We start from the raw sequence: 72,089 nt of genomic DNA on the forward strand, positions 1-72,089 counted from the left end.
AGTTTTTATTCACAATTTGTTTAGTGTCCCAACTTTTTGGGAATCCGTTTGTACATCAAATCAAGGTGAGATCCTGCATGGAGCCCCAGTCCAAGGGAGACTGACAGTCGTCTTTAGCCCTTTTCCGTTTTCTAACAATTGCTCCAACAGTTGATCTATTTTTAGCCAAGCTGCTTGGCAATTGCCCCGTTGCCCTTTCCAGGCTTGTGGAGGTGTCACGAGGGTGTCAAGAGCCACGCCTGACTCCGTTGTACCCGGGGTCAGGAGGTCGCAGCGGTTGGCTGCACGCTCTATGTAAGATAGGGATGTTTCCTTATTGTAGCTTTCCGGGTTTGCTTTGCAAACCCTTTTGGCTCACTCAGGGATCCGTAGCTCCTTCTCTCAGCTGTTCCTTGTCCAGCACTCCCAATCCTCCTTATATTCCCCTCTCACACTTCTCTGGTTGCCAGTTATAGAGCTTCCTGCCTGGACATTTATTCTGACCCACTGGGGCTGTGTTGCTGCGTTCTCTGATTGTTGCTTTAGAACGCTACCCTCCGGATCCCTGTTGGACCTTTGTGGACAGTTGTTGTCATCCACCTGGGTGTTTGTGTTTGTCTGTCCTCTCCCTGGTGCTTCCCTCTTAGTGCAGTGGTGAGGACTAGCGATCCCACCGGCCCGTTCATTATCTAGGGTTCATTTCAGGGAAAGCCCGGGTTTAGGCACGTAATCGCCGCACGGGTGAGGAACCCGTCTAGGGACGTCAGGGCAGTCAGGTGCCAGCCGCAAGGAGAGTTAGGGGTCACCACCTTTCCCTCTCCCTTGGGCAGGACTTTCCCTTTTTTCCTCCCTGTGCGTGTTGCCGGTCATTACAGGAGGTCCACAAATTTGTCTCTGGTGTCTTTTGACAGCTCTTTGGTCTTGTCCATGGTAAGAGTTGGCGTCTGACTGACTGTGGGTGGACAGCTGTCTTTAAAGAGCTCAGACAGGTGCTACTAAGTTAGAGGTGGACTTTAGGCACAATAATAGGTATTTGAGAGCCAGAATTCTTGCTGTTTCTCAGGTTTTCAAATACATATGTTCAGCAGTGCAAGACAAATAAATTCTTTATAAATCATACAATGTGAATTTATGTTCAAATACTTCTATTCCTCAGTGTGTTTATAAATATATATATATATATATATATATATATATATACATATATATATATAGTGGCGCTTTTCCTAACAGGAAGGGATCCCCAGTTGAGGCCCCTGCTCTAATGAGGCTGGGATAAAGCACCTCCCAGTGTGTCGGTCTGTTAAAAGAGAGAGGGATTTGGAACAGAGACCTGTAGAGGCTCTGTGAGAGTGGTCTCAGCCGGGTTAGGCTGAGGGGCCATGAGGCTGGGAGATAGCCTAGAATTTGGGGACTCATATTGTCTACAACCTGGAGGCTGATGGACTATTGGGCTGAGAAAGCCACACCTGAAACAGTGAGTGAACTGTGATATATAGGTGAGTCAGGGAGACACGTAATATTTGTTTAGTTAGTGCCTAGACGGGCAGGTGTTTCTTTTGCTTTGTTTGTGCTGTTGTGCGAAGACTGCCAAATAAATGCACCATTTGGACCTTAAACCTGGTGTCCGTGAAGAAGTCTGTGAGTACGATCCCCTGAGAGAGCGATCCCTGACAATATATACAGTATATATATATATATATATATACAAAAATAAAAAATACAATTTTTACTATTTGCTATTAGTAACATAGTACATAAGGCCGAAAAAAGACATTTGTCCATCAAGTTCGGCCTGTCATCCTGAGGAATGCAAAAAAAATAAAACTTATTAGGCTTCCTATGTAGATCAGGGGGCTATCCTTTTCTCTTGGTCATCTTTGAGCTATTTCAACACCTTAATTGGAGTACACCTGTGGCAAGTTCAGTTAATTCCACATTGTTTGGAAAGATACAGTCCTGTCTATACAATGTCTCACAGCTACCGGAAGTATCGGAGCCAAGGACTGTACTGCTGCTCCATTCATGTTGAGGAGCCTAAGCAGTATGGAGTCTCTGTTCTTGTGATTGGTGGAGGTCCATTAATAGGACCCCCAGCAATCTAACAGTTATCTTCCATCCAGGGGATAAAACTGCTTTATCAACAGTCCCTCAATGCTATGCTTTATCTAAGATGCAATTCTTAAAAAATTGTTCCCACAAAAAGAGATTGTGTTAAACTAAACATGAAAAGTGAAAATAATACAATTGTTTCCAATACATAGTTACAAATCAGCACTTGCTGATCTCCTACCAGCTGGAAGAGTGCAAAATGCTTTAGATCTACTAATGCATCAATTACATCTCACTTGATGAGAATTCAGTAGGTAAATGAGTAAATCAGCTTGCTTGAGTTCATCCTATTTTGATAATTGTCATGGAAATGTAAAGTTGCCATGGAACAACTTGTATGTTTTTTGAATGACTTAACTAATGGTATGGTATCTATGTTGGTCATAATTTCCGTTGCTTGAATACTCATTGGTAAAATCAATGTATTTTTTTACTTGGTTTGGCTCAGTGTTAGTCAGGGGGAGCTGCAGTAGGAGGGACAGATAGCGTAGGGACAGGGATAGTTGTTTTTTTTTCAGGCAGGGTTTACTGTTGAAAGGTGTTAGAGACCTTTTAAGGACTATTGTTTTATCTGGCTGCAATATATATTATTAGCGCAACCTGCCCTAAATTGCGTGCAATTGTTTGGCAGCTGCTGACAGTGACACAGCCGTCTCTTACATCTCTTGTCTTACTTTCCCGATACATCCCCACACGCACTCTCCGATCCTCACAAGACCTCCTTCTCTCCTCTCCTCTTATCGCCTCTTCCCACAATAGACTCCAAGATTTCTCCCGTGCATCCCCCATACTCTGGAACTCGCTACCCCAACATATCAGACTCTCACCTACAGTGGAATCCTTCAAAAGAAACCTGAAAACCCACCTCTTCAGACAAGCCTACAACCAATGACCCTGCTGCCTCTATACCGCCATGACCAACTTAACCCGCACCTACTGTGTCCTTCTCCCATACCATGTAGATTGTAAGCCCTCACGGGCAGGGCCCTCTCTCCTTCTGTACCAGTTTGTAACTCATCTTGTTTATGATTAGTACAATTGTCTGTTATGTATGTGCACCGCTTATCATATGTACAGCGCTATGGAATGAATGGCGCTTAAATAATAAATAATAATAATTTGCGCATCCTAAATATCTGTGACATTCAGCGCAATTGCTTTGCCGCGGCTGACAGCGACATTACCTGCGCTACATCTCCTGTATAACGTCCGCGCATCCTAAATATCTGTGACATTCAGTGTAATTTTTTGTTAGCCGCTGGTGACAGCGACATTACCTGCGCTACATCTCCTGTACAACGGTTGCGCACCCTGAATATCTGTGACATTAAGTGTAATTTTTTTCTTAGCCGCTGGTGACAGCGACATTACCTGCGCTACATCTCCTGTATAACGTTTGCGCATCCTAAATATCTGTGACATTCAGTGTAATTTATTTGCACATACTTACAAAACCTGCGCTACTATACGTGTGAAATACTTTCAAGCGTATATACTATTTAATATGCTCAAGGCGAGCAGTAAGGGACGGGGAAGTGGCCGTGCTGCTGATGATGCACGCAGAGGCCGTGGCCCTGGACCCGGTGAAACTGTGCCTGGTGCCAGAGCACAAGAAACACACTTATCCACGATAACTAGCTTCATGTCCCAGTTTGAAGGGCGGCGCAGGACACCACTCTCGAAGTCGCACCAGTGCGACCGGGTGGTCAGTTGGATTGCAGCAGATAATGCTTCCAGTCGGTTAAGCACCACCCTGTCTTCCACAAAGTCTAGTCTCAGTAGCCAAGAGTCTGGTCAACAGAATCCTCACCCTGATACTCCTTCCACCCACCATGGAGAGTCTTAGCAAACAAGTTACCGCACACTCGGATATTCCGAGGAGCTCTTTTCAGCACCATTCCTTGATTTAGGCCTCTCGCCAAGCCCGCTTGAAGAGGGACATGAGGAGATCTTGTGCACTGATTCACAAACTTTGAGCATCCACTGTCAGAAGAAGATGACGGTGGGGAACGGCAATTAGTGTTTCACAAGGTGGATGATGATGATGAGACACAGTTGTCAATAAGTGAGGTTGTTGTCAGGTCAACAAATCAGGAGGATGACCAAAGTGAGGAAGTGGAACAGGAGGTGGTGGACGATGAAATCACAGACCCAACCTGGGAAGGTGGCAAGCTGAGCAAGGACAACAGTACAGAGGGGGAGGGATCAGCAGCACCGCAACAGGCTGGAAGAGGCAGTGGGGTGGCAAAAGGGAGAATGCGGGCCACACCATAAAGCCCCGCAACTGTTCCCCGGATCACCCCCTTGCGGCAATCTCCCTTGCCAAGGGGTAGGTGTTCCACAGTCTGGCGTTTTTTTGAGTAAAGTGCAGACGGCAAAAGAATTGTCATTTGCAACCTGTGCCGTACTAAAATAAGCAGGGGCGTGAACACTAGCAACCTCACCACCACCAGCATGATCCGCCACATCAAAGCACCCTAATAGGTGGGTCGAATGCCTGAGTCCACAATCAGTGTCTGTGGGTCACTCCACTGCCTCCTCTTCCCCTGTGTTACGTGCTGGCCAATCCCCTGTCCAAGACGCAGGCCTGGATGCCTCCCGCCCTGCACCTAGACCTTCGCAAGCGCCATCAGCTAGCACATCCACTTCTGTGTCCCAGCGCAGCGTACAGATGTCCATGCCCCAGGCCTTTGAACGAAAGCTCCAGCTACCCACCCACTGGCCACAGCACTAAATGCACACCTTTCCAAATTGCTGGCCCTGAAAATGTTGCCATTTAGGCTTGTGGACATTGAGGCTTTCCGCAGCCTTATGGCATCGGCCATCCCTCGTTATCCGGAAGGTCCACTTAATGACTGACCCATGGACAAGTGCTTTTGGCCAGGGATGCTACATTTCTCTGACGGCACACTGGGTGAACGTTGTGGAGGCCAGGAGCGAGTCGTAAACCTGGGATGGCACAGGTGCTACTGACACCAAGGATTGCGGGTCCTACTTCCATCAGGATTTCTGCCACCATCTACATTAGTGGCTGCAACCCCCCCTTCTCCTCCTCCACCTCCTCCTCCATTTCCCCCTCTGAATTCTCATCTTGCACCAGTCAGCCATGCAGTGGGGAAGCGGCAACAGGCCGAGCTGAAGCTAGTTTGCAAACAGCACACCGCGGCAGAGCTGTGGCAAGGTATAAGGGATCAGACCGATCTGTGGCTCTCACCACTCAACCTAGAACCAGGCATTGTTGTGTCTGATAATGTCCACAAATTGGTGGCGGCTTTGGAGCTTGGCAAGCTCACACTCATCCCATGCCTAGCCCACATCTTCAACTTAGTGGTTCAGCGGTTTCTCAAAACCGCATGTGTGCCCATTTCTGAAAATCATCTACAGCTGCCGCTTGTCTGGCAACGCTGCAGCAGTGCTTGCAATTTCCAGCTCACTGACTGCTATGCAATGTAAACACGTGCTGGAACTCCACGTTCCACATGTTGGCCAGGCTTCGTGAGCAGCAGAGGGCAGTAGTGGAATGCCAGCTGCAACATGGTCATCGCCTTTCCAATCAGCTTCTGCTCTTCACAAGCGACGAGTGGGTATGGATGTCTGGGCATGGTGAGCGTCAATGCAGTTATTATCAGCATAACCATCCCACTTCTGTGTCTACTGAAACAATCACTGCTCACAATGAAGGTGGACGCTTTGCATGTGGAAGAGGTGGAAATGGGGGAAGACAGTACACAGGGTGATAGCCAGACCACCCTCAGTTTGTCTTCTCAGCGCAAATTGGATGATGATGAGGAGGAGGAGCAGGAGACGGTTGCCTCTGCTACAGAGGATAGTACCCATAGCAGGTTTATTCCATCTGTTCAGCGTTGATGGGGAGAAGAGGAGGAAGAGAATGAGGATATTGAGAGTCATCCTCCTTATGAGGACAGCAAAGTCTTGTCTGTTGGGACTCTGGCACACATGGCTGACTTTTGGAAGATGGTGAAGGATTACATAGCAGACCTTGTCAGCGTCCTCAGTGATCCCTCTGTGCCTTACAACTATAGGAGTCCCACTACCTGAACAATTGTACCACAATGTGAATGAGGCCCTTCTTTATGTGATATACAGGTTGTATCGGAGTGCCTCTTCCTTGTAATTTTTGGCACTTGCACTTTATATACAAGTAAAATCGATTTTTATCTTCGGTTATTATTGTCAGTCTGTAAAAGTGGCGTACTACTCGGACAACATCGTTCCCAGCAGCGACCTGGAAGTCCAAGGTGCATCAAGACATCCTCCCCATGCTGTTCCCGAACCATTTCAGTGGTGTTTTCATCAATTTCTAACCTTTCCCTGTGAACCAGACACCCTCCCCTCTTCAGAGCAGGTGGTGCCTGGTTTAATGCTTAGGTTCTCCCATTGAATTCCATTGTGCTCTGTAGAGCACCCGAGCATCCGAAGTGTTCTACTCGAGCATCAGAGCACCCGAGCACTTTGATGCTTGATCAACACTAAACATTACCCTGGCCCAGTCAACTCGAGCATGCAGTCCCATGTAAATAACATCACCCCTTCAACATTCAATCCCATGTAAATAAAATCACCCCCTTCAGCCCTAAAATACAGTCCCAGTTAAATAACCACAACTCCCAGCATTACTCTGCCTCTCACACTGAGAATCTCTCCCTTCACTTACCTCTCCTCATAGCAGATCTCAAAACAGCTTCTTCCCCAGGACTTCTCTTCACTGCTGAGCGCCATCCTCTCCGGCACTGATCACATGGACTTCCAGTGCATTAGATTCAATTGTATTGCTGTCCTGAAAACAGCAATACAGTTGTATCTATCTGGCAGGCAGTGCATTCGGGGCCTGAGACAAAACATCTGGGGCCCAGGCCCCGAATGTTTTAACCTAGCAACGCCCCTGCACACGTGTATTAGTTTATTCAGCTGGATTGGTCATCTGGTTGGCTTTTAAGAAGTATGGGTTTTCTTGGTGTTTGTATTCTAGAACTAAGATTGCTGCAGTTGGTCAAAAGATGCCAGCAATGTACAAGATGGGATGTGTTTTTTAATAAATTTACTCCAATAAATCTTTGGATTTTATTTACACTCTGGATCCTATTTCTTCCATTTATGCATTACCTGGGCTTGAGCACGCCATGGAACCCTGCTGTGGTTCGAAATACTGACTCAAGTGAGTGCGCTGGACTTTTATTTATGGATTTTCACTCCATCTGTAAACTGTTAATTTTGCTTCTTTCAAAATGATTTTTATCAAGGTTTTTTAGGATATTTCACAAACATAAACATTTGTATGTTTTTATGCAAACAGTAGGGAATCTGTCAGAGAACAGCTCTGAAGACTTCATCTGTCATCCTTATCTCTAGTTTCCTAACAGCTCATTAACACACATTTAAGCTAAATTGTATTCAAACTGATTATAATATCGTTTTAAAAAAGTGTTTATGCGCTGCATTAAATAAGAGGTGTTACAGCAGTGGCCTTGAAACTACTGTCCCGCTTACCCTGCCTGGCAGCCTGGATCCACCTACTGTGGTCTTCTTCCCAGTAGGTCTGGTCATCAGGTCTGCTCAGTTCCACTATGCAGGGCTCTCCTCTTCTGCCTGTAGGGCATGTGAGTGTTCTTCTTCTGACTCTTAGGGGGCCAGTGTGTGCACCCTCATCTTCATCAGTAAAAGGGTACCTTAGCTTGCTAGTTTCTGCAAAGGTGTGGCGCATTCTTTTGCCTGCCTGTGTACCGACCTCTACCTATTTACTGGACTCAAACCCTTTGCTGATCTGACCTGTGTCTGACTTCCGTATTGATCCTTCATTGCCTGCCTTGACCTCAGCCTGTCCCTGATTAAGGTTTTGCCTGTTCCCTTGGTGCCCCTCATTGGTGTCTTTGACCCCCATTGTTTAGCTGTTAACCACACAGAGACTACTCCAGGAGGTAGCGGCCTGGCGGTTCTGTCACGGGTAATGGGGAAGCGGAAAACACCAGATACACACAAAAGAACTAGGCCTCAAAAGCTAAAACTGCTCAAACTGACGTGCCCTAGGATAGGTAGCAGGAGACGAGACAGCTGGTTTCTTCCCAGATGAAGAAACCCGCGTCTCCCTGAGGCCTAGAACCAAAACACACCTGAGAGCAACAGATCTGGCAACTTGTACTTAGCTTTGAGATGAATTGAGAAGCAGGAGATCCAAGACAAACAAGCTCTAGCAACTCCAGGAGGAAATATCAACCCCATGGCCAGCAGTGTGAGGCAGACCTAAATAGAGTCTCATCACTGATAACAAGCAGAACCTGAGGAGAGGTGAAATCCTGCCAAACTACAACATACAAAGAGGAAAACAGAGAGACCTGTCAGATAGCCTCATGTGCAGCAAGTCTATCCGATCTTCTCACCTCTGTCACAGGAGGGACCGTGACAGGTTCCCCTGCAGAGAAGTCCAGATTCCTGTACAAGTGTTAAAGGGTGAATACCAGGCGATTGCCAGGATAATGCCCTTAGAATTAGCCCAAAGTAAAATCTGTTGGCTAACATAGTGATTACACACCCACTGCTGTAACACAAGTTATTGGCAGCAGCATCCATGTAGAGAGGAATGAGGAAATAGAGACCGGCAAGCTACCCAGGAAGCATCAGAACAAGAATGGAGGGGAAATGGTAAAATGAGAATTACTCTTTTAAATATCTTGATAACTCAGAGATGTCAGTATTGAACAACTTTTAGTTTACTGCTTTTCCAATAAACATTTAATAAAAAATTAAAAAAACAAGGAAAGTGGATTAAAATGTACACAGTGGGTCAAGTGATTATCAAGATGGATCCAGTTTCACAGTAACAGTTGCACCACCACTGGTTTGTCCACTTTCCTAGTAGTTTATCTGAGCCCTGGAGAAAAAAAAAAGGTGTGACACCCCACATTCGTCCTTTTATAACCTACAGCTATATTTTAGAAATGTGATGTGTCAAATGTTCATTTATTAATACAAAACAAGTTTTCCGGAATCAGGTCTCTTAAATATCAATTCACAAAACACTGTGAAGGCTTGAAATTCTTGTTCATTTCATGAGGCTGCACACAGACCTTGTAAATGAATGTGAGACATGTATTAAAGAATTTAAATGTGAAATTTTAACAATAAAGAAATAAAATAATTTCTGGAATGTGTAATTCCAGATTTAAATGTTACTGGAGGTTTTCTTAGCACTAGGCCACACAGATTGCAGCATTGAAAGGCATTTGAAACATATTGTGTATATTTTACATGTTGGTAAAATTATAATTCAATGAGTTTTCTGGAATTTAAACATTGATGGTCTGTCTTTAGCACCCCTGCCAATCAGATATTTAAAGAGGCCACAATGTTCCTGTGAGTGCTGCATCCTCCTCCTTGGCCTGTCATGTAATTTCCATCGATCATCTGTCCTTTGTGCAGCTCCGTCTTAAGTGAATGAAATTGAGCTGAAATAGCACATCAATGATTCAATGTTTGATGCTGTGCTTGGTATAGTATGAAGAGGTTGCAGAGGTTGGCTCTGGCCTCTTCATACAGCTGATGGTGTGCTAGGAGTCAGACCTCCTCCGGTCAGATGACCTGTAGGCTATCATTATTTAAAACCCAGTCAGCCCCTTTAATAGCTATCATTTAAAGGTAATTGGAAAAATCTGCAGCACTCCTCCGTTTTGATAGAAAATTCCAGTGACTTTATTTAATAAAGCTGTTTCGACTATACTAACTTACGTTTCGACTATACTACTTACTATAGTCGAAACGTCGCAATTGTATGCTGATTTATTAAATAAAGTCACTGGAATTGTCTATCAAAACGGAGGAGTGCTGCAGATTTTTCCAATTATTATTATTCCAAGGGACCCTTAGCCTGGATCTCGACCTGCGAGCACTATGTCTGGACCATAATTGTTGGAACCAGATGAATTGGACTTTTCCCTAATGTGGGGTATGTAGTGCTGCTTACTTTGATGTTTAAGTATCATTTAAAGGTGTCATCCATATCAGATTGGCTGGGGCCCAACTGTGATGTCCATCTGTTAGAAGAGGCCAGGCGCACCGTGAGTGCTGCAGCTTAGAAATCTGCCGGGAGCCTGCCTCCCTCGCCAGAGCTCCGGTGACCGCTATGGCTCCCTGAAACAGCTGACCCTGAGGATAGGTCACCCAGATAACTCGTAAATAAGTAAATGTTCTAACAGTTGAACAGAAGAAAAAAATCTTTGTGTCAGGTACGGCGTCTAACTTTTAAAATTGCCGTAAGCACCATTTTCATAAGGCATCTATTTGATGCCATAGTTTAAACAGAAAATTTCCTTTTTAATAAGTTGTCTAAATTTGTAAAAAAAATTGTTATCTAAATAGAGAAGTGGTTATTTACTAACATCTCTCCATAATAGCAGGATTTTAATATAAAGAATAAAGTCACGAAATGGAAAGTCCATGAAGCACTTGCTATTGAAGCTGTTGTGTGGAGGCATGTGGCCCCAGTATAATAGCTGGGATGTGATGTGGTAGCTGTTTCACTGTATGGATAATTTAAAGCTAACTTTCTAAAAGGCTATTTTGAAACATTTGCATTGCTTTTACGGGTATGTGCTTATGTTTCTCTGCGTGATTATTTCCTAACCTCTTAGGTTTCAGTACAGCAGCTCTCTTTTTCCCTATTTTCTATATTACGGTAATCTAGTCGAACAATTTACAGAAGTACCTTGTTCCGCAGCATTCCTGTGTGACTTTACATGGTATCAGCAGTTAGAACTGACATTGTGAGTTGCAGAAAGTCAGCTAAGGGATTGTTTGATTTACTACTCAGTGTCCAAACAATACCACCATAGAATGTCTAAATTTACATCCACAGTGTATCTAAATAATATTACCATTCAGTTTTCATATAAAACTGCCATCTACGGCTCACAAAATACTGCTGATCTGTGCACAAATTACAGTAAAACGCCTAAATAATACTCCCACAAACCCTTTATATATAGCTTGCACAATACCACCAGTCTCAATATATATTGCCGCACTTAGATTACAAAGTATTATACAAAATTACATACATCACATACTGCTACCATACGGTTTCATAACAATTCAAGACCTAAATTACCCCACCCTATATTTTCTGAGCATCCTCCAGGTTTAGGGGGTTTAAGAGAGAGAGGCCTGTAGAGATACTCTACAGCAGAAATGCTCAACCTGCGGCCTTCCAGCTGTTGCAAAACTACAACTCCCAGCATGCCTGGGCAGGCTAAAGCTTTTAAGGCACGCTGGGAGTTGTAGTTTTGCAGCAGCTGGGGTGCCGCAGGTTGAGCATTCCTGCTCCACAGCCATGACTTTTGTAACTCAGTATAAATGTTACCATTTATATTGTCTTTTTATTACGTTAAAACAATTACAAGACACGCTGCATCTTTCCATTTTGTTATCGTCTTATGCAACCAAGAAGAAACTACTTTTTTTGGTAATATAAATAGTTTGGGAATTTTGATGAACTTTTGTGGCTTTCAGAAGACTACAGGAATGTACATTAATGGCAATGTTTACCCGATTGTGATTATCACAATACTAAAAGTTTTCAGTGGATTTCCATGATCACAACTAAGTAAACATTGCCTTTAATGTACATTTCTACAATCTTCTGAAACCACAAGTTCATCACAACTCCCAAACTGTTTATATTACAAAGTTCAATAGCACATTTATTTCTTAGTTTAAATTATCTGTTTGCTGCATAATAAAAGAAACAAAAATAAAAGAAATACTGCCTTACAAGTGTTTTTTTTTTTACAGAATGCATTTTGTAAATGATTGCATGATTATCAATGAATTAATCCATTAAAATTAGCATTTTAAAGGGGTTGTCCCAAGAAAAAATTCTACGTTTTTCAAACCAGCATCTGGATCTGAATACTTTTATAATCGCCTATAATGAAAACTTTAGTATAGACATTGAGGTGTTCTATAAAATGTATCCTAATAGCACCACCGTACTTCTCTGTGAGAGAGCTGCATCAGAAAGCACATGTCCCCTGAGAAAGGATACACCCCCCTGAGGAAGGACATGCCACTGAGAAAGGACATGCCCTCGAGAAAGGTCACACTTCTGAGCTGCCAGCCTGAAATAAATCTAGTGAGCAACTGAATCAATGAATGTAGAGAACTCTGGATCCACGCGAGGTACACAGCTGGTTCTAGCATTGTTAGAAAGAGATTGTCATGTACTGTATGATGTCTGATTCTCATTTTGTACATTAATCATGTGATGATAACCTCTTTAATGTCACAGTAATCAAGTGGTTTACCCATAAAACCCCTGCAAAAAAAAATTCTTTGGGTGCAGAAAGTACATATGGTATAAGTTGCGGTTTCAACAGCCCAAAGACCCATATATTCTTAGACAGCAGAAACCTTGCTGATATTGGAAAGTACAGATAATCCAGTTGAAGCAGCCATCACATTGAGCCATGTGTTCACTTCAAGGGCTTGTAGCGCTTAGGATCATTATGGATATGGCTGTGATGTACAAGGTATGTATTTACCCATAGAGAAGCACTCATGCCATGTTGTACTTAGTATGTCACTGGCTGTGAAAAGTTTGAGTTTATTTAGTTTATTCTTGGATTTTTATGTTTTCATGGTGCTGATTTCCTGCAAATAGTATCATTGTATGTTCTAGCTGTCACAGTTTATGCAGACGTTCTTTTCATTTAAAAGCAACCAAATCACAGTGTTTATACAGGTTTTACTGACGCAGCCACTTAGTGTTCCTGTTACATACAAACCGGAGTATCATACATTCGTAGAGTTTATATTCTTTTGCCTTTGTATTAACCCTTTTCCGGCACATCCAATTTCTGTATTGTTATTTATTTATTTATTATTGTCTTCGTTGTTTACTTCCTGCATTCCTAGAGCCAAAACTTTTCTCCTTTTTCCGTTTACATTGCCGTATGAGGGAGTTTTTATTGCAGGACAAGTTGCCAAAAATACCATAACAATGAATTGGCTCCTGTGGTCTCAACACAGAGGAGCCATTCAATCATTAGGAGCATCCCACCTCCGGTAAATGACTACTCACTTGCAGTGGTCGCAATTGACCATGGCATCTGAGAAGTAAAAGTCAGTGATTGGAGTTGCCTCCAATAATGGATTCTTTTGAAACGCGTTACTTATTTTACAATTTCTCTTAGTAGTGTCTTGTAATCCCTTTACACATTACACTCAAAGGGGTTATCCGGGAATTAAGAAAAGACAGTTACTGAAAATACTTAAATATTACTTTATTATAAACATTTTCTAAATAGCTTTCATTATTTATAATGTCTTGTTTTCTCTAGGAGACAAGCATCAGGAGAAATTAAATGGCGGTTCTGCTGCTAGTACAGACAAAGTCTGTTCTCATAACTCAGCTGGGACGGGATACATCAGGGGTTCAGTGCAGTTAGCTAAAGAGCAGTCTCAGCCCTCCTATCCAGTCTGGCTATAATAAATTACCATCTTACATACAGCTGATAAGATGTCAGCTATGTGTTGTAATGGAGCGAAATAAAAGTAGGGAGAGGAGGATGGACACGTCAGTCTACTCATTAGTCACATCCCCCACCTGTCCTTCCTCCTCTCCGTCCTCCTATCCCTACTAATTAAACCATAGTCAGTAGACAGGCCAGGAAATGATACCAGGAGCAAAACCGTAGGTATCAGGCAACAAATCCAATGAATGAGACAGAAGTATCAATGTGAGGATTGGATAAAGAGTCAGAAAAAGTTATTGACAAGACCGATTTGCCAGGAAAGTATGTACCTTGTTCTGTAGGCAAAAAAAATTCACCAAGGTCTCCTTTAAATGGGCTACCTAGTGACATAAAATGTGAGTTATGGTCACGGATGTACCAAGACATATGGAGTGAGTGGCAGGAGATCTGTGAGACTGGCAAAACGTGGTTTGATCTGACAGGTTTTCCTTGTGGAGCAATAGACGTCTGTTGTTTCTGGTAATGGACACGTCCCTTGCCTCCAGGTGTTGCTTATGTGGTCATTTAACTTTCCTTATTTATAGTTGCTTCTCCCACAATGCTGTGCGGTTTATAGCTTCTGTGTCTGTGGATAGTTTGTGGTTGGATCTCGGCTGAATTCCTGGTGCTTCCTTAGCTCCTTTGAAGTTAAGTCTTTCCTTTACTTTTGTATTTTGTTTGTGTTCTGTGTTTTGCATTTCCCTATTGTTTGTATTAGGCCTGAAGTAGACTCCTGTCCGTCCTTCCTTTTGGAGGAACAGGTAGTCTTGTCCCTGCCATTAGTACCAGGGTCCTATAGGGCTAGATAGGACTCTAAGTATTCCTGCGTATGAATTTACCTATAAAGTAGAGCGGACAACTGGATGTTTGGGTTCGACGGGTTCCGCCAAACTTCACAAAAAAGTCCCGAACTTGACCCTGAACTCGAACCCCATTGAAGTCAATAAGGACCCGAACTTTTGAGCACTAAAATGGCTGTAACAATGTATTGGAACGGCTAGAGGGCTGCAAATGGCATCAAAATGTGGTTAAGAGCATGGCAAGTGCTCTGCAAACAAATGTGGATAGGGAAATGACTTTAAATAACACATAATACGTAAAAATAAAAAATAATAATCTTGATCTAGGAGGACGAGGTCCATATGGAGTGGTGGATGTGATGGTGTAGGTGGAAGCGGCGGTGGAGGAGGAGGTAGGCTTTTTTAAATTAAGGTACACCCCAAAACATTATAACCCCCTCCAGTCATGCTAAACACACGTTCAGACAATACACTGGCTGCAGGGAAGACCAGCACCTCCAAGGCGTAAAGGGCAAGCTCAGGCCATGTGCCCAATTTGGAGACCCAGAAGTTGAAGGGGGCAGACCCATCATTCAGTACGTGTAGGCATGTGCTCACATACTGCTCCCCCATGTCGCACGTCCCCGTGATGTCAACGATCCAATTGGATATCTTCTCTATCAACTTTCGATGTTCTTTTATGTGCCTACCATGGTGATTACGGGTGACGGGGAATCAGGGTTCCAGGCCGGAGAGGGAGCCTGAGAAAGGAATACCACATCCAAGCAGGTCAATAGATAAAATTAAATGTAATCGAGTGGAAATGTGGGACAAAGTATTGAAGCATAAGCTTCCAAGTTAAGGAGGGGGCACACGGCAATTACCCACTCCCGACTCGGGAAGGTAGTGACGATAAATAACAATACAGGACTCTTAAGATGCTCTGTTATTGGAATGAATAATAAAAAAATATAGGGACTGTCACAGGGGTATTTGGGATTTGGAAACGTTAGACAGGAGAGGCCCTACTGCCGCTTTGTTGACTCTAGATAACTTCTGCCTGATCGCACGTCCCTGTGACGTCCACGATCCATTTGGATATCTTCTCTATCAACTTTCGATGTTCTTTTCTGAGCCTACCATGTTGATCACAGTTATCGGTGAATCACGGTTCCATGACGGAGAGGGAGCGTGAGAAAGGGAGACCTCATCCAAGGGAGGTCAATGGCTGAAATGGGATGAAGTGGAAATATGGGACAAGTTATTAAAGCAGAAGGATCGAATGAAAGGGCCAATTAAAGACGAATTTTAGAAATGTAAGTCCCTGTCATCTATGCAGAGCAGGGGTTTTTATTCGCCAGAAATGGGTTAATGTCACCCACCAATATTATTTTTAAAAATTTCGGTCCCTGTCACCTATGCAGAGCAGGGATTTATTCACGGCAAAAATTGTAAAATGTCAACCCAAGAATGTAACAGAAAAATGAGTGAGATTTATTAACCTGTCTACTAGGTAGAGCAGGGGTCTATGACAGCCAAAAATTGTTGAATGTCACCCGAAAAAGTAACAGAAAAATTTGTGAAATTTAATAAGCTGTCAACTGGGTAGAGCAGGGATCTATCACAGCCAAAAATAGGTGAATTTTACCCGAAAATGTAACAGACAAATTAGTATTATTTTTTTACATGTCTACTAGGTAAAGCAGTGGTATATCACAGCCAAAAATTGGTGAATTTCACCCAAAAATGTAACAGACAAATTTGTGAATTTTTTTAACCTGTCTAGTAGGTATAGCAGTGGTATATCACACCCAAAAATTGACGCATTTCACCCAAAAATGTAACAGACAAATTAGTGAATTTCTTTTACCTGTCTACTAAGTATAGCAGTGGTATATCACACCCAACAATTGGTGAATTTCACCTGAAAATGTAACAGACAAATTAGTGTTTTTTTTTTAACCTGTCTACTAGGTAGAGCAGTGGTATATCACACCCAAAAATTGGTGAATTTCACCCAAAAATTTAACAGACAAATTAGTGAAATTACATGAAATAAAATAAAATAAAATACGTACAAATAAAAAATAAAATACTTGATTTATGAGGTGGAGGTCCATTTGGAGTAGGAGTTTGAGGAGGCAGTGGACGTAGCGGTGTAGGTGGAAGCAGCCGTAGAGGAGGATGAGGTAGCCAACACTGGTTTTTGGTTTTAATAAAAAAAATTAATTAGGGTACACTCTAAAAGAGTGTGAAATATCCAAAATACAAGAATGAGCAATTGCACTGTAGTATAACAATGGCTGGTTAAGGCCGGTATACATGTCTATTCTGCACAAGGTACGAACAAGTCCTGTGGGATGCATGCCTGGTTAATTTTAATGGATGTGAGCTTGTCCACATTGTCAGTCTGCACACTTTCGAAAGCCACAGCAGTTGGCACCTGTGTTTCATCATCATCTAAGACGTGCTGCGATGGTCCTCACATGTACTCATCTTGAAACATAAGTGGTTGGGCATCGGTGCACCCAATCTCTTCCACTTCTGGGCAGGGCTAGGTGGATGGCCCTGGGAAACCCTGCTAACAGAGACAGCAAAAAGCTGAAGAGACTGCTGCATGACTTGGGGCTCAGACTGTTTGGCTGATTTGCAAGAGGGTGAGGTGAAAGACTGATGGACATCGGCTGCAGGTGCCAACTGTGGTCTTTCAGCAGGAGGGGACAATGTGAAGGAACTGGAGGCACTGTCAGCAACCCAATCTACTATCGCCTATACTTGTTCTGGCCTCACCATTTGTAGAGCCGCATTAGGCCCGACCAAATACCGCTGAAGGTTCTGTCGCCTACTGGCTCCTGAGGAAGGTGTTTCACTTGTGCGTGTAGCTGGCACAGATCAACCACATCCTCTCCCTGCAACAGGAGCATCACCAGCAGCACCACGACCGGGGCCACGTCCCTAATTTGACGCTCTCCTCATATTTCTCAAATTTAGGATCTTGCCCAAAATGGGTTTTTAATAACAGAATAGAACACCAGTATCTAGCGCGTGTATCTCGCAATGACAGATGCAGCAAAGGCTGCAAAATTAAGACTTTTGCCCCATTTTGACCAAAATGGGTGTTTTTTTAATACCAGAATAGCACAGCATTATCTAAAACGTGTATCTCAATCGTACAGATGTAGACAAGGCTGCAAATTAAGAATTTTGCCCTAAATGGGTGTTTTTTTAATAGCAGAATAGAACAACAGTACCTAAAGGGTGTATCTCACACGTACAGATGCAGACAAGGCTGCAAAATGTAGATTTTCACCCTAAATGTGGTTTTTTGAAATACCAGAATATGACAGCAGTATATAACACTTGAATTTCACCCGTACAGATGCAGGCAAGGCCGCAAATTAAGTATTTTGCCCAAAATGGGTGTTTATTTAATACCAGAATAGCACAGCAGTATGTAAAGGGTGTATCTCACAATGACAGAGGCAGACAAAGCTGCAAAATGTAGATTTTTGCCCTAAATGTGTTTTTTTTTAATACCAGAATATGACAGCAGTATATAACGCTTGAATTTCACCCGTACAGATGCAGACAAGGCCGCAAATTAAGTATTTTGCCCAAAATGGGTGTTTATTTAATACCAGATTAGCCCAGCAGTATGTAAAGGGTGTATCTCACAATGACAGATGCAGACAAGGCTGCAAAATTAAGATTTTCTGCCCTAAATGGGTATTTTTTTAATAGCAGAATAGAACAACAGTATCTAAAGGGTGTATCTCACATGTACAGATGCAGAAAAGGCTGCAAAATTGAGATTTTTGCCCTAAATGTGTGTTTATTTACTAACAGAATATGACAGCAGTATATAATGCTTGAATTTCACACGCACAGATGAAGCAAGGGTTATACAATTGTGTATTTTGCCCAAAAAGGGTGTTTTTTTTAAGCCCAGGAAATTATAGCTGTATTTCCACCTTAAATTGCACACTGACTAACATGGCAGAGGCCCCAGATGAAGGGTATTGCCAAACATGGGTGTTTTTTTTAAAGCCAGAAAAAAAAATTGTATTTCAAGCTTGTTTTAACAATAACAGATGCAGCAAAGGCTGCAATATTAAGTACTTTGCCCAAAAAAGGGTGTTTTTTAATAACAGAATATGACAGCAGTATATAACGCTTGAATTTCACACTGACAAATGCAGACAAGGCTGCAAATTAAGTATTTTGCCCAAAATGGGTGTTTTTTGAATAACAGAATATGACAGCAGTATATAACGCTTGAATTTCACACGTACAAATGCAGCAAGGTCTGTAAAATTGTGTATTTTGCCCAAAAAGGGTGTTTTTTTAAAACCCAGAAAAATACTGTATTTCTAGCTTAAATTGCACACTGACTAATGCGGCAGAGGCCCCAGATGGAGGGTATTGCCAAAATGGGTGTTTTTTCAAAGCCAGAAAATTATTAAAAGTATTTCAAGCTTGTTTTTACAATAACAGATGCAGTTTTTTTTAATAACAGAATAAGACAGCAGTCTTGAATTTCACATGTACAGATGCAGCAAGGGCTGTAAAATTGTGTATTTTGCCCAAAAAGGGTATTTTTTTCAAACCCAGGAAATTATAGCTGTATTTCTAGCTTAACTTGCACACTGACTAATGCGACAGAGGCCCCAGATGGAGGGTATTGCAAAAAATTTGTGTTTTTTAAAACCCAGAAAATAATTAAAGTATTTAAAGCTTGTTTTAACAATAACAGATGCAGCAAAGGCTGCAATATTAAGTACTTTGCCCAAAAAGGGTGTTTTTTTTTATAACAGAATATGACAGCAGTATATAACACTTGAATTTCACCCGTACAGATGCAGGCAAGGCCGCAAATTAAGTATTTTGCCCAAAATGGGTGTTTATTTAATACCAGAATAGCACAGCAGTATGTAAAGGGTGTATCTCACAATGACAGAGGCAGACAAAGCTGCAAAATGTAGATTTTTGCCCTAAATGTGTTTTTTTTTAATACCAGAATATGACAGCAGTATATAACGCTTGAATTTCACCCGTACAGATGCAGACAAGGCCGCAAATTAAGTATTTTGCCCAAAATGGGTGTTTATTTAATACCAGATTAGCCCAGCAGTATGTAAAGGGTGTATCTCACAATGACAGATGCAGACAAGGCTGCAAAATTAAGATTTTCTGCCCTAAATGGGTATTTTTTTAATAGCAGAATAGAACAACAGTATCTAAAGGGTGTATCTCACATGTACAGATGCAGAAAAGGCTGCAAAATTGAGATTTTTGCCCTAAATGTGTGTTTATTTACTAACAGAATATGACAGCAGTATATAATGCTTGAATTTCACACGCACAGATGAAGCAAGGGTTATACAATTGTGTATTTTGCCCAAAAAGGGTGTTTTTTTTAAGCCCAGGAAATTATAGCTGTATTTCCACCTTAAATTGCACACTGACTAACATGGCAGAGGCCCCAGATGAAGGGTATTGCCAAACATGGGTGTTTTTTTAAAGCCAGAAAAAAAAATTGTATTTCAAGCTTGTTTTAACAATAACAGATGCAGCAAAGGCTGCAATATTAAGTACTTTGCCCAAAAAAGGGTGTTTTTTAATAACAGAATATGACAGCAGTATATAACGCTTGAATTTCACACTGACAAATGCAGACAAGGCTGCAAATTAAGTATTTTGCCCAAAATGGGTGTTTTTTGAATAACAGAATATGACAGCAGTATATAACGCTTGAATTTCACACGTACAAATGCAGCAAGGTCTGTAAAATTGTGTATTTTGCCCAAAAAGGGTGTTTTTTTAAAACCCAGAAAAATACTGTATTTCTAGCTTAAATTGCACACTGACTAATGCGGCAGAGGCCCCAGATGGAGGGTATTGCCAAAATGGGTGTTTTTTCAAAGCCAGAAAATTATTAAAAGTATTTCAAGCTTGTTTTTACAATAACAGATGCAGTTTTTTTTAATAACAGAATAAGACAGCAGTCTTGAATTTCACATGTACAGATGCAGCAAGGGCTGTAAAATTGTGTATTTTGCCCAAAAAGGGTATTTTTTTCAAACCCAGGAAATTATAGCTGTATTTCTAGCTTAACTTGCACACTGACTAATGCGACAGAGGCCCCAGATGGAGGGTATTGCAAAAAATTTGTGTTTTTTAAAACCCAGAAAATAATTAAAGTATTTAAAGCTTGTTTTAACAATAACAGATGCAGCAAAGGCTGCAATATTAAGTACTTTGCCCAAAAAGGGTGTTTTTTTTTATAACAGAATATGACAGCAGTATATAACACTTGAACTTCACACTGATATATGCAGACAAGGCCGCAAATTAAGTATTTTGCCCAAAATGGGTGTTTTTTTTTCTAATAGAATATGACAGCAGTATATAAAGCTTGAATTTCACACGTACAAATGCAGCAAGGTCTGTAAAATTGTGTTTTTTTTGCCCAAAAAGGGTGTTTTTTAAAACCCAGAAAATTAAAGCTGTGTTTCTAGCCTAAATTGCACACTGACTAATGAGACAGAGGCCCAAGATGGAGGGTATTGCAAAAAATGGGTGTTTTTTTTAAAAACTGAAAATTATTAAAGTATTTGGAGCTTGTTTTACAATAACAGATGCAGACAAGGCTGCAAATTAAGTATTTTGCCCAAAATGGGTGTTTTTTTACTAACAGAATATGACAACAGTATAGAACGCTTGAATTTCACATGTACAGATGAAGCAAGGGCTGTAAAATTGAGTATTCATAGTGACATGGGAGATTAGAAAAAAAACATCAAACATTCTTTAAAACTGTGTTTAAAAAAAGAAAAGGCAATACAGGCATACATATCATAATATGGTATATATAAAATATCATAAGTTTGTCACCATTTTAATTCATAGTATACTGTAGCTGCATAACACATGCTAACTTATACGTAATGCTTTTGTGAACCAGTAATAGAAATAGTTATACATGGAGGGGGTCTTTGTTTTTCTTGACGTCTTTCTAAATTTTTCATTCTATAATTAAAATTGCTAGTGATGTCCAGCTGTGTAGGTTATATTACTTATTTTTTTTTTACAAATGCCTCAAAGCCTGAAAATTACACTATTGACTATATTTTGATGGAGAATTCACTACTTGCTGTAAAATAGATGCCATTATTGATCCTATGTTTATATTACTCTGGGTGGATGTTGCTTCTGGGAAAGCAGAAGTGATCATTGTTGATAGAAAATAGATATGTTGTAATTCAGTTGATTCAGGCCTATATATATTAGTCTGACAGTTATACGTATTGTTATTGCATCTTTAAAATAAAAAAGGCAGAAATAGTCTCTGCCCTTTCAGAATGCTGGGACAACTGTCAGATGACAATGTTGTGGGGTGTAACTAGACCCAGCATTGTCTAGTTTGTGACAATACCAGTTATGGGTTAAAATGCAATAAATTAAGTTAAAGAATAAAAATGCAAGTAAAAATAAAACAACAGCTAATAATAAAATACCGTATTTATAAAAATAAGCTAATGCCTAATTATGTCACTTTGTGTCCCTGACACAATTCCACTAACTAGGTCATGTTATACACTCACCTAAAGAATTATTAGGAACACCTGTTCTATTTCTCATTAATGCAATTATCTAGTCAACCAATCACATGGCAGTTTCTTCAATGCATGTAGGGTTGTGGTCCTGGTCAAGACAATCTCCTGAACTCCAAACTGAATGTCAAAATGGGAAAGAAAGGTGATTTAAGCAATTTTGAGCGTGGCATGGTTGTTGGTGCCAGACAGGCCGGTCTGAGTATTTCACAATTTGCTCAGTTACTGGGATTTTCACGCACAACCATTTCTAGGGTTTACAAAGAATGGTGTGAAAAGGGAAAAACATCCAGTATCCGGCAGTCCTGTGGGCGAAAATGCCTTGTTGATGCTAGAGGTCAGAGGAGAATGGGCAGACTGATTCAAGCTGATAGAAGAGCAACGTTGACTGAAATAACCACTCGTTACAACTGAGGTATGCAGCAAAGCATTTGTGAAGCCACAACACGCACAACCTTGAGGCGGATGGGCTACAACAGCAGAAGACCCCCACCGGGTACCACTCATCCCCACTACAAATAGGAAAAAGAGGCTACAATTTGCCCAAGCTCACCAAAATTGGACTGTTGAAGACTGGAAAAATGTTGCCTGGTCTGATGAGTCTCGATTTCTGTTGAGACATTCAATTAGTAGAGTCCGAATTTGGCGTGTATCCATTATGCCTTGTTACCACTGTGCAGGCTGGTGGTGGTGGTATAACGGTGTGGGGGATGTTTTCTGGGCACACTTTAGACCCCTTAGTGCCAATTGGCCATTGTTTAAATGCCACGGGCTACCTGAGCATTTTTTCTGACCATGTCCATCCCTTCATGACCACTATGTACCCATGGCTACTTCCAGCAGGATAATGCACCATGTCACAAAGCTTGAATAATTTCAAATTGGTTTCTTGAACATGACAATGAGTTCACTGTACTAAAATGGCCCCCACTGTCACCTGATCTCAACCCAATAGAGCATCTTTGGGATGTGGTGGAACGGGAGCTTCGTGCCCTGGATGTGCATCCCTCAAATCTCCATCAACTGCAAGATGCTATCCTATCAATATGGGCCAACATTTCTAAAGAATGCTATCAGCACCATGTTGAATCAATGCCACACAGAATTAAGGCAGTTCTGAAGGCAAAAGGGGGTCCAACACCGTATTAGTATGGTGTTTCTTATAATTCTTTAGGTGAGTGTATAACAAAGTAATCATTAGATACTAGCCGATGCATATATAATTTCACAAAAAAAAATAGAAAATTACTTTAATAACATAAAAAATGTGTTTAGAACTAGAACAGGAAGACTAGTATAGCATGTCATGAATTAAGACTAGTGGCAAAGTGAATAACTGTGCTCCCATCTAACTTCTGTGAATGCGTTGATCACGAGCTTCTGTGATCTACATAGGTACAAAGATTACATGGACTATCAATATTGTCAACCATGAGGATACCTTTTTTTTAGATATGTTTTGATTTGTACTAATTTCAAATACTGCATATGTGTTATATGTAGTTATAAGAAAAATACTAATGAAATTAAATGGGCTGAAACAATGGGGGCATATCGCTAGGACATGACCCCATTGTCTGAAAGGTGCAAGTCCCAATGCTAAGACCTGCACTTATCTCCTAAACGGAGCCCCAAAAGTGGTGGAGGGTACACTGCGCATGCGCAGCTGCCCTCCATTCATTTCTACGGGGCCACCAAAAATAGCCAAGCACTGGATCTTCTATTTCCATTGGGCCCATAGAAGTGAATGGGAGCGGTGGACAGCTATGGGGAGAGAGCTTGGTGGTGGCTGGACCGGAGTCCTCCAGCCACCACTTTGGCCTGCTCTGTTCTCAATATAGGTGCGAGTCCCACCACTGGGACAATGGGGCATATCGTAGCAATATGCTCCTAGTATCTCATATGAGACAACCCATTTAAGATTACTGTAGCTGTCATGGTAGAACAACAGAGGGAAAGGTGTTCTTTTTTAAACTCATCCATGATATTTTGAGACACGAAGCTTGATTTATCGGTGCTCAAATGGCAAAGGCCATGGAAACCTTTGCATGTCAATCAACTTTCTAAATAGTCCTCATTACAAATGTCCTACCATTTTGCTTCTGCTGGATGTGTGTAAATTCTTCACCTAGCTACTGGTGCTGCTGAATCTTACATAAATCCAGTTTCATACAGTCCCACTCCAGCCATGTAAAATCCTCTGGTTGGCCCTTCTTTCCTAATACTTTTATTTGGCCCCATCTATGCTGTAACAGATTCTAAGCAGGAAGAGGCCCCACCCACGAGACTGAGGACATCTGTAGTGCAAACTAAGTTTAATATGCCCGATGTGCCCCTGACTGCTGTTCCTCCCCTCATGCCCTTGCTGGTCCTCTAGCAACCACTCAGCAACACAGTAACATTTGGTGCCCAACATGTTATGCCTATGCCCCTTTACCATAGTGTTCATAGACCAGAAGTACACGTTAACTGATATATTTTTTTAAAATAATAAAACAATATGCATAAATTTTATTTAAAGAGGTTCTCCAGCCATTTTACCTTATCCACAGATGTTACTAAACTGTTAAATTTTATTTTATTTATTGTACACACTTATATAGCGCTACTAATTCCGCAGCGCTTTACAGACATTATCATCCAACTGTCCCCAATGGGGCTCACAATCTAAGGTCCCTATCAGTATGTCTTTGGAGTGTGGGAGGAAACCGGAGTACCCGGAGGAAACCCACGCAAACACGGGGAGAACATACAAACTCCATGCAGATGTTGCCCTTGGTCGGATTTATGTCACATAAATTAAAACATACACAAATCAAACGCAAAAAATGCACCAAAATGATATGCAACTGACAATACTAGCTAATTCCTCAAGCCGATGTTAAAAGCTGAGAACTTTGCCAATATCTTCCAGTCAGGAACATATCAGAGCACCTCATGCACCATGTCATGGTGTCTCAGCATGCATGGGGTCAACTGCCCGTGGTGTGTGAACAGGGTCTGAATAGTGCTAGAAACCAACCATACACATAAAGACAAAAAACTCACTGAAAAAAGGCCTAAACGGGTGGAAATGCTCCAAACCCAGACACTGTAGTATATTTATGTGTATGGAATTTGCCACTTGATTTTGCTGGTAATGTTCTTTCACACCTGGTAGCTTCAGTGTCACATGGTATGTTGTGGGTGCTGCTCACAGATTTATTCTACCTCACAGTGCATTGGCTATACCACTATGGAGGCATGTGAGAGCCTGGCTGTGAGTTAGTTTCTAGCTCTGTTCAGACCCTGTTCACACACCACGGGCAGTTGAGTGGTAGGACCCCATGCATGCTGAGACACCATGACGTGGTGCATGAGGGGCTCTGATATATTCCTGACGGAAAGATATTGGCAAAGTTCTCAGCTTTTAACATCGGCTTGAGGAATTAGCTAGTATTGTCAGTTGCGTATCATTTTTTGCAGTGATTTGTGTATGTACAGTGTATACAGTACAGACCAAAAGTTTGGACACACCTTCTCATTCAAAGAGTTTTCTTTATTTTCATGACTATGAAAATTGTAGATTCACACTGAAGGCATCAAAACTATGAATTAACACATGTGGAATTCTATACATAACAAAAAAGTGTGAAACAACTGAAAATATGTCATATTCTAGGTTCTTCAAAGTAGCCACCTTTTGCTTTGATTACTGCTTTGCACACTTTTGGCATTCTCTTGATGAGCTTCAAGAGGTAGTCACCTGAAATGGTCTTCCAACAGTCTTGAAGGAGTTCCCAGAGATGCTTATCACTTGTTGGCCCTTTTGCCTTCACTCTACGGTCCAGCTAACCCCAAACCATCTCGATTGGGTTCAGGTTCGGTGACTGTGGAGGCCAGGTCATCTGGCGCAGCACCCCATCACTCTCCTTCATGGTCAAATAGCCCTTACACAGCCTGGAGGTGTGTTTGGGGTCATTATCCTGTTGAAAAATAAATGATGGTCCAACTAAACGCAAACCGGATGGAATAGCATGCCGCTGCAAGATGCTGTGGTAGTCATGCTGGTTCAGTATGCCTTCAATTTTGAATAAGTCCCCAACAGTGTCACCAGCAAAGCACCCCCACACCATCACACCTCCTCCTCCATGCTTCACGGTGGGAACCAGGCATGTAGAGTCCATCCATTCACCTTTTCTGCGTCGCACAAAGACACGGTGGTTGGAACCAAAGATCTCAAATTTGGACTCATCAGACCAAAGCACAGATTTCCACTGGTCTAATGTCCATTCCTTGTGTTCTTTAGCCCAAACAAGTCTCTTCTGCTTTTTGCCTGTCCTTAGCAGTGGTTTCCTAGCAGATATTCTACCATGAAGGCCTGATTAACACAGTCTCCTCTTAACAGTTGTTCTAGAGATGTGTCTGCTGCTAGAACTCTGTGTGGCATTGACCTGGTCTCTAATCTGAGCTGCTGTTAACCTGCGATTTATGAGGCTGGTGACTCAGATCAACTTATCCTCCATAGCAGAGGTGACTCTTGGTCTTCCTTTCCTGGCGCGGTCCGCATGTGAGCCAGTTTCTTTGTAGCGCTTGATGGTTTTTGTGACTGCACTTGCGGACACTTTCAAAGTTTTCCCAATTTTTCGGACTGACTGACCTTCATTTCTTAAAGCAATGATGGCCACTTGTTTTTCTTTACTTAGCTGCTTTTTTCTTGCCATAATACAAATTCTAACAGTCTATTCAGTAGGACTATCAGCTGTGTATCCACCTGACTTCTCCACAACGCAACTGATGGGCCCAACCCCATTTATAAGGCAAGAAATCCCACTTATTAAACCTGACAGGGCACACCTGTGAAGTGAAAACCATTTCAGGTGACTACCTCTTGAAGCTTATCAAGAGAATGCCAAGAGTGTGCAAAGCAGTAATCAAAGCAAAAGGTGGCTACTTTGAAGAACCTAGAATATGACAAATTTTCAGTTGTTTCACACTTTTTTTGTTATGTATATAATTCCACATGTGTTAATTCATAGTTTTGATGCCTTCAGTGTGAATCTACAATTTTCATAGTCATGAAAATAAAGAAAACTCTTTGAATGAGAAGGTGTGTCCAAACTTTTGGTCTGTACTGTATATATTTTTTCATCTGCACAATGTATCATTTTGCGTAAGATGTCCTTGTGGTGCATGCGGTCCACCCCGGCATCCTCCATTGTACGCATGCAGAGGAATTGCTCCCCCGGTTATGGACACGCTACAGTGTCAGTGTTTGGAGCATTTCCATCCGTTTAGGCCTTTTTTCAGTGAGTTTTTTAAATGAAAACATAGGTTAAAATGCTGATATATGGATCCATATGTATGGTACTCTATTATCTTGAAGCAGAAAAAGCTCTTTAATAGGAAATTTGGCTTCCTCTGAAAGTTTGTCAAGATTTTCCTTTTTTTTTTTTAGATAAGTTAAATTACATTATCTTAATTTGGATTATTGGTAAAAGATTATTATTCTGTCATTATAAGCGCTTGGGAAGCTGCAAAAAGCCCGCTTTAGAATAATATATTTTTCTTTTTTTATCAGGAAATCAAATCATTCTAAAACAATGATATTCTAGTGAGCATACCATAAAAGTGGGTATTCTGTATCCCTGTCACATCTCTGCATTTTCCATTTAGAAAAAGAACATGAAGCACATTGACAGCTGAATCAATGTTGTGGGACGGCAGAACACTATTCCCAATCCACTATCTTGCTGACTAGTCTACTGCTTTTTAAGAACGCCACATTTTCCAAACTCATGAAACATGATGTTCTAAATGTTCTAAAGGTCCTAACGCATAAACTAGTAGTCTACTCTTCAAGGTCACTTGCTCATCTTTTTTATTAATCTAAAATTTCGAAATTATATAGAGAATATATTTTTATTTAGCAACTTGCAAGTTACATTTTGCCCCTTCTAGATGTCAGTATAATTGCTAATTTTTCACACGGAATAATCTCTACTGTGTTTTAATAAAATTTAATATTAGATTCATTATACAAATTGTTATTACAAATTCAAACATTTAAGAATTGTCCATGTTAACTTAAACAGATGGGGCAGATTTACCAATACTGTCTAAAAGACAGTGTAAACATTGACAGTCCTTAACTTGCCCAGGTTTATCACAGTTTCTGATGCTGGATGGTAGATCTGTTGCAGTTTTACGAAACCAAAAACAAGCCTCAATATGTAAAACAATGGGTCTGGCCAAAAATTGGAAACCAATATATACCTACAGTGTTGTAAACAAACAACAACAAAATGCCCAAAATAATCAAAGATATAGAACATTTTATTACAATAAATTTATAACATATCATAATGTACATAAAAATAGAAATAGCAGGGAACACCATCAGAAAGGCAAACGCCAGGTAGCCTCCCGACGAAGCTGAGGCGAAATGCACGTCGAGGTTCCTATCCTGACCTGTGCTGCTCCTTTCACCCCCCATCATGTCCTGCGGTATACATTGATTTGATTACAACTATTTATCTGGCTCAGTTCACCCTTTCACTATAGGGTCTCGCACTGCTATTTCTTGAGGGACTTACTTTTCTCTCTTGCTCTTATAATTAGCCTTTGCTGTCTTTCTGTCTTTGACTACAGTCTCTATTGGAGTGATAGGTTTCACCTTTTTGGGATTGGTATACGTTTAGAGGACATTTTTATGTTATATATTGGGCCATATTATTATCGATATTATTTCTGTGACTGGATAATGTATGCATGTATAACTTAGATACAAATAGAAGAACTGGGCACTCTCCGATACTTAAACTAACATTTAATATTAAAACCAATATATGGGTGGATATAAATATATAAAACCACAAATACAGTTGATAGTAAAATCAAACCATAAAATAAATCGGAACTTCTACTAGACTCCAGTCCGAGTATGTATAGTAGCACAAAATGGTAAGGAGCACCTAGTTTGTGGTAGCCTCGATTGGCTTAGTGGAACCAATAGAACCAATGTCTATTTCTTCATTAAATTAGTCACTCGCTTTTATTCCAATGTTGAGTCCCTTGTAGTACAGTCATTCATTCAAATCTGAGTTAATAGTAAAGTCCATTCACTCAAAAACAGAAGCACATATAAGAGACCGTGCATATCACTTCTCCACCATGAATACCATCAACAACGGCGTCCCACAGCCACCATAACAGAGGTATTCACACGGTCTGGTAGTGTCCTGATCCATCCTCTATATTTAAGCTTACGGTAGCACCGCTGGTGGCCTAAACGAAACTGCAACAAACACCGCTATCCAGACCTAAGGTCCACATGCACACAAGCCACCAGCGTGGGAAGTCAGATGGGAACAGCTCGTAAGACATCGATCTTTTCCAGTATATGACAAACGTCTAGAGCGACATCCGGGCATGGACAACTACATATGGTAAGAATGTTCAACTTTGCTTCAGTGGGACGCCGCTGACACTTCACCACAGCGGGACGCTGCTGTTGATGTTATTCATGGTGGAGAAGTGATAAGCCCGGTCTCTTATATGTGCTTTTGTTCGAAGTGAATGGACTTTACTATTAACTCAGATTTGAATGACTGTACTACAAGGGACTCAACATTGGAATAAGAGCAAGTGACTCATTTAATGAAGAAATAGACATTGTTTCTATTGGTTCCACTAAGCCAATTGAGGCTACCACAAACTAGGCGTTCCTTACCATTTTGTGCTACTATACATACTCCGACTGGAGTCTAGTAGGAGTTTTACTATCGACTGTATTTGTGGTTTTATGTATTTATATCCACCCATTTATTGGTTTTAATATTAAATTACGTGCTGGTTTCAGTATCAGAGAGTGCCCAGTTCTTCTATTTGTATCTACTGTAACTCTTTTGAGTAGACAGGGTGAGCCTACTCTACTGTGAGCACCTCGTATGGTCATCCGTTGCCCCAGTGCGCCACATTAGTATTATGCATGTATAACTTAGTTGTGCTCAACATGTTTTACAACTTTTGGTAGGTTATAGTGGCATAGGCCAGTGGATTCTGGCATTTGCCTTTCTGCTGGTGTTCCCTGCTATTTCTTTTTTATGTACATCATGGTATGTTATGAATTTATTGTAATAAAATGTACTATATATTAGATTATTTTGGGCATTTTTCTGTTGTTTGTTTGTTAACAACACTGTAGGTATATACTGTTGCAGTTTTAAACTGTTTAGTCTATGTTTACTCTGCCTATAAGTTGGCTTAGTTTTTGCTCAAAAAATTAGGCAAAGTTTGGCACATTCTTTGGTGCACGTTGGTACGTTTCCGCCATGCCTCTTCCCAGGAAAAACCCACCACATTTTGACAAGTTTTAGCCCCATGGCAGTCGAGGCATAAAAGGTAAGAAAATTGTCTAAAACCCTTGTTAAATGCAGTGCAAAGCATGGCACATTTTCAGTAGAAAATTTGCTACATTGTCTATTAGCTTATTTGGAAAACCTCTTTACATGTACCATATTGTACCCTTTTCTCTATTAGACAGAATGAATAGTTACTGCTAAAGGTCTCCAAATCCCTTGAAATGGCTTATCTCCTGAGATAACAAAAGGATTAGGCTTTGAAATTCAACAGCCCAGATTCTTCTCACCCCAGCATATTCTGTTTGGGATAGTCAGGAGACCCTCATACACATTGTTGATGAACTTGCCATTTGTTTATATGTATGGGGGCCTTAAGAGAATCTCCCAGTCATCATAATCATGTACTGTATTATATATTATAAGTAATCCATAGCCACAGGAGGCTTTCCAAGGTAGTAACAGCTAATCACCAGAATTTTAACCATTCGAACTCTCAGTGACCAACTAATTACCAGGGGATCAGTAGAGAAGGAGTTGTCCAGTTCAGTATTTGGCATTGCTATTGAGGAATTTTACTCCCTGTGCTGGGCTACTTTATACTGCAAAATAAATGTGTAGATATTTATACATGAATTGATGAATTTAGTTCACATCACAATATCTCTAGGGTTTGCCTATCTTTTTTTTTTTTATAATTTCAATGTACATCTAATTTAATGATTTGTTTTGAATCGTCCTGCTGAAAATCTTGATTTCAAGCTATATTTTCTTTACGGATTTCTAGGGCAGCAAAAATTCCCACTCCATAACAGTATCAACATCTTTGACTTCTGGTATGATAATCTTAGCGTGACATTCTTTATTATTATTTTGAAAATAAAAATGGGACTTATGCTGTTCATAAACAGGGACATAGCTATAGGGGTGCAGAGGGAAAAGTTGCACCTTGATTATGAAACTTAAGGGGATCCAAAAGATTTTGTGCCATATTAGAAGACACTAGAAGTATATATGGTGCATAGTAGTATTATGAGCAACAGGTATCTTTTGCTTATTTCTTGTTAACTTTGTGTGAGAAAGTTGCTATGCAACTTCATTACATGTGAAGCTAGTTCTGTTACCAACTTGCTTAGTCTGGTGCAAGCGGAGAGGTCTTTTATTATTGTTATACTTTTAAATACTTTTAGTTTCTGTGTCTCTTTGCTGGGTATAGTGAAGGCTGTGCAGTGTGTTTTCAGCATCTTGAATACTAGTCCATTGACTTTATTTGAGTCCATATGTGGTTCCATGTTCTTATAGTTGTTTTTATTGTTGTTGTGTTGCGGATTCAACTTTCTGCCTGCTGTTTGGGTTTTGATTTTCTAGTTTTGTTGGACTTGACTACATTCAACACTTGTATGCTGTTGCCATCTGCTGTATGTTCCTTTACTGTACTCCATCTTCCTCATCTGTTTCTGTCAGTAAGTTTGTTATTCTGTATTTGTTGCTTACTCATCTGATACGTGCTTTATACTGTATATATTTTCTGGTGAAGTCCTGTTGTTATGTAATTCTGCTCTGCTAAATCCTGATGGTATCTGAGTATCAAGAATCATGACTTAGAACTTGGGAAAAGCAATTACTATATAATGTCAAGTTTTGCAGTCTTGCAAATAGCCATTCATGTTATTACAGGTAGGTAGGAGAGACTGTACAGATTAGTTTGGGACCCAGTAGCTTCAAGGTTCCTCTTTTATTTTTCCATAGAAAATCTTCATAGCTGGGAATTTGTTTGGATGAAAGTAGTAGTTTCTACCTTATTAATACTCTCCAAATCCTATTTTCATATTCTATTTCATATTGTTGAATCATGAACAATGACCACACTTGAGGCTCTGTCCCAAGTAGATGTGTCCACTTGTCATACTTTGTGATGCCTCTTAAATAATTTTAGTAGAGCAGCCACAGTTTACCATAGTTTCCTGTCTTTTAATGGTACTCACAGTGGATCAGTGGGGTCCCATAGTCTTAAAGCTGGGTTTACATGGGGCGATGCAGTGGACGATTGTCGGGAAGGAGGCGATCCTTCCCGACAGTCGGCTGCTTGTTCAGTGAAGGAGAACGCTGCATTTACATGCAGCAATTTCCTTCACTGTACGAAGACAGGGGATTGCTATAATGATCCCTCGTCCTTATACAGACTCATGGCTTGTAAGCAGCAGATTGCTGTTTAGACCACAAATTTTCTGCCAGAAGTCATAATCAGTGGTTCCTGCATGGACGACAGGATTACTCGATGAACAAGCATTCGCAAATTCATTGGGTGATTAGCGGCACATTCAGACGGGCAGATTGTTGGGAACAACCGTTTTCAGGAACAGTCCTTCCTGATAATCTGCCTGATAATTGGTATATCTAAATGTACCCTTAGCTGGCCACACACTTTAGCAAAATGTAACCCAGACCCACTTGACTTGCAGTCCATATAATGTGTATGGAGGCTTCCCAACTCTCCTGAGACATATGTCAGGGGAGATAAGTATGGGGCAGTTGGATTTTAACTGCACAATCTTCTTGTTCTCAGGGAGATAAGCCATTGATAGAGGTGTCTGGCAGCAGCTTTTTCCCCCCGTTCCTTGTTTTAGACATGTGCATGCTCAGCCAAGCATAGGGGTCAGAAGAGCTATCATCAAAATGTATGGCTAAGCTTAGAAATGTTTTGCTGAACTTGCCATGATACATTTCAAAATCTAGCTTTCTGGAATTTGCTGGTCTTTGTATAGTGTTCTTGTGGAAAGTTTGTTTTGACTCACTCCCATGGTAACCTTCATTACATAATGAGATTTAGATTCAACAGGGATGTGACTGCTATCTGACTCTGGGAAATGTTTGGTAAGATTATTGTTGATACTATTGGCACAAACATCTTTTATGTTGACGGGGCAGTTACTTTTTCACCAGTGATATGTATATTGGATAACTGTCAATGTAAATAAACAAGTAAATGTGGTAATAATTCGCAACTTGTATACAGTGTTTACTTACTACAGGGTTTCCTTTGTATAATATTGCATTATGTTTAAAAATCAGAAAGCATCCATTGTGACATTGTAAATACAAATGATTAGAACAGTTTTCCTCGTGCTTTTCCCTAAATAAGTAATTGCTTTGAGAATTTTCTTTAACTGCAGTTTTCTGATAAGAGCAATACAAAATGTTTAAATTGATCATAGTGGGAAATTCCCAGTCACAAAAAAATGGCCCAATATGATCCAATGAAGAGTAACTATATGACATTTTCTTACACAGCATGGAGTCACCTGATGTTTACAATGTATAGCAATGTTCACACATGCTCAGTCATTGTCCCCGAAACCAGTTCTCTCATAGTGGTCTTCGTTCACTGAAAAGCAGCCAAAGGAAACAGCTTTCTGTCTTGCTTTTCTGGAAAGAAGAAGAGCTTCTGCAGTAACATAACAGTATAGCTGAAACAACTTCTTCTGTAGGGAAAGTAAGCAGCTGCCAGAGGAGGAAGGAGATTGATTTTTCCCAGAGCTTGCCTTGCAGCAGTGTAGCTTTGTAGTAACGCTCAGGGGGACACAGTACGAAAAGAGTTGTTTTTATTCTAAGTGTGGGAGTGTAAATACTTTAACTGCAGTGAGATCAATGTTGACCACGAGCTGGCCTATGCACTTCTTTTTCTATCTCAGTAACTTCAGTTACATATTCAGAATATATTATGGAATAAAGGCTTTTAATATTCTCACAGAAAACCTGATTGCTCAGGCTATTTGTTAGTAAGGCTTCTTTGACATATGCATTACAGCTCTGCAAAACCAGCTATCTGTATCAGGCTTAACTGGATGTTACCAAGTACCCACCAGTTCCAATAACTATAATGGGACCCAGCGGAGACCCGGGCAAGAATTGTTGCATGCAGTGTAATGATAGTGTGAAACTAACCTAACATAGCTATAGTTGCTGCAGAGAATGCCACTTGGGTACTGGGTGCCAAACAACCATAATAATCAGGATAGTCAGGACAGTGGTAATTTAATAGTATTAATTTAAATAACAAGTGACTACTTGGGGGGGGGTCGGGTACATATTTCCATCAGGACCTTGAAACTGAAACTGCAAGCTATGCTATTCACATTATTGACTTTAAACATCCTTTACATTTTCACATTCAGAATGACTCAAAGCACCCAGCTATTATTTCTGAAGATACTGTATACTCAATTTCTAACTGTATGACTTCTGACCAAATGGACTTTAATTATCTAGGATCAGTTACTGTATTTGTTACCGCAAAACCCAGTATAAAGTAGCCGCTGCTCTGTCATACTGTAGGATACTGTAGAACAATCAAATGCTTATGAAGCAGCCTAAAGGGCAGAACTTGTGGGAAACAAGGATCATCATTTCTGGGTAGCAGATCGTGCTGTGTAAACAGGAATCTGCTGCCCAGGAACAATGGATCTCTATGGGGACAAGCAATTGTAATAGCAATCTCTCATCCCCATTGAGTGGAGATTATTGCTGCAAGTAAGTGGGGCTCTTATCTCCACTGATGAACAGGCAATAATTGGGAACACACAGTTCAATAAAATAGTTGCTTGCACAGTCAGACCACACAAAGGGGCCTTATCTTTCACAGTCCATCTTTTAATGAACTGAAATGATTTAATTTGGTATGAAATCAAGATCTCCTAAGGTAACTCATACCGTAACTCATCGCTTTGCTATGAAAAATAAGAAAAAAAAAAAGTACTTATTTGTCAAAGTTCACTTTTCTATTTTTTATGTTTGTTACACGCAAAAAACTATCTTGTTGCACTTTAATTTGATAAAAAATGTATATATCTAAAAAATATGTATCGTAACAACAAATGAATACAATACGTTACAGTTAAGTTTTTTACACAAGTGAAAGACATGAACACTACTATCTCTTTCAACCCCTGTGCAATGTAAACGTTATGCTTGTATAAAAGAAGAACTTAAAAGAGCATTAAACGGTTTGCCTGTCTGGGTACTTGATTAAACACAGTGTAGCTCCTGTGCTTCTGTTTTATCCAAACTTGGTAAGCATACTGAAAACAGACCTTAAATGCCATGTCATATTCTGACAAGGAGAGAAAAGCTAAGCCTTCAGCTATTCCACTTTACACACACTGTTAATGGAGTAAAGAGTGCTCGTAGAAAAGTGGTAATATTTGATTTAATCACAGTATGGTGGCTCGAATCAGTCCAAACAAATCAGATCCAAACAATATAATGCAAACAAGTCAAAACTCCTGAACTAACCATATTATCTTAAATGGATTTATTTTAAACTTGCAATCAAAGACAGCGCACCATATTATCAGTAGGAACAATATAATTACACTTTGAACATTTTCCACAAAGGTAAATTACAAAGTTCCTGTATAAGAATAAATACAATTTTGTAACCATGGCCACCCCTTACACTAGAACGTTGCATTTAATGAAAGCTGTTTAAATAAATGCTGTCTTAATTACAGAACAAATAATGAAATTCCTGTTTAATAACTACTGTCTTAATAATAATATTTCCCCTCAAACAATAAGCAGAATAGATTCTAAGCATAAGCAAGTCGTGCTCCCTGCTTATTACATCTTGTTCTTTTCTGACGGAAATTATCATTTTAATTTACCTTCTTATTTACAAAAACAATGATTTCTACCTAAGAATTAGTCAGCTGACATGACCAGAATATTCTTCAAAAGACTGCTAAGTATAGCTTGTGACTGAGCCTATAGCAATAGTCGCTTCCAATATACTTGTTTACTCCAAATCAAAAGTCATCATGTTGGCTTAAAGGTTTACTCGAAATTTTCTTCATGTTTATTCTTAGAAACCATATGGGAAATTTATCATGCCCTGCACTCTTGCTTTAAAAAGGCTCAAAACTTTGCTTATGGGCTTTTTGAAGAAAATCACAGAAATAATTTAATAATGCAATGTAAAGTAGATGCAGACATTATATATGGACAAAGTCCTCACTCTGATATGACAATGTCTAAGACACTTAGCCAATATATTTTGATCAAAACACATCTGAGCCCGCCTACCAAGCGCCAAGGTGATCTCAGGTCAGGCGGGTCCTACGCTAAACCTACCTAAGCCATTGGGCCTCTATGTTCAGGAGCGCAGACACCGCACATATGGTGTGCTGCTCCTAGTCACCTCCATGTGCATCAAGCAACCAATGGGAGGAGGAGCAAGCACACCTATATGTACCACCTAATCAAGGCGCTCTATTGGATAGGAAGGGCAAAAGGTGCCACTCCCTCAAGCAAATACTACATAGACAAAAAAAATCACTGAAAAAACTACGATAAAAACATCATTATATATGGACAAAGTCCTCACTCTGATATGACAATGTCTGAGACACTGAGGCCTCTTTCACACTTGCGTTGTCCGGATCTGGCGTGTACTCCACTTGCCGGAATTACACGCCGGATCCGGAAAAACGCAAGTGTACTGAAAGCATTTGAAGACGGATCCGTCTTCAAAATGCTTTCAGTGTTACTATGGCAGCCAGGACGCTATTAAAGTCCTGGTTGCCATAGTAGTAGTGGGGAGTGGGGGAGCCGTATACTTACCATCCGTGCGGCTCCCGGGGCACTCCAGAGTGACGTCAGAGCGCCCCATGGGCATGGATGACGTGCCATGCGATCACGTCATCCATGCGCCTGGGGCGCCCTGACGTCACTCTGGAGCGCCCCGGGAGCCGCACGGATGGTAAGTATGCTGCTCCCCCGCTCCCCGCTACACTTTACCATGGCTGCCAGGACTACCACTCTAAAAAAGCTAAATGTCGTATCTGGCAATGCACCGAAACAACGTTTAGCTTAAGGCCGGATCCAGATCAATGCCTTTCAATAGGCATTCATTCCGGATCCGGCCTTGCGGCAAGTCTTCAGTTTTTTTGGCTGGAGCAAAAAGCGCAGCATGCTGCGGAACTGAAGACATCCTGATGCATCCTGAACGGATTTCACTCCATTCAGAATGCATTAGGAAAATCCTGATCAGGATTCTTCCGGCATAGAGCCCCGACGACGGAACTCTATGCCGGAAGACAATAACGCAGGTGTAAAAGAGCCCTTAGCCAATTAATTTTGATCAAAACAAATCTGAGCCTGCCTACCAAGCGCCAAGGTGGTCTTAGGTCAGGCAGGTCCTACGTTAAACCTACCTAAGCCATTGGGCTTCAATGTTCAGGAGCGCAGACTTTTCTTCAATAATATGGCCAGTGACATCTACAGATTTGTATATAATACCGTGCGGGATGGTTTTTAATCTTAGTTTTTTCTGTGATTTATGGGCTTTTTGGGCTTATTTGTGCAAAAATTATTTCAAAACTCCAGTTTTGAAAAGTATGGAAGAGGGAGTGGGCATATGGTTAGCTATGTTAATTAGTTTCACTCCAGATTTGCCATTGCAGGAAAAAATAAGTTTTACGGACAGTGGGTAGAAAACCACTGCCCCAACTAACCTGTTTGACTTTTGGCTATACCTAAGGGCATTAACCAGTCCCCTGTTTTTCCCCCTTGAACCCCTTTACAGGGATATGGTCTTCACTGCAGGGGAGCCATTAGGCTGCTACCTCTTGGAAGAGTTCCAGTGTGGTTGGCTACTGAACTACAGGAGTCAGAGAAATCGATGTGAAGCATCGAAGGTCGGACAATATTCACAGTCAGGAACCAGGCTGATTTTGTGTGAATTTATTAAACCAGTCCTAGGGCAGGCAGCAAAGGATCAATACAGTAAACAGGCTAAGGTCAGGTCAGGCAGTGGAGGGTCAGAATTGGTTAACAGGTGGAAGTTGGTACACAGACAGACAATTTGAAGGGCATGCCGCTAGGTACCTAACGTTCAGGACCCCTGTCCTAGGGAAAGGTGCCTTAAATACCCAAGGTGACCAGCCATTGGCTGGGGAAGATAAGGATGCATGCACGCTTGCTTCTTAAGAGCCCCAGAGTGTGTGTGCATGCCCCAGAAGCAGGGCTGGGAGGCTTTAGAAGGAATGCAGGCCTCAGCTGCTGGTGGGCAGAGGAGGATAATAAGCTCTGAATCGCCGGCATAAAAGACACTGCGTGAGTGATGCAGCGGCAGTGCCTGTTCAGGGAAGTGGTGTAGAGGCAGGCACGGAATGCAGTAGAGGGGTGGCATAAAACAACTAGAGTAACATTTCTAGACAACAGTGTTAGATTTAAAGATGCTCCAAATTTAACCAATAATGCTTAATCTGATGAATTTTGTGCAACGTATACAATGCAGAATCGAGCAAAACTGACTTCAAATAATACCCTCATTATAAATTGTTCACACTGAGGGCCCGTGCTAATACAAACAACTTCCTGAGTGCAGTTCTACCTCCTTCTTGCTGTAGTCACATGTAAACATTACTGCCATTGTTAAGCCTTTACATGGCTTTCTCCCTCTTATGCAGCATAAATAATAGTAATAGATCTGGCACAGTACAAATCCATCTCTAGATCTAATGGATGAAGTGGCCATGTACCATACGAGCTAAGTTGTATCCACAATATAAAATAAATTTGTCACCAGTCCGCAGTAATGTTATGCAGCAGGTCCGAAAAGTGATGTGGGATCAATCACACTTTAAACAGGTAAGATATATGGAGTTCGGACCGCGCTTCTGATCCAGGTCAGTATATAAGTTCTTATTCTTTCTTCCTTCTTCCTTTACCAAGAGAGACGAGGGCTGCAAATATCCTTTGGATGGATATCCTGCAACTAATAAGGATTATAATAGTGTGAGTTCGTATGAAAAAGTCACCTGCACTACACAACGTTGTAAAAGACAACGCGCAAATACGGTCCCTCCGTAGCAAGTTGTTCCTGTTCTATCAGAACAGCCACGTTCTCATGCAATCCAGCAGGATCCCCACACGGACTCAGATAAGGTATACCTCAGACGAATCTACAGTTATTATCTTCGGATTCCTAGATATTTCTGTGAACAAGAGTGGCTTCTGCAATAGTGAAGCTCCGTTGATATTTGTTGATATTTCGCTAATATTTTTATGACCATGTGGGAAAAACTGTATATTGACCCCGAGTTGAAAAAATTCAAGAAAAGGGGGACCCTCAAAACCTGGAAAAGGTATATAGATGACTGCCTGTTGATATGGGAGGGGGATAGAAACCAACTTGAGACCTTCATTGTAGGTTTGGAAAATAAAGAATGGAACCTTAGTTTCACCAGCACGATCAGTGCGGTTTCTGTGGATTTTTTGGACCTAACTATATATGCCGAAGAAGGACGGCTCAAAACTAAGACCTTTTTTAAACCAACAGATGTCAACGGTTATATAGATCTAACAAGCTGCCATTATGCCCCTTGGTTGCATAACATACCGAAGGGACAGGTCCAGAGAATCCACCGCAACTGCACTGATCTGGCTATTTTTAAAAAACAAAGCAATGTAATAAAAGAACGTTTTTTGGAAAAAGGTTATGAAAATGATGACCTGGAGAGGTGCATAAAAGATGTAACTAAACAACAAGAAGGAACCCCTAATAAACTAAAAACAACAGAAAAGACCATGGACTTTCGTTTTTCATTTATAACCCAGTTCACACAGTACTCTGGTGAATTGAAAAACGCAATAAAAAAAAACTGGTCGATTCTAAAAAATGACCCAGTGCTGCGACCTGTGATTCCTGAACAACCAACAGTCATCTATAAAAAGGCTCCCAATTTACAAAATAAATTGGTACATAGTGTCAATCGATTTGAAAATAAAAATAAAAACAAGAAAATGAAAAACAGCTTTAATTGGTGCGGTTTTTGCATCCCTTGCAAAAACTGAAAAAGAACAGAAAAATTACAAAAGAATACAACAATTAAAAGTACCACCAAAGATAAGCAGTTAGAAGTAGTGGGTGAGATGACATGCTACATTAAGGGGGTTGTATATGTACTGGAGTGCCCTTGTGGCCTCCAGTATGTTGGACGGACTATTAGACCTCTAAAAGTCCGCATACAGGAACACATAAGAAATATAAAAAAAGGACTCGAAAGTCATGGCGTATCGGCTCATTATAAAAAATGTCATCAAAAAAATCCAGAAGGTCTTAAGTTTATGGGAGTGGAATTCGTACAAAATCATTGGAGGGGAGGTAGTTTTTTGGAAAAAATTAATAAACAAGAAACTAAGTGGATATACGAATTGGGTACGTTACAACCAGGAGGTCTAAATGTAGATTTTGACCTGCAAGCTGTGTTAAATTAGAATGTAAAAGTGACAGAATAAGTAGGTTCATGTGAATTGGGACTTAATAGCATCCGTCTTTTTTCCCCTGTGGATCAGGTGATTCTAGCATAGGGTTAAAGCAGGATAAGAAAAACACTGTGGAGGAGCACATCTGACTCCTGATTAATTACAACTGACAAATAAAAAGAAGGGGGAGGGTAAAATCAAGTGTGCCCCTGACGAAGCTCTAGGAGTGAAACCCGAGTCGGGCAAAAGCAGCAGACGCTGGGAGTTTTAATGCTTTTTTAAAAAGTTGTCTTGTAAGTATGGACAAATAAAAACTTTTAAATAAATATCAACGGAGCTTCACTATTGCAGAAGCCACTCTTGTTCACAGAAATATCTAGGAATCCGAAGATAATAACTGTAGATTCGTCTGAGGTATACCTTATCTGAGTCCGTGTGGGGATCCTGCTGGATTGCATGAGAACGTGGCTGTTCTGATAGAACAGGAACAACTTGCTACGGAGGGACCGTATTCACGCCTTGTCTTTTACAACGTTGTGTGAGTATAATCTGTGCAGTGCAGGTGACTTTTTCATACGGACTCACACTATTATAATCCTTATTAGTTGCAGGATATCCATCCAAAGGATATTTGCAGCCCTCGTCTCTCTTGGTAAAGAAAGAAGGAAGAAAGAATAAGAACTTATATACTGACCTGGATCAGAAGCGCGGTCCGAACTCCATATATCTTACCTAAGTTGTATCCACAGTATTTGTATGCCACTATAACTAGTGTGGGGTAACTTAGTATAAAGGGATATGCCATAACTTTCTGAGATAGGAAAAACTTTCTTAGACAAGTAAATACCCACAGAGGTCTGTAGTGGTCCCATATGTTCACAATAGGCAATGTAGGCAAGTATGAAGAGAACTTAGCTGTACAGTTGCAAGAATAAACCTGTATTTAAACTTTTAGGATCTACTCATGAGCTTTCTTCATGGACCCTAAGGACACCTTTTGTTGTGGAGGAACCCAACCCAGCAAACACTTGCTCAGTTTGAAGCATGGCAACAAAATAACAGCACATACTGTATATAAACCCCACATTATTCATATATTTTATTTTATATATCTGAAAATATTACATTTTCGCATGAAAATCCAAATAATTTCTTATTTTAGACATCTTACATTGAGAAGCTGACCACTCCCTTGTTAGCCATGGCTGTCATGCTGTCCGTGTTTTTCCTTTTGTATCTGAGCAATAGGTTCTATAGTTTCCTGTTATCTGTGAAGACATTCACTGTTCACTATCTGGTTTGTCTCAACTTGACTTCTGACTTCATTATCCATATACCTGCTGCCCAGCTTGGTACTTTCATTTGGACCTGGGATTTTTCTGGAGATTCCATTTAAAAGGTGTATTAGACAGGTATATTTTCTGGCAGTTCAATACTGCCTGTGATTGTCCGTTACTTGTTCATTGGGCGATTCAGATCTTTCAGCATGCTGAAAGATCTGGATTTGCCGGTGGCAGATCACGCTGTGCCTGTGGTAGATTGTGCTGTATAATCACGATCTCCTGCCAGCACACCGCTGTCCTGCATGGGTATGATCAATGGACGGAAAAAAGAGATGATTGGTGGAGCGCCAAGTGATCAGGGTCCAGTGGAGGGGTGGCAGGAAGAAACGTGAGAAGGAGGTGGACACCTCTTATAGTTCTAATGCACCCCTATAGACCTTTGGAGGAAAATAATGTCCGTGAAATCACAAAATAGAATCATGGATAAGGAACTAACATGAGGCTATTGCCTTAAAACCAATCTAGAACGAGTACTAGAGTTTTCGGTAAAAGAAAGTATAAACAATCTTGTTTAGTACTCACGTCACCAGGGAGGGTGGTGCAAGATAAGCACATAACACTTGACACCGAACCCTCCCTCGCCGAGGTCGCCTATAGGTTGGTAATTCCTTCATTTTACTATTGATAGATGACCCAACGGACTTCCAAGGTACAAAGTAATTTTCTTGTTACAAACAGCTTGATGCGTTTCGGGGCAATTAAAAACCCCTTCTTCAGGAGCATCAAAGGGTACATACAGGAATACAGTGTTTTATAGTCTAAGAACACATGGATAGATGTGTTCCACATGGTGGGGGGATTCACTTCCTGTCCTGAAACCCAGAACCAGAAGTGATCTCCATGCGGTGATCACACATTCAGTATAACCATTTAAAATTGGTCTATGTATGGCTATAGTTACAAGATCTGATAAATATGGTAAATATAAAAATGTCGCCTGAAGTTAATCAAATTAAAATTGCTGTAAAGGGTGATGAAGGGTTCATTTCCGGGTCCGCAGCTCGGAACCGGAAGTACACCTCGGCCATAATGTACAGAAGCCCCATTTTCCCCTAGAGCCGTAGAAAATAAATAGATGCGGTATATCATTAAAATGGCTTGGCGGGCATATGTTCATTGAGGGCTGGAGTGGCTTTGAGTACGCTCTGGCTTCCAACCCCGGTGGCTACCGGTCCGTACTGGTGGGGAACGGAAGTACGTTGCACTTGTGGAACGCATTGTAACCGGAAGTACATCATAACAGTAGGAAGCACCCCGATATGGAGGCCTGTGGAATGCATTACGGATAGAGATGCGCTCCACAGGTAGAAGAGCACTGCAGCGCAATGCCTCCCGGATGGAAGAGGCCTTAGGGTGGTGCCACCTGGAAAATTTAGGAACATATAATAAATATGGATAATAAAATAAAATAAAGATAAAATATATATAATTGTACACATCCTGTGGTCATCTATTCTGTTAGCTGTTGAGGGGAGAAGGAAATGGGAAAAGGGAGGAAAATAGTGCAAATGGGGGTCTTTCATCAAAAACATATGTATATATATATATAAAATTAAATCCATATACACAATGGGATTAGGAGTCAAGAAGGAAATCCATCTAAATATATACTAAAACACACATATATATATATATTTTTTTATTTTTATTTTCACAATTTTTTTTTTTTGAAAGGGTAACCCCCAAATAAATAAATGAATGAATAAATAATTAGATATAGAAGTAGGTATAAACTCTGATGGATAAGACCAAAAAGGGAACGGTAAATACTTGAATAAATAAATAGATGGGTGAATAAATTACTTCACTTCTACACAAGAAATCAATATATAATTATTATTTTTTAAATATGAATATAAAGCCTGATAAGGAGGGGCGCATATCTAGTCAGAACAGAGATTACTAATTCATTATCTAATGCAGTGGTGCCCAACCATTTTTTGTCTGAGGGCCGCACTAGACTTGGTATAAATTTTGCGGGCCGGAACCAGGTAGCTTTGCCAGAAAGAAATGCAAATGCTGTGAGGGGGCACGTGTGAGCATTACTACTGTAAAGAGGGCACATATCTGGCATACCTACTGTGAGGGGGCACATATCTGGGCATAACTACTGTGAGGGGGCAGATATCAGGGTATAACTACTGTGAGGAGGGCACATATCAGGGCATAACTACTGTGAAGAGGGCACATATCGGGGCATAACTACTGTGAGGGGGCACGAGTGAGCATTACTACTGTGAAGAGGGCACATATCTGGCATAACTACTGTGAAGAGGGCACATATCTGGGCATAACTACTATGAGGGGGCACATATCTGGGCATAACTACTGTAAGGAGGGCACATATCAGGGCATAACTACTGTGAAGAGGGCACATATCTGGGCATAACTACTGTGAGGGGGCACATATCTGGGCATAACTACTGTGAGGGGGCACATATCTGAGCATAACTACTGTGAGAGGGCATGTGTGAGGATTACGTCTGTGAAGACGGCACATATCTTGTCATTATTACTGTGAGGGGGCATGTGATGTATACATGTGTGTAATGTATGTAGTGCAGTACATGATGATCACACACTGCACTACATACATTGCACATATATATACAACACATACTGCGCTGTCACCTTCTGCAGGTCTACCTTGATGTCTGGTCTTTAGGCTTCAGTCAGATCCTCCACCGCCATGCTTGTGCTGTGTGCCCGACACCACCAGTAGCTGGCCCCTCCTCCTTTGATCTCCCTCCGGCTTCTCCTACAGCAGGGCGCTCTATCGCTCCAGTGCCCGCCCAATCTTACCAATCAAGGGCGTAGCTAGCAATGACTGGGGCCCATAGCAAAAAAAATTATGGCCCCCCCCTCCCGGATCTCCCACCCCCACATACCTATCGGACCTCCCACCCCTTTCAGAGCTCCCACCCAAACACCCCTCCAGGACCTCCCACCCCAACATCCCCACACCCCTCCATAGATCCCCTAAGTGTCATCCGCAGCTCCCCCCTAAGTGTCATCCACAGATATCCCCCTCAGTGTCATCCACAGATATCCCCCTCAGTGTCATCCACAGATATCCCCCTCAGTGTCATCCACAGATATCCCCCTCAGTGTCATCCACAGATCTCCTCCCCACCCAGAGCAGCTTCCTAGCTAATTTATTCACTGCACTTGTATCTGTATAATTGAAGAGAAGCGCCGTAATCTCGCACAGGCGCACTGGCAGAGGCCAGGAAGACGGTGCATGCGCACTTCGATGCCTCTGCCAGCGCTCCTGTGCAAGATTACGGTGCTTCTCTTCAATTTCACACAGGCAAGTGCAGTGAATAAATTAGATAGGAGGCGGCGCTGGGTGGGGAGATTGCAGGCACAGGCAGCATTGCTTTGCTGTCTGTGCCGTTCACAGCGCGCCCTGCGCTGATAAAGTCCTGTTACTGCGCGGGCCGCAGGTTGGGCATCACTGATTTAATGTATAACTCATTATCAATTTTCTCAGTAGTGACTGTATTCCAGGGTTTCGTTCAGGCCAAATGGAGCAAGAGTGTTAAACCTATAGATCAACTACATATCTTTCCTACAGAGCTGAGAGTAGGATTGGGAGACTAGATCTATGGGGGTCAGTTTCAGACCCAAGAAGTTGCCCTCATGTACTTCAGAGAAATGTTTGGATACTCCATGTTTTCAATACTCTCGCTGAATGTTGGAACGGTGTTGATTGAGCCTCTTAATGTTTGGGTGGTGCAGCCTATGTATTACAGGCCACAGGGGCCCTCCAACACATAGACCACATTCCTGGAGTTACAGTTCATATGGTGTTTAAGTGTAATGGATTCACGAGTGTTAGAAATGGTCACTGTATCTACACGGTTTGAAATACTAACGCAACACATACACTGTCTGGAGCCACACCGAAAAGAAGACAATATTCTGGTGTTACCATAGGGAAGACCCTGGTTGCAACCCTCCAACTTGGGAAATGAGGGTCCTAAAATATTCTTCAGGGTACATGCTCATCTGTAGATGATACTCGGTTTAGTGGGGAGTGTTGTGCCAATGACTGGATCCCGTCGGAGGATGGAACAATGTTTCTGGAGAATTGATTTAATGGAATTGTGGAGGGAATTGTACCTGGTGAAAATTTTTTATTGCATGTCTAGTGGTTTCTATGAAGGAAATTAGGGTTTTCTTGAATTCATCCTTCGGGTCTCCTAAAAGATTTGTATAGTAATTTTCATCTGACAGGATCCTTAGGACTGCATCATTATAGGCACTAGAGTCTAGGATGATTATTCCTCCACCCATGTCTGCATTCTTAATAACTATAGCCTTATTGGATTTTAGGGAAGTAATGGCCTTCATTTGTGCACCAGTGAGATTAGGTGGTGGTTTGAGTTCCACCTGCCCCGGACCAAATAGAGTTTGTAAGTCAGCAAGGACCATATTATAAAAGGTTTCCAGATGTGGTCCTCTATTCTTTAGTGGGTAGAATGTGGATTTAGGTTTAAACTGGTATAAGATAGGCCAATCAAAAAGATCCTCTAGCAGGATGTCCACCATATCTTCTTCTACCTCGCTATCATGAGAGTGGATGCTGGTCGTTACAATGGGATTGGGGGCCAGGTCCTTTAGTAGAAAATTATGTTTTAATGTTAGTTTGCGTATATACTGGTTTAACTAAACAAACAACTCAAACATATCTGGGCCTTTAGAAGGACAAAATGACAGTTCAATACTGCCTCCGATTGTCCGTTATTTGTTCATTGGGCGATTCAGATCTTTCAGCATGCTGAAAGATCTGGATTTGCCGGTGGCAGATCACGCTGTGCCTGCAGTAGATTGTGCTGTATAATCACGATCTGCTGCCAGCACACAGCTGTCCTGCATGGGCATGAGCAATGGCATAGTGATTGCTCCTCCTTATGCTGCAGAGGACATTGCTACATGTTATAGCAGCAGTTTCTTCTGCTAGCTATCTGGAACACTTCCCTCTCGACAATCGCTTGTCTAATACACCCTTTTATCAAATGAAGCATTTTAACTTAGCATATGACAATCTTGATTGGCAGGGCCAGGCTAAATGACTATGCAGGAACCTGGCCCTGTCAACCTCAAACTTATTATAAAACATTAATTAAGCACCACACACTTAGGCTATTTTGCATTGTGTGTCATGCCGGATCTGTTTTACTCCACATCCCATGCCAGACAGAAATGTATTTTGGAGCATTCTGTTCTATTCAGTTCAGTTTTGTCCCCATTGACAATGACTGGGGACAAAACGGAAGCATTTTTTGCCGGTATTGAGATCCTCTGCTGGTTCTCAATACCAGAAAAGTTAAACGCAAGTGTGAAAGCAGCCATACTTATTCCCATAGAAATCCATAAACAGTATCATAATAAAGTAGACAGGAGGAGTACAGTTTGGACTGTTCTTAACAGACAAGCAACTATGATATCATACCAGGAAGAGACAAATTCTGCAGGTTATACCGGACATCTGTAGTCAGTAAATCTAACACATATCTATAGCTGCCTTAGGAGTGACTGCAAATTTATTTGTGACAAAAGGTATTCTCTATTCCATCTATCAATATCTATTGGGGGAAAAATGTTGAAATTACCACCCTACCTATCTCTTTAATGTCGACCTGAAAATATGGGCTAAATTACTCGTGACTGACTATTTTATCTTCCAAATTCATATACCCCGAGCAAGCAGGGTTTGTCCCTGGCAGGGAAGGTAACCTTAACTCATGCAGGATAATTCATTCTATTCTTCATGCTTATAAGAAAAACCCATTGGTCCTTCTCGACACAGATGCTGAGAAGGCATTTGATAGAGTCGGTTGGCTTTTTATGCAATGTGCTGTAGCTCGCTTTAGTATTCTAAGAACATTAATTACATGGGTAATGTCGCTATATCACAACCCTAGTGCCAGAATGCAGATCAATGGTATCTTGTCTGAGGCCTTAGAAACAGCACCATGCAGGTTTTCCCATTGTCGTCCACCCTTTTTATTATAGTGATGGAGACTTTACTACAAACTATTAGAGAGAATGATCACCTTGCAGGGTTACAAGTAGGGGATAAAATACATCAAAATGCAGTGTTTGCTTCTCTTCTAATACTAGTTACAAATTCTTCTCAAGCATTCCCATGTATTCTAGACATTTTTGACCAATTCAGGGTGCTATCCAATTTCAATAATTAATTAATAAATCTGAGGCCTTTAACATCTCCCTTCCTCTGGATGAGATTAAGTATCTCTGTTGGAACTCCCCATTTAAATGGCAACAAAACCAGCTCAAATATTTTGGGATCCAGCTCACTAAGAACCAATGTTTACTTTAAGGGCTAACTATACTCCCCTGTTACAACAAGTAAAATCACAATTGCAAGCTCTCTCACTCCCATATGTGTTGTTGATGGGATGTAAAATTCTGCTTCAGACCTACATTTTGCAGAAATTCTTATATCTCTGACAAATGGTTCAGATCCCTTTATTGCATGGCTAGCATACCTATTATCCTACTACAGGGCAATCCATTTAAAGAGATGGCTACATTTTTGTTGTCAAAATTTTCAGATCTTAGGTATATAGAAATGGCTACATTAAAACCGAGCCAGAAATCTGGGTTATGGGGTCTCAATAAACCATTACCACTCCCTGGAGGCTTGACAAAAGGTACCTATTTACCAACACTTGCTGCTTCTACCCCTTTACTTTCTCAGCCCCCAAGAATCATGCCAGCTAATCTTATACTTCACCTTTTATACCCACACTTAAAAAATGTTTTAGACTTCTGGCTAAAATTCATGAGCCTGACTGTGGCTACATTCTCAACAGCAGTACGTAGCAAGGACAACATCTCGACCTTCTACTACCTCCATATAACTGCTGGCAATTTTTTGGAGACCCAAGAGTTCACTCATTCTTGTACCAAGCTATTCTCTAAATACCCCATATTAGGAGAACCCACTGAAAATTGACGCAAGAAAATGTATCCCCTACATACTTGATTTCACTTTTTTTTAAATCAATTTATGTTATCTTTTAAAGCTTCAGGTACATCAGCATATATCAGAGAGTGGGAAATAGAGTTAGATCATACTTTCTCAGAGGCTAATATAACAAAGGTTCACTTGAGGTCACCTGGGTTTTCCAGATGCATCCATATTAAGGAGCACTCCTGCAAAACAATGTCTAGTTGGTATGAAGATCCTCAAAATTTGAAGCAGATGGGTCTATCAGCCTCTGATGCATGTTGGTAATGTGAAACAGAGCTTTGGTCTTGCCATACTGGAATACTGGAAACAAATAGAATTTCACATTAATACAATCTGTGATATCACAGTTTTTGCCTACTTGGACGCCTTCTAAACCTAACTTACACACTATGCTGGTCCAAGTGGGAATACTGCTTATTCCATTGAAATGGCTGAGCAAAGTAACACCACCACCACCACTGAATTATGGAGTAATAAGATTAACCAGATTTGCCGAATTTTCCAGTTGGGAGTCAAAAACCCATAATAAGTCTGGCAACCCTGGAGAGGACTTCGACAAACCTGTGTGACCACAAGCACTTCTAAGTGATATGTTATATATAGTCATGTGAACTACTTTTTTCTGTATGCCACTCTTCTTGTTTTTATAATTTGTACTCCTCCTTGCATATTGTGTGCTTTCTTTTAATCTAGCATTGGCTCTCTAATGCATAAAATAAATCAATATAATGAGACATTATGTTATACTATATGTGATACACATTGGAGTAGTATTCCCCCATATTTTTCTCCCCTCCTTCCATCACTCCTTTTTATACTCTTACTCTCCTACCTACCCTTTCTAGGTTTCCCCTTCCTTTGTTCCATATGTTCTATATTATGTAAAATTGAAGAAATAAAGAATGTTGTCATTGGTGTTTTACACTTCCCTTTTTCTCAATAAAAAAGAGTTATGACAAAAAATATGTATTGGGTATAAATAGTAGGAGCATATGTTCTTACTCTTTTATATATTGTATGCTGACAGAAAGCTGACTTCCTTTCCACAGTATTAGTCTAAAAAAGTAAAAACAGATGATTCACTGATATGAAAATTTAGGTATATACAATATGTATAAACTCATTTGCTGCAAAAGTCAAACTTGATCATGAATACACTTTATAACACAATTTATAACCCAGAAGATGACACAGGAAATGTAGAATATATAAAAAAATAAAAAAATTCTCAACATTTGTGTAGAAAGGAATTCTCAGCAGTTGACAGAACTCAGGATTGACAGTCTCCAAATAGATAGATTGTTAACCGCATGTATCACAAAAACTGCAGAAAATTTTTAACAAAAACAAAAAGATTGAAATTGCTCCAAAGTTGTCCATAGTCTTTAAATATTGGCTTTTATAATGAAAGAGATGCAAAATTGTCTCATTAATGAAAATTTAGGAAATGTAGCTTCTATATTATACCCCACTATTTGTACATTTTCTTGAATACTGTTACTTTTTAAAAAAATTATAATTATTCTCTTCATTAGTGTAGAGCGCGAATATTTGAAAAGCTAATTTTTATCTCAAATTTTGCAACTTTGAGAATTCATGAATAATTAGGATATAGTGCTATATATTAGTTTTTCGAATGTCCGTCATTTTTTCCATCTGAGCACATGATTCCTCCCTGCTTCTTGTTTGTGGGCCAATGAGTCATTGGCCCACAAGCAACTTAAGCAGGGAGGAATCATGACTTCAGATGGAAAAAAAAATGATGAATATTCTAAAAAACTAATACAAACCGGATTCCCAAAAAGTTGGGACACTATACAAATCGTGAATAAAAACTGAATGCAATGATGTGGAGATGGCAAATGTCAATATTTTATTTGTAATAGAATATAGTATATGTATAATTTTAAAGGAAAAATACGCTGATTCAAAATTTCACGGTGTCAACAAATCCCCAAAAAGTTGGGACAAGTAGCAATAAGAGGCTGGAAAAAGTAAATTTGAGCATAACGAAGAGCTGGAAGACCAATTAACATTAATTAGGTCAATTGGCAACATGATTGGGTATAAAAAGAGCTTCTCAGAGTGGCAGTGTCTCTCAGAAGCCAAGATGGGTAGAGGATCACCAATTCCCACAATGTTGCGCAGAAAGATAGTGGAGCAATATCAGAAAGGTGTTACCCAGCGAAAAATTGCAAAAACTTTGCATCTATCATCATCAACTGTGCATAACATCATCCGAAGATTCAGAGAATCTGGAACAATCTCTGTGCGTAAGGGTCAAGGCCGTAAAACCATACTGGATGCCCGTGATCTCCGGGCCCTTAAACATCACTGCACCACAAACAGGAATTCTACTGTAAAGGAAATCACAGAATGGGCTCAGGAATACTTCCAGAAACCATTGTCAGTGAACACAATCCACCGTGCCATCCGCCATTGCCAGCTGAAACTCTACAGTGCAAAGAAGAAGCCATTTCTAAGCAAGATCCACAAGCTCAGGCGTTTTCACTGGGCCAAGGATCATTTAAAATGGAGTGTGGCAAAATGGAAGACTGTTCTGTGGTCAGACGAGTCACGATTCAAAGTTCTTTTTGGAAATCTGGGACGCCATGTCATCCGGACCAAAGAGGACAAGGACAACCCAAGTTGTTATCAACACTCAGTTCAGAAGCCTGCATCTCTGATGGTATGGGGTTGCATGAGTGCGTGTGGCATGGGCAGCTTGCATGTCTGGAAAGGCACCATCAATGCAGAAAAATATATTCAGGTTCTAGAACAACATATCCCATCCAGACGTCATCTCTTTCAGGAAAGACCCTGCATTTTTCAACAAGATAATGCCAAACTACATTCTGCATCAATCACAACATCATGGCTGCGTAGGAGAAGGATCCGGGTACTGAAATGGCCAGTCTGCAGTCCAGAAAAGTCCACCTATAGAGAACATTTGGCGCATCATAAAGAGGAAGGTGCAACAAAGAAGGCCCAAGACGATTGAACAGTTAGAGGCCTGTATTAGACAAGAATGGGAGAGCATTCCTATTTCTAAACTTGAGAAACTGGTCTCCTCGGTCCCCAGACGTCTGTTGAGTGTTGTAAGAAGAAGGGGAGATGCCACACAGTGGTGAAAATGGCCTTGTCCCAACTTTTTGGGGATTTGTTGACACCATGAAATTCTGATTCAACATATTTTTCCCTTAAAATTGTACATTTTCTCAGTTTAAACTTTTGTTCCGTGATTTATGTTCTATTCTGAATAAAATATTAGAAGTTGGCACCTCCACATCATTGCATTCAGTATTTATTCACGATTTGTATAGTGTCCCAACTTTTTTGGAATCCGGTTTGTATATAGCACTATAATGAATATAGTGCTATATATTTGTTTTTTTTAGAATATTCATCATTTTTTTCCATCTGAAGTGAACACTAAACATTGTTCACTTCAGATGGAAAAAAATGACGAATATTCTAAAAAACAAATATATAGCACTATATTCTATAGTGCTATATATTAGTTTTTGACCCACGCCTGTATTGATCGCGTAATATTCGCATATTACGCAATCATTACCTTGCCAATTTTTTGGTAAAAAAAAGAATGTAGAATATAACGAATATTCGAATTTGCGAATATTCAACGAATATTCTACTAAATATTCACGAATTTGAATATCGCCCCTGTCGCTCATTACTACTCTTCATGTGTGGTGCAGTCATGCAGCATTCAAGTCTTTCATTTACTGTGAATTAAACACCACCATACAGAGAAGTTAGGGGCAGAAACAGAACAGGGCCATACACTGATCGCAAAGGGCCCCATAGTAAAATGTATTGTCTGCCCCCTATCCTACACAGTTTCCTAGTATATGTGCATCAAATACTGCCAGGCAACCTGGAATTGGTGAATTTACATTTTTTTATATTTACTGGAAGACATTTTTAGTAAAAAAAATTGCATCACCTACTTTGTCCAACTTGTATTTCTCAATGTATTAACACCAGACACTATGAATCCCCAGTTCGCGTCTGCTGAATAATCTCGGATTGATGCAGCAAATTATAGAATGTAACAAGATACAGACAAGGGTCAATACAAAACAGACAGGTGTTTCTGAAGCCCAGGAAGGTATTTTAGAGTACAATTAGATGTGAGATAAAGAGGGTTTCCAGAGTTTATGCAATTAAAAGGGTTTTCCAAGACTAATACTGATGACCTATCCACCGATCAGCTGTTTAAGAAGGCATCAGCACTCCTGCAGCCTTCTCCGTGCTTACCAAGAACAGCACCATACATTGTATAGGATAGGTCTTCAGTATAAAAGTCTAGGAAAACCCCTTTAAATGTCTTGCCCTTTTTTTTGTAATATTGTTTTACTAGTAATATCTCATGCGGTCAGGCATTCCAGAATTTATTTCTCATACTGTAAAGAAGGCTCTAATATATTTATGATGGAAGCAAGAAGTAGTGACGGAGCATCTCATAAATAAGGTTCGAGATGACGTCTTAAACTCTTTAAATAACAATTTCCTTCAGACGCTTAATCAAGCTTAGAATGATCACCAAACCACCATGGTAATGATTAGCGATATACTCATGTACATGGACATAGTCTATGTTCAGCAAAACAGCGTGGAAAATGTCTATAATCTGGGGTTCATAATATTTTGAGATCAAGTTGTATGCTACGGCTGCATACGAGATCATCTTCGGCAGAAGTTATTAGACATGATTACAAGAGAACGGAATGGAGAGGTAGTGGACAGAGGATCCATAAGAAATGCCTGTCAGATGCTTATGATCATTGGATTGGAAGGAAGGTCAGTGTATGAAGAAGATTTTGAGGCACCATTTTTCGAAATGTCTGCAGAGTTCTTCCAGATGGAAAGCCAGAAGTTTCTAGCGGAAACAGTGCCTCAGTGTATATAAAAAAAAGTAGAGGCTAGAATAAATGAAGAAATAGAACGATTCATGCACTGCTTAGACAAATCCACAGAACCCATCGTGAAGGTGGTGGAGCGAGAGCTCATCTCCAAGCACATGAAGACCATTGTGGAGATGGAGAACTCTGGATTAGTTCATATGTTTAAGAACGGAAAGACAGAAGATCTAGCATGTATGTACAAGTTGTTCAGCAGAGTCCCCAATGGCCTGAAGACTATGTGTGAGTGCATGAGTCTGTATCTACCAGTACAGGGCAAAGCACTGGTTTCTAAAGAAGGGTAAGGAAAGAATCCTGTTGATTATATACAGGGTCTTCTTGACCTGAATAGTAGATTTGACCACTTTCTTCAAGAATCTTTTAGTAACGACTGTATTTTCAAGCAAACAATTGTTGGTGACTTTGAGTATTTTCTTAATCTGAACGCCAGGTCCCCTGAATACCTTTCTTTATTTATCGATGACAAGCTGAAAAAAGGAGTCAAAGGACTGACAGAGTAGGAAGTAGAATCCATACTCGACAATGCAATGGTCTTGTTTAGGTTTATGCAAGAGAAAGATGTATTTGAGTGTTATTACAAGCAACATTTGGCCCAAAGACTTCTCACCAACAAGAGTGTGTCAGATGACTCGGAAAAGAACATGATATCCAAGCTGAAGACGAAGTGCGGTTGCCAATTTTCATCAAAGTTGGAATGCATGTTCAGAGACATGAGCATCTCAAACACCACTATGGATGAATTCCGGCAACCAGCAGCTCCTAGGCATGCTTTTGAAATATTTAGAAGGTTTTATCTTGCTAAACACACTGGAGGACAACTCACGTTGCAGCACTACATGGGCTCAGCAGATCTCAATGCTATGTTCTATGGGCCTGCCAAAAAGGAGGACGGCTCAGAGGTTGGTGTTGGAGGTGCACAGGTTACTGGATCTAACACAAGGAACACATATTGCACATATAGGGGAGGGCAGAGGCAAACTGCGCTCTCCCCAGATGACAGCTCTTCTGTTGGGGTAGCCTGTGGGGAGTCAGGCTCTGGACAAGAGGATAGGGGAGGACAGAGTTCAGACCGTCACACTAATCTCTCAACATTTTGGGAAGAATGGAGAGTTCTTTTAGGGGTAACCATGCCCCAGGCTCTGATGCAACACTACTGGCTGGGCAGGAAAGCATGGTCATGAAAAACTCAGCCAGTTGCAGCCACACTGCAAGGTTGCATGCCCAGTAGTCCAGGTAATCTTGGATCATGGTGACAGGATGCAGTCCAAGTATGACACCACTTGCTGGTTGAGATTCTGCTGAATGTCCCACTGCTGCTGCTAGGTGGTTTCTTCAGAAGGCGGCTGAAGAAAACTGCTCATCAGAGACTTCAGACTCAAGTTTCTGTTTATGGAGCTGGTGCTGCTCCTGCCCCCCCCCCCATCTTGGTAACCACGGGTGAATCTAAATTCCCCTCGGTCAGGAGGGGAATGTAGAGACAAAAGAAAAAGAGGGTGGGGGGCACACAATAGGGTAGTATGTTCAGTACAAACGGAATTGTTTAACAAATAGAGGTGCTCACCTTAATGGGTTGTGCAATAATAGACACAACTCTATTGTAGATATGTAGATATATATAGATCTTTAGGATCCGTGAATGCAGCCGCAGAAGAAGTGTCTTTGGGATCGGGTGCCTAATCCCCCAAAGGGTGCTTGTAGTCATGACAGTGGAGCAGGAGCACGAGCGCAGAAGGTCTTCCCGGTAAGAGCTTTGTGAGGCAGGCAGCAACTAACCGACTACACAGCAAGTCTCTGTAGTAGTCCTTTTTTGCATACTAGTCAGAAAGTGTAAAAAATTCCCCCATTTGTGACTGGTAATGAGGGTCTAACAATAAGGATCGCCAGTAGTATTGATCCCTGTTCCGAATCCTGCATCTAGCCATTTGAGCAAGGGACTCGGAGGGCTTCCCTGCCTCCATCTCCACTGCATACTGTCACGGTCTGTCAGGGTCATTTGCATCGTCTTCATCATCGCCCTCTAGCTCCTCATGCTCCTCCTGTCCCTCTTGCCCCTCTCTTGTCTCTTGGGCAGATAAACCACCTAGTTGTGTATAAAATTCCTGGTTGTTTATGTCCTCCTCCTTGTCCTCATCTTACTCTTCTCTGCAAGTTCATCCTCCTCAAGGCTCATGTGGCCATGAAATGTAGACGCCACGTCTTCAGTCCCCTGGCCAATCAGATTTCTCAGCATCTCCTCCAGGATATGAATGAGTGGAATGACATAATTGATCAAGTAGTTCTGCCGACTGACAAACAAAGTGGCCTTCTCAAAGGGACTGAGCAAATGGCACATGTCACGCATGAGCTTCCACTGGTTAACGTCCGCCTGCTGCATTAAGAAATCGTTCACTGCCTTCCTCTGCTCATACAGGTGGTCTAATATATGGTTATTATAGGTGTAAACTAAGCATACCAGGCGATGTTAGGGAAGAGGATTTTGCTTTTGCAGCTCTAGGAGGGCATGTGTTGCAAGGTAAGAGTGGCTGAAGTGCATGCAGAGTTTCCTGGACATTTTTAATAGCTCTTGCAGTTCAGTGGATTACTTGAGCAACCGAGTGACAACGAGATTGACGATGTGTGCCATGCAAGGCATGTGTGACAGCACTCCTTGATGCAGTGCTGAAAAAAAATTCTTCCCATTATCAGTAACCAGTCCATTTCTTTATTGATGACGCCAATCAGTTCCTCCCCGGTTTGGCTCCGTTCGGCCAGGCTGCCATGGTGCAGAGCTGCGTGACAATGACTACCTTTGCATAAGTGATATGCTGGAGGACCACTGTTAACTGTGCCCAGAGGAAAAGGTGAGGCCTAGGTGGAGGATGAGGAGGCAGAGGTGGACATTGGTGCAGAAATCCTAGCATTACGATGTGGAAGCGGCATTGCCTTCATCTGGCCAAGTTGCTGGTGTGCCTGAGCCAAAACCACGTTTGCCAAGTGGACATATATTTTCCTTGACCATAGTTGCAATTCCATACGTTAGTACTGGTGTTAACTGTACCAGATACCGAGATGCCCAAGGACTGGCTTTCCTTCTGCTCAACGTATGTGCGCAGGGCTGGTACAGCTTTTTTGGAAGAGTAATGTCTGTTGGGACTCTCCACCTTGGCTGGGCACAAGCCATCAGTTCTCGGAAATGTTCAGAGTTAACTACATGGAAAGGGATCGACTGCAGTACCAGCAACTTGGCCATGTTCACGTTAAGCTTCTGCACCATTGGATGATTACATGCATACTGTTGTCTTTTTTCAGTCAGCTCGGTGATCGATTGCTGTCGAAACAAGTAATGAGGAGTAGACATTGAAGTCGATGGGAAGGAATGACAGCTTCCTTCTCCTCACATTGACAAGCCCTGACTGCTTGAGAGGGGGTGAAAGCTGGTGGGAGATGCAGCGGTTGCTTCATCAAGCTGTAAGACTAAACTAGTGGCACGGTTTTTCCACTCCACGTTTTGACATAAGGCCATCATGCCAACATTTAAACCCTGGTTGCGCCTCACCTTCTGCCCACACATTTTGCATACCGCCACGCTAATATCCCCCCGTGACTTGGGGAAAAATTCCCACACTGCTGAGTATGGCATTTTCCCTCCACCACTGAATGATGCCTGCCTGCCACTGCTTTTATGAACCCCTGGACTGCTAGTGTATTCCTCACAAGTAGTCTCCTGAGTAGCCAACAGTGTACCCCTCCTGTGTTTGGCCCTAGATCTCCCACTGCTTTTACAAAGCTGGCTCACGGGCACACTACCACCCTACTGTCTCATGGGCATGCTGCCACCATAGCCCCCTTTGTTTGGTTGTCACTTGTGTCCCACTCATCTGTCATTTGCTCATGTTCCTGACCTCTTGTAACATGTTAAAATTCAATAAATATAATTAAGCACTCACCGTCCAAAATACATCTAAAACCAAAGATTTATGGTAGGTAAATTAAAATAGTTTAATTCGAATAAATGCTAAAATCGATGAGTTGACCATATACAGTCCTGATCAAAAGTTTAAGACCATTTGAAAAATGGCAAAAAAAACATATTTTACATTGTTGGATCTTAACAAGGTTCCAAGTAGAGCTTCAACATGCAACAAGAAGAAATGAGAATGAGACACATTATTTTTTTTTGAGCATTCAATTAATTGAAAATAACGAATAAACTGAAACAAGCTGTTTTTCAGCTGATCCAAATTTTAGGACCACATGCCTTTAAAAGGCCAAATCTGTGCAAAGATGTGGATTCATTGTTATTTTCTGTCAGGTAGTCACACGTTGTGATGGCAAAGGCAAAAAAACTCTCCCTTTTTGAACGTCGTCGGGTTGTTGAACTGCATAAGCAGGGTCTCTCACAGCGCGCCATCGCTGCTGAGGTAGGACGCAGTAAGAGTCATTTGGAATTTCTTAAATGATCCTGAGGGTTATGGAACAAAAAAGTTAAGTGGAAGACCCCAAAAAATTCCATCAGCACTGAGCCGGAGGATCCAATTGGCTGTCCGTTAAGACACTGGACGATCCTCCACCCAAATTAAGGCCCTTACTGGTGCTGACTGCAGCCCCATAGCCATCAGACGGCATCTGAGACTGAAGGGCTTTAAAAACAAAAAACGTCTTCAAAGACCTTGTCTCCTTGAACGCCACAGAACTGCTCGTTTGGACTTTGCAAGAGAGCACCAAACATGGGACATTCAAAGGTGGAAGAAAGTTATATTCTCTGATGAGAAAAAATTTAACCTTGATGGTCCTGATGGTTTCCAACGTTACTGACACGACAAGCAGATCCCACCTGAGATGTTTTCTACGCGCCACAGTGGAGGGGGCGCCATAATGGTCTGGAGTGCTTTTTCCTTCAGTGGAACAATGGAGCTTCAGGAAGTGCAGGGGCGTCAAACGGCCGCTGGCTATGTCCAGATGTTGCAGAGAGCATTCCTCATGACCGAGGGCCCGTCTGTGTGGTAACGACTGGGTTTTTCAACAGGACAACGCTACAGTACACAATGCCCGCAGGACAAGGGACTTCTTAGAGGAGAATAACATCACTATTTTGGCCCATCCTGCGTGTTCCCCTGATCTAAAGCCAATTGAGAACCTTTGGGGATGGATGGCAAGGGAAGTTTACAAAAATGGACAACAGTTCCAGACAGTAAATGGCCTTCGTGCGGCCGTCTTCACCACTTGGAGAAATGTTCCCACTCACCTCATGGAAATATCAAGCATGCAGAACCAAATTTTTGAAGTCATAAACAATAACGGCGGAGCTACTCATTACTGAGTTCATGTTTGGAAGTTGGATTTCTGTTTTGGGGGGGGTTTAGTTTTTTTTTTTGAGGTGTGGTCCTAAACTTTTGATCAGCTAAAAAACAGCCTGTTTCAGTTTATTCGTTGTTTTCATTAAATTGAATGCTCAAAAAATTTTTTTTCTCACTCCCATTTCTTTTTGTTGCATGTTGAAGCTCTACTTGGAACCTAGTTAAGATCCAGCCATGCTAAATATGATTTTTTGCCATTTTTCAAGTGGTCTTAACCCCTTAGGGACCCATGACGTACCGGTACGGCATGGATCCTGAATCCTTAAGGACCCATTCCGGCGCCGCGGGGGTTCATTTGACCCCCCCCCCCGTATCGACGATCGCAGAAAACCGCAAGTCAATTCAGACCTGCGGTTTTCTACGTTTCCGGTTCATTCGGGTGTCCTGTGACCCGATGAACCGGAAAAAGACTGCGATCGGTGGCGTAATTATACACCACCAATCACAGTCCGTGCATTTGGAGAGGCGGTGCTGGCCCTGGTGCTGAACACTGCTGTCCAGGGTGCTGATTGGTGCAGGGGAGAGAGGCGCAAGATTCAAACTTCCTACGCTCCTCTCTCCCCTCCTCTTCCTGTCCAGCACCCTGACCGTGCAGCACCCTTCAGCACCAGCTCCTGAGTCCCCCTAATCGTAATCCATCACTGGTTTCCCGGCCCACCAAATAAGTTCACCGGAGCCCCCTGCCGATGAACTTAGCTGGTGTCCCCCAGTGGACTTTGAGCCTGAGATTCCAGATTTTGCTGGCAATCCTGGAATCCAGATTCCCACAGTGGGGTTTAATGAAATAGACTATTTTAGTTTTTTTTTTCAGTAACCCACTGGTGAATTTGATGGTGGAGCAGACGAATCTGTACAGTTCGCCGCTCAAAACCCAGGCTCATTTTTGGCTAGACCCGGTGGCTGGACGCCGGTCAGTGCAACCGAGATGAGGACATTTTGGGGCCTCGTGCTGCATATGGGTCTAGTCCAAAAACCCAGTGTCAGGCAATACCGGAGTGGGGATGTCCTATACCAGACCCCACTGTACAGTATGGCCATGACACGTCCCCGGTTTGAGGCCATCCGGAAATGTCTGCATTATTCCGATAATGCAGCATGTCCCCCCCGAGGTGATCCTGCCTATGACCGGCTGTATAAGATATGGCCGGTCATTGATCACTTTAGGGCCAAATTTGAACAGGCCTACGTACCTGGAAGGAAGGTCGCGGTTGATGAGTCTCTCGTTGCGTTCAAGGGGAGACTCAGTTTCCGCCAATATATTCCCACAAAGCGAGCGAGGTATGGCGTGAAGCTATACAAAATTTGTGAGAGTACCTCAGGGTACACTTACAAATTTCGTGTGTACGAGGGGCGAGATTCCCGTATTCAACCCCCAGAATGTCCCCCCACTCTGGGTGTTAGCGGGAAACTCGTGTGGGACCTTATGTACCCACTGCTGGATAATGGTTACCACCTGTACGTGGATAACTTTTATACCAGCATTCCCTTGTTCAGGTCCCTTGCCGCCAGATCCACGTTCGCTTGTGGGACCGTGCGGAAAAATCAACGCGGCCTCCCTGCCCACCCCCTCCAGGTACCTATCCCCAGGGGTAAGACCCGTGCCCTTACCAGTGGAAACCTGTTGCTGGTCAGGTATAAGGACAAGAGGGATGTCCTTATGCTGTCCACAATCCACGGTAACAGCACCACCCCTGTCCCTGTGCGAGGTACAGCGGCAACGGTCCTCAAGCCCAATTGTATCGTCGACTACAATCGGTATATGGGAGGAGTTTATCTCTCTGATCAAGTCCTCAAGCCATATAATGCCATGCGCAAAAAAAGTTGGTAACGCCATGCGCAAAAAAAACGCCATGGTACAAGAAAGTTGCAGTCTACTTGGTACAGGTTGCCATGTACAACTCTTTTGTACTATCCCGAAGCGCTAGCAGCACAGGGACATTCCTCCAGTTCTATGAGGCAGTCCTCAAAGACCTGATCTTTTCGGACGGGGAAAGAGCAGGCCGGAGTACCTCGGGAACTGGAGGCGCCCGGATCGTCCCTGGCCAACACTTTCCAGGTGTGGTCCCCCATACTGGAAAGAAGGGACGAACCCAAAAAAGATGCAGAGTGTGTCACAAGAGGGGGATACGGAAGGACACCACTACTCAATGTGACCCGTGCCCCGATCATCCGGGCCTCTGCGTTATCGATTGCTTCAGGGAGTATCACACCTCCATGGAGTACTAAATTTTTATAATCCTCAACAGTCCACTAGAGAACATAAAACTCTCAGACTTTGGAGACACGGAAACAATTTTTTTCCCCCCAAAAAATATTAGTTTTAGAGCATGCATCCTCAAACTGCGGCCCTCCAGATGTTGTAAAACTATAACTCCCAGCATGCCCAGACAACCTACAGCCATCAGCAGGGCATGGTGGGAATTGTAGTTTTACAACATCTGGAGGGCCGCAGTTTTTAGGATGCCTGCTTAGTGTCTCCAAAGTCTGAGAGCCATACATATTGGGCATCGTCGCATGCGTAAAAGTCGTCGCTATAAAAATAACTTTTGACCAAACGCCTCGGATAAACGGTGTTAAAAATATAAAATAAAAACGGTGCCAAAACACCCATTTTTGGGCAAAATTTCCATTTTAATCCTTTTTGCCGGTAATAAAGCAAGGGTTAACAGCCAAACAAAACTCAATATTTATGGCCCTGATTCTGTAGTTTGCAGAAACACCCCATATGTGGTCGTAAATGGCTATATAGCCGCACGGCAGGGCATAGAACGAAGGGAACTCCATATGGTTTCTGGAAGGCAGATTTTGATGGACAGTTTTTTTTTTGACACCATGTCCCATTAGAAGCCCCCCTGATGTAGTCTAGACTAGAAACTCCAAAAAAGTGACCCCATCTAAGAAACTACACCCCTCAAGGTATTCAAAAGTTACTTTACAAACTATGTTAACCCTTTAGGTGTTCCACAAAACTAAATAGCGAATGTAGAAACGATTTTAGAATTTCATTTTTTTAGTACATTGCCTCAAAAAAGAGTAATATAGAGCAACCAAAAATCATATTTACCCCTAAAATAGTCCCAAAACAACAACCACCTTATCCCATAGTTTCCTAGATGGGGTCACTTTTATGGAGTTTCTACTCTAGGGGTGCATCAGGGGGCTTGAAAGGGTACATGGTGTAAATAAACCAGTACAGCAAAATCTGCCTTCCAAAAACCATATGACGTTCCCCTTCTTCTATGTCCTGCCGTTTAGCCAAATAGTAGTTTACGACCACATATGGGGTGTTTCTGCAAACTACAGAATCAGGGCAACCCATTTTGAGTTTTTTTGGGCAGTTAACCCTTGTTTTACTCCTGGAAAAAATTGATTATATTGGAAAATTTACCAAAAAATAGAAATTTCTAAATTGTTTCTCCATCTGCCATTAACTCTTGTGGAACACCTAAAGGGTTAACAAAGTTTGTAAACCCAGTTTTGAATACCTTGAGGGGTGTACTTTTTTAGATGGAGTCACTTTTTTGAAATTTCTATTCATGGGGTGCAACAGGGGGCTTCAAATGGGACATGGTATAAACAAAACCAGTCCTGCAAAATCTGCCTTCCAAAACCCATATGGTGTTCCCCTCCTTCTATGTGTCCTGTTCGGCCAAACAGTAGTTTACAACCACATATGGGGTGTTTCTGCAAACTACGGAATCAGGGCAACCCATTTTGAGTGTTGTTTGGCAGTTAACCCTTGTTTTACTCCTGGAAAAAATTGATTATATTGGAAAATTTTCCAAAAAATAGAAATTTCTAAATTGTTTCTCCATCTGCCATTAACTCTTGTGGAACACCTAAAGGGTTAACAAAGTTTGTAAACCCAGTTTTGAATACCTTGAGGGGTGTACTTTCTTAGATGGAGTCACTTTTTTGAAATTTCTATTCTAGGGGTGCAACAGGGGGCTTCAAATGGGACATGGTATAAACAAAACCAGTCCTGCGAAATCTGCCTTCCAAAACCCATATGGTGTTCCCCTCCTTCTATGTGTCCTGTTCGGCCAAACAGTAGTTTACGACCACATATGGGGTGTTTCTGCAAACTACGGAATCAGGGCAACCCATTTTGAGTGTTATTTGGCAGTTAATCCTTGTTTTACTTCTGGAAAAAATTGATTATGTTGGAATATTTTCCCAAAAATAGAAATTTCAAAATTGTTTCTCCATCTGCCATTAACTCTTGTGGAACACCTAAAGGGTTAATAAAGTTTGAAAAAACTGTTTTGAATACCTTGAGGGGTGTAGTTTCTAGAATGGGGTCATTTTTGGGAGGTTTCTATTATCTAAGCCTCACAATATGACTTCAAACCTGAACTGGTCCATAAAAAGTGGGATTTTGAAGATTTCTGAAAAATTTCAAAAAACATCCCCAAAAAATAAAATATAATTCCCAAAATGCTACAAACATGAAGTAGACAGATAGGGAATGTAAAGCCATCACAATTTTTGGGGGTATTACTATGTATTACAGAAGTAGAGAAACTGAAACTTAGAAATTTGCTAATTTTTCAAAATTTTTGGTAAAAATTGTATTTTTTTGTGCAAAAAAATTAACTTTTTTGACCCAATTTCATGAAGTAAAATATGTGACGAAAAAATAATCTCAGAACAGCCTGGGTAAGTCAAAGCATTTTAAAGTTATGAGCACTTAAAGGGACACTGGTCAGATTTGCAAAAAATGGCCAAGTCCTTAAGGTGAAATAGGGCTGAGTCCTTAAGGGGTTAAAGGGACACTGACAGGCCCAATTAGCATATTTAGGTATATATATGTCAGTACAGGTCTTATAAAGTCTATTAAAATTATCTAAGTATCCCCCTGTCCACCTTATAAATACCGAAAACTAAAGTTTTATAACCTGCTTGACTCGTCACCAATCTGCCCAAGGGGCGGCATTTTATCTCAAAATGCGCCCAGCCAGGCACTCCCAACTGCCGTTTTGAAGCCCCGCCCAGCTCATCAATATTCACTTCGCTGGGCGGCGGCTACAACTCTCCCCGACTCAAGATCCTGCGCATGGCCAATTCAATCCTCTGGGCATTGTCCTCGTCTAATCTTCAGCGCATGCGCCCGGCCGGGTTTTCATCGCGCCTGCGTACTGACAGCCTGCGTCTTCGAGGCCGCAGCCTCTGCTTTATGCGCATGCGCGGGCACTTGAGTCGGGGAGAGTTGTAGCCGCCGCCCAGCGAAGTGAATATTGATGAGCTGGGCGGGGCTTCAGAACGGCAGTTGGGAGCGGCTGGCTGGGTGCATTTTGAGATGAAACGCCGCCCCTTGGGCAGATTGGTGACGAGACAAGCAGGTTATAAAACTTTCGTTTTCGGTATTTATAAGGTGGACAGGGGGGATACTTAGATGATTTTAATAGACTTTATAAGACCTGTACTGACATATATATACCTAAATATGCTAATTGGGCCTGTCAGTGTCCCTTTAAACTTTTGATTAGGACTGTATAAACGAATAAGTTCACCATATAAGGATACTAAAATCACAACAATAAATAAGGATACTAAAATCACAACAATAAATGATGAATTGATATAATGAAAAATGTTCAATCAACTTCCACTTAGAACTTGATCTTGCTAAAATGTATAAAACCAGAAATTCAAGCTATAAAATAAGCAATGACATTTGTGGATATATCAATGAGAGGTTCAATGCCGATCCAGATGGTATAGTAGTTTATAAATTGAAACCAGTGCGAATAATCTAGTGTCGAATAGATAATGTCACTTAGTTCATCATTAGGAGTGAATTTATTGAATTTTAACATGTTACAAGAGGTCAGGAACATGAGCAAATGACAGATGAGTGGGACACAAGTGACAACCAAACATAGGGGGTTATGGTGGCAGCATGCCCATGAGACAGTAGGGTGGTAGTGTGCCCGTGAGCCAGCAGGGTAGATGTATTTTAGATGGTGAGTGCTTGTTTATATTTATTGAATTTTACCATATTTTATTACACCAGTGACTGGGTGAGCCACTTTTAAACTAAGCACCCTTACCATTAATAAATGAGTTATGTGAGCCACTATATCTACATATACTCTTGTAACATGTGTTGCCACCCGGCTGCCATCATCAGTAGTTGAACACCTAGAGGAGTCCGGAGAGGACCTCTCCAAGTCTGGGCTGGCCTGTAACTGTTGACCTCAAAAAGCTCATCCCCATTGAAAAGCTTAGGAGAGTGGTTGCATACCTTATTTGCCTAGCAGAAGGAGCAGCAGAAGCAAGAGGCAGGTTCAGGACAGATGAAGGCATAGAGGCAATGCCTGGTCCTTGTCAGCTAAGCGTGTTATCAGAGGAACCCACCGATTCCTAGCTGTGTGTATCTGTTTTCACTAGAGATGATGTTGAAGAGAGAGTACAGCTGGATTGTTGGTCAAAAGATGACTGCTGGATAACAGTGGAAGCTCTGGGCTGTTCCTGTGGTTGCTGTTACCTTCAGCCCTTCTTCTACATGTGCCAGCTACATCAACATTTTTTCCTCTGGCTGTTCTTTGGAGAGCCCAGGCAGCTGTCTATTGGCCATAGTGTAGAGTAACTGTATCACTAAAATAAAGGATTAATTCTGGATGTCGGTGCACTAGAACGTGATGCACACGGGGATATATTACACCTACGTTTAATACTGAGGCACACTATATCACTAAAATAAAGGATTAACTCTAAATGTTGGTGCACTAGAACGTGATGTACACAGCAATATAAGACAACTGCCTTTAATGCTGAGGCACAGTAACTGCATCACTAAAATAACGTATTAACTCTGAATGTCAGCGCACTAGAACGTGATGTACATTACAATACAATATCCTTGCAGTCTCCCTGCACTCTCCCTCTCCAATATTCTTCTATTGTATTCAGCAACATTGTCCCTAGCGCATGAGGATGTCACGGATGGTGTTGCAGAAAGCTGGAACTTATAAATAAACATCCGACTGGCTTGATCCCAAACTAAGGAGCATATGGGTGAGCCCTGTAAAACCCCTAGAGCTCTCCCTGACTGCTATGCCCATGCAAAGGTCTTAATGTTAGACGATTGCATGCTCTCGTACCTTTTACTATGTGACACCTGAAAACCCTATAATAGTGAGGGGACACGACCACTGGCTCCCTGCACTTAATACGGAATAGAGAAGAATGTCTGACAGATCTTCTCACAGAGCTGGCGGTGACAGAGGACTTACCATGTCTCTCCCTGTGCTCATCTCACAGGACAGTGTCGGAGACTGCACAGGATGAGTGTTGTATAGGGCTGTGACATCCCAGGGGATGGCTATGTGGGGACTGGCTGGCTGCACGTCATTGTGGGTGATCGCGCATTCCGGGCTTCTTACTTTCATTTTTTAACATGTGCAGCCGCCATTTTAAGAAAAACTGATTAATTACCACTAAGCACGTGGAAATCCGGATTTGTTGTGAATTTAAGTTTTCCTAAGCTTTGGATCGAATTCCTCTTTGAATGCTTTGCTTTGCTCAACACCTCACACCACTTCTTATGGGGGTCTCTAAGGGGGTCTTCATTTTTTGTTATCCTGTTACTAAGCATTGTTAGTGGGAAAACCCCTTTAAAGATGCTTATGAAATATGGCATACTTTGAATTTTGCCACCCTACACTGGGATCTGTATATGTGCAATTTTACAAATAAATATCAAAGTCTCTGGTCTTTACTATTGTATCCAGATTATTTATTTAAAAAAATGTGTGAATGTGAAATTGTTATACCTATTCGTACTATTTTTTACTAAGATAGTGGGATTAAAAATGGCCTGTTTATTTCAGCATGGGGTCCTTTGAAGTTGTCTTCTCATGCACTTTGTGCAAATTATTTATGTGTAGTTGCTTGTTAAAAGATAAGGATAAGGATAAGGAATGCTCTGAGCTATTATTGGCAGAAAGTGTGAAAGGAAACTACAGTTAGAAAAATGGAAATTGTTGCTTCAGCACAAAGGAAGGAAGGGTGGCATCGACAGAGATGTTAGCCTTTATAGGCTTTGTTTGTTGCTATTGTGGAAACCTTGCAAGAACTTGTCATGACTGAGTTTAAACAATATTACAAATGAAACAATTTGCTTTCAGTCTAGAACTGTAAGTACAGTTTTGGCAGAGATGTACATTTGGGCCAAGGACTGTATATCATTACAGCTCTGCTCATTTCAACAGCAAGCTTGCATTACTGCAGCCAATTAGATAATACCTATTTTACATACCCACAAATGGCTCTACACTGCTCATAGTTTCTGATCCATTAGACAGAAGTATGAAGAAGACCCACTTTGTTTAATGCAAAGTAAATGGAATGTTAGAGCACCACTTAGTAACTATTAGTAAATCTTCCAGAACCCCTAAATCAAATCCACAAATACGAAAGATTAGATAGCCATCACTTGCCAATATATGCAGAAAGCATTGCATGGAATTTGACCTTGTCTATGACATTTTACCAGTTTGGGACTTTCACAAGCACCAAAACTGAAAATGCTGTACTTCAAGTAAATTAATTAGAAATAAGTAGGGATGAGCGAACGTGTGTTTCAAGTTCGGTGTACAAGGTTCTGGTTATCTAAGAATTCCATTATGGATTCTGCTACCATGGACCATAACTTATGGTCCATGGTAGTGGTATCCATAACAAAATTCTTAGATAACCTAAACCTTGTAGGCCGAACTTCAAACACAAGTTCGCTCATCCCTAGAAACGAGTGAATCTTCTGAAATTTGTTTGGGTTTCAATTCTGTTCATTCAGCCGTCAAATTCGATTTGGCCCAAATATATTTAAACTGAATGGAAAGCGCCCCAATTGTGGTAAAACATTATGTATGATACTCTGAGGTATCCTAGGACTGTATCCAACCCCTTTCAAGCACTTGAACACCAAGACAGCATTAGTAATGACAACATGACAGCAACATATATGGCTATGGGTAAACGAATTGTTGATGGTGGTAGAAAACAGCCTGTTTAAAAACACATTGTCCTGTTGGATTATCAGATGCCTGCTGGTGTTTATACACAACGTGGTATGGGAAAAAGCAATGGCTTGTTTTGGCCCAAAATGTTCTTTTTTTGGGGAAGATGCCTGACAGTGGTTATATACACATAGTGGCATGGGAAGAAGCAATGGCTTTTTTTTAACAAGCAGTCTCAAAATGATTTCTTTTTTAGGGAACAGAAACAGGTTTGGTTAATAATCGATAATGGTTCTGGAAAGTCAAGAAGCAATGGCTTTTTATAAAAGCCATCAAAAAAATGATCTCTATTTTGGGAGCAGTTTCAGGTTTGTTATACTGTGCATGGTAGGGGTCTCAGCAGCACAGTATGGATCATAATGGACAAGGTAGGAGATGTATGGCGTTGTAGGGGAAGTAGTAGTGGCAGCAGCACAGCATTGAATGAGACAAGGCAGGAAATGTGCAGTTGTGTAAAGGTAAAGGCAGTGGCAACATCAGTATAGCATGGAACATATTTGGCAAGGCAAGCAATTTGTTGCTTTTCATCAGGAGGATGACATTATTGATGCTCCACACAAATCTTGGTGGCTTTTTCGAAGGGTCTGAGTATGTGATATATGTCCCTGATGAGCTGCTAATACCTAAGCTTGAAATAACACATGCTGGCTGCTGTGGTAGTCTGGAGCATGATGTAATCATTGACTATATTACGCTGCTCTTACAGACGATCCGGCATATGGAAGGTGGAATTCCAGTGAACAGGAACATTGCACTTCAGACATTACAAAGGCAGAACATTCTGGTGCTGTAAGTCCAGGAGGGTGTTCTTAGCCACATAAGAACTGTTCAAATCTGCCCACTTTCTCCTGGAAATGGTTAGCACCTTCTGCAAGCTATGACATGTTTTCAAAAAAACATTGCACCACCAATTTTATGACATGCACCATGCAGACAGCATGTGCTATTTCAACTAACTACAGTGCAGCCACTGCCATTGTTGCTGATGGTGATGTTGACAGGGATTATATGTAGAGGGAAATTATATGCTGTGTGGTTTCTCTGCACCATGCTCAACTGTTGTCAGCCAGCATAGCAACACTTCAGTTTGCACACGTGAAAGGAGAAAAGAAAATTGTAAGCAAATATTTGCTCTGTTTTTGTCCAGGACAGGAAGATGTCTATTGGAGAGGACATGGAGGAGTGAGGTAAACTCCTGATGTGGGAGTCAAACCTGCATAATTATGGAGGTGTCATTATCACTAGGCCTTGTTGCAGTGGTTTATGGTCACTACTGCTGTAGGAAATTGATGCTCCACTGGTCGATGGTGGTGTGCACTTTGCCACACATTGTCAGCGCCAGACATCTGAGAAGCTCTGACAGACGTTCTTCAGAACCTCCTGCTTGAGGTTCTTTTGTTTTGCTTTCGTTTTGTCATCTCGTTTCCCTCTCTCAGCTGTCATCTAGTTGCACTGATTGCATCCCTTTAAATCCCCTCCCATACTGCATCACTTTGCGGTTTATACAACTTCCTGGAGTGTGTACATGCTGGATGCTACAACTGATGCTTCTACAGATAAGTCTGTTCATTTATTTGTGTTTTCCTGTTTGCTTGATCCTAGGTAACCCTGACTCCCTCCGTATTAAGTGTAGGAAGCCGGTGGTCATGTCCCCTCACTATTATAGGGTGTTCAGGTGTCATACAGTCGAGGCACGAGGGCATGCAATTTTCTATCATAGAGATCTTTGCATGGGCTGAGAAGACAGGGAGAGTTTCAGGGCTTAAATAGGGGTCACCCTTTTGTTCCTTAGTTTCGGATCAAGCCAGTCGGATCCTTATTTGTAACTTCTTGTTTTCTGTTACACCATCCGTGACATTATAAACCGCCAAAACCGTGTCAAGCATGGATCCGGTTTCACTTTTGACTGAACACATGGAGGGTCTTTCATTGGAGGTAGCAGATTTACGTAAAACTGTATCTCAGTTTCAGGTGACCGGTTCAGCTTGCGTTCATGGAGTTTGTTCTGAGCCTAAGATCTCGCTCCCGGATACGTTCTCCGGGGGTAGTGAGAATTTTGTTCGTTTTAGAGAGGCTTGCAAACTCCATTTTCGCCGACTTCCCCATTCCTCTGGTGATGAGGAGCAGAGGGTGGGGATCATCATCTCGCTGCTCAGGGATAACGCTCAGCCTTTTCGCTGCCAGTGGGGGCACGGCGCCTCCATTCAGTGGATGAATTTCTTTTAGCCCTGGGTCAGATATATGATGATCCGGATCGTATTGCTCTGGCTGAGTCTAGACTACGTCTTTTATGCCAAGGTAAACAGTCCGCAGAGATATACTGTTCAGAATTTCGGAGATGGGCAGCTGATACTGGTTGGAATGATGCTGCACTCCGAAGTCAATTTTGCCATGGTCTTTCAGAGGGATTGAAAGATGCACTTGCCTTTCACGAGAGACCTACCTCCTTGGACTCTAACATGTCTCGGGCCGTTTGTATTGACAGGCATCTTAGAGAGAGAGGAGAGATCACTCCTTCCTGTCATACTGTGTCCAAGGACAGTGTGGCGGTCTCATTCAGTGCGCAGGGGTCTCAGTCTCTCTTAATCCCCTCTGAGCAGGAGCCCATGCAGCTGGGTTTGCTTGCCTCTGACAATAGAAGATTCAGCTCTCAGAGGAGGGTTTGTTTCTGTTGTGGAGGTATAAATCATTTGCCAAATGTTTGTCCCTCTAGGCGATTCAGGCAGTTTTTTGAGAGTAATAAAGATACAAAAAGAAAAAAATCCTCTAAAAATGTTCTATCTGTTACTATTGGCAAGGTTGATGCGGAAATTGAAGGTTTTCCGTTTGCTTATAGTTCCCAGTTTGTCCTTCCTGCCAGGATGGCGCTAGAGAGCAAGAACATTTTTTGTGAGATTTTTGTATAGTGGAGCAGCTGTCAATCTAATTGATAATCAATTTGCCATAACACATGGTTTCCAGGTAGGCACTTTGGGAAAGGATATACCTGTTTTTGCTATTGATTCCGCTCCACTTTCTCAGAAATCGTTAAAGGGCATAGTTCACAATATCCGTTTGATTGTGAGTGATACTCATGTTGAGGATGTGTCATGTTTCGTCCTAAGCGGGTTGCCTACTTCTCTAGTGTTGGGGCTACCCTGACTCACTAAACATAACCCCACCATTGATTGGCAAGCGAGGCAAATGAATGGTTGGAGTGAATTTTGCAGAGAAAATTGCCTCACAACATCTGTTTCAGAGGTTTCTACTAAGACTGTACCATCTTTTCTCTCTGAATTTTCGGATGTGTTTTCTGAGAGTGGTGTTCAGGAGTTGCCCCCTCGCAGGGAGTACGATTGCCCTATTAATCTCATCCCAGTCGCCAAGCTGCCTAAATCTCGTTTATACAATCTCTCCCAACCTGAAAGGGTCGCTATGTGTGCTTATATCTCTGAGAGCCTGAGAAAGGGACACATACAACCCTCAAAGTCACCTGTTGCCGTTGGTTTTTTCTTTGTTAAGAAAAAAGATGGTTCTTTAAGACCATGTCTGGATTTCAGGGAGCTGAACAGTATCATGATTCGTGACCCTTATCCGCTTCCTCTGATCCCAGACCTGTTTAACCAGGTTGTTAGGGCTAAAGTTTTTTCCAAGTTGGATCTAAGAGGGGCATACCACCTGGTCAGGGTCAGAGAAGGAGACGAATGGAAGACGGCCTTCAATACCCCTGAGGGCCATTTTGAGAATTTGGTTATGCCTTTTGGTTTGATGAATGCTCCAGCCGTCTTTCAGCATTTTGTGAACAGCATTTTTTATCATTTAATGGGGAAATTTGTACTGGTGTAT

The 72,089-nt window shown here is 41.5% G+C and overlaps 1 pseudogene; it reads left to right on the forward strand.

Moving 5' to 3' along the window:
* Positions 1-46,528: 46,528 nt before the first annotated feature.
* On the forward strand, positions 46,529-56,543 carry LOC122925865 (annotated as a pseudogene).
* Positions 56,544-72,089: the final 15,546 nt, after the last annotated feature.

The sequence above is a fragment of the Bufo gargarizans genome, chromosome 2 (assembly GCF_014858855.1).
Source record: "Bufo gargarizans isolate SCDJY-AF-19 chromosome 2, ASM1485885v1, whole genome shotgun sequence".
NCBI lineage: Eukaryota > Metazoa > Chordata > Amphibia > Anura > Bufonidae > Bufo > Bufo gargarizans.